This window comes from Piliocolobus tephrosceles, chromosome 16 (genome assembly GCF_002776525.5).
Source record: "Piliocolobus tephrosceles isolate RC106 chromosome 16, ASM277652v3, whole genome shotgun sequence".
In the NCBI taxonomy this organism is placed as follows: domain Eukaryota; kingdom Metazoa; phylum Chordata; class Mammalia; order Primates; family Cercopithecidae; genus Piliocolobus; species Piliocolobus tephrosceles.
In genome coordinates, this window is record NC_045449.1 from 61013446 (window position 1) to 61085150 (window position 71705).

At 43.6% G+C, this 71705-nt stretch overlaps 2 protein-coding genes, 1 non-coding gene and 1 pseudogene across 3 annotated transcripts in view; 1 reads left to right on the forward strand and 3 right to left on the reverse strand.

The window, feature by feature from the left end:
- Positions 1-3307: 3307 nt before the first annotated feature.
- PSMD12 (proteasome 26S subunit, non-ATPase 12) lies at positions 3308-29735 on the reverse strand. Its single transcript, XM_023212002.3, has 11 exons — positions 29526-29735; positions 20394-20453; positions 20178-20306; positions 16179-16286; positions 14178-14282; positions 12971-13120; positions 12756-12890; positions 11724-11836; positions 10588-10762; positions 7898-7975; positions 3308-6461 (listed from the first exon to the last, which is right to left on the reverse strand). Exons 1-11 carry the CDS (start codon positions 29631-29633, stop codon positions 6252-6254), a joined length of 1371 nt encoding a protein of 456 aa, XP_023067770.1. The 5' UTR covers positions 29634-29735; the 3' UTR covers positions 3308-6251.
- Positions 29736-32080: 2345 nt separating this feature from the next.
- LOC111542615 lies at positions 32081-32155 on the reverse strand (annotated as a pseudogene).
- An 8844-nt stretch (positions 32156-40999) lies between these two features.
- PITPNC1 (phosphatidylinositol transfer protein cytoplasmic 1) overlaps positions 41000-71705 on the forward strand; it is a 312387-nt gene continuing 281681 nt past the window's right edge. Inside the window, exon 1 of the mRNA XM_023211996.3 lies at positions 41000-41946. Coding sequence (XP_023067764.1) covers positions 41899-41946 — 48 coding nt within the window. The 5' untranslated portion in view covers positions 41000-41898. The remainder of the gene's footprint in view (positions 41947-71705) is intronic.
- On the reverse strand, positions 71404-71505 carry LOC111542611. The gene has a single exon (XR_002731613.1). It is a non-coding gene; the product is annotated as a small nucleolar RNA U13 (small nucleolar RNA).

The window sequence follows — 71705 nt, forward strand, 5'->3', positions numbered from 1 at the left end:
CTGGCGTGGTGGCAGGTGCCTGTAGTCCCAGCTACTCAGGAGGTTGAGGGAGGAGAATGGTGTGAACCCGGAAGGCGGAACTTGCAGTGAGCAGAGATTGTGCCACTGCACTCCTGCCTAGGGGACAGAGCGAGACTCCGTCTCAAACAAACAAACAAAAAACCACAGAAGTTAATCACTTACGTCTTTAGATGAATGCACACTTACACGTAGACATATCTTAGAAGGTACATATAAGCTCTGGAAAACTGTAATTTTGAGTTGGTCTGGCAATATTTTCCAGGCCTTTACCCTGTCCTGGTTACACAAATAAACTCCCTTCTTTCCCAATCATTTACATCTCGTTACTGGGCCGTGAGAATAAGCAGCCCCACCTGTGGTTTGGTCTGGGCACACAATCGCAGCTCACTGTAGCCTCCACCTCCTGGGTTCAAGTGATTCCGCCATCTCGGCTCGGCCTTTTGTGGAGCCAGGATCACAGGTACATACCATTATGCTAGACTAATCTGAGCTGCAGCAAATTGTTTTTTTCATCCTAGCCATTTAAAATTTTTTTGTTGAGATGGGGATCTCACTATCTTGGCAAGGCTCGTCTTGAACTCCTGGCCTCAAGGGTTCCTCCTGCTTTGACCTCCCAAAGTGTTGAAATTACAGGTGTGAGCTACCATGCCCAGTCTATTTTTTAAGGTGTATATACTCGGGAAAAAACTTCTCAGAGTAATGTTAAGGTTGGACATGAAGATAGAAACAAAATTCCTGCAGGGTGATAATGAAGGGTTAAAAAAGATTAAGAAGCAATTCAACAAGCACTTAAGTTTCTACTATGTAACAAATGATGGATTACAAAGATAAACATGGTCCCTAACTTAGTAAAAAGAAATAGCAAGATAATGAAACTTGGGATCGTCAAAGAAATGTCATTCAGTTCTTTCCATATACTAAATCTTAAGCTCCAGGCTGTGTGCAGTGGTTCATGCCTGTAATCCCAGCGCTTTGGGAGGCTGAGGTGGGAGGATCCCTTGAGGCCAAGAGTTCAAGACCAGGCTAGGTAATATAGTGAGACCCCCCCCCCCAACCCCGCCCCGTGTCTACACTCACTCTGTCTCCCAGGCTGGAGTGCAGCAGCACAATCATGGCTCACTGCAACCTCAACCTCCCAGGTTCAAGCAATCCTCCTACTTCAGCCTCCCAAGTAGGTGGGATTACAGGTATGAACCACCACACTCAACCTCTACAAAAAATTGTAAAAATTAGCCAGACATGGTGGTACATGCCTGTACTCCCAGCTACTGGGGAGGCTGAGCTGTGAGGATTACTTGAGCCCAGTTCAAGGCTGCAGTAAGCACTCCAGCCTGGGTGAGAATGAGACCCTGTCTTAATAAAACAAACAAACAAACAAACAAAAGCCAGGTGTGGTGGCTCACACCTGTAATCCCAGTACTTTGGGAGGTCGAGGTGGGTAGATCACTTGAGGTCAGGGGTTCGACACCAGCCTGACCGACCTGATGAAACCCCATCTCTACTAAAAAATACAAGATTAGCTGAGCATGGTGGCTCATGCCTGTAATGCCAGCTACTCGGGAGGCTGAGGCAGGCAAGTCATTTGAACCCGGGAGGTGAAGGTTGCAGTGAGCTGAGATCGTGCTCTTGCACCTCAGCCTGGGCAACAAGAAGGGAACTCTGTCTCAAAAAAAAGGACCAGGTGCGGTGGCTCACGCCTGTAATCCCAGCACTTTGGGAGGCTGAGGCGGGTGGATCACAAGGTCAGGAGATCGAGACCATCCTGGCTAACACACGATGAAACCCCATCTCTACTAAAAATACAAAAAAATTAGCCCGACACCGGGCGTGGTGTCGGGCGCCTGTGGTCCCAGCTACTCGGGAGGCTGAGACAGGAGAATGGCGTGAACCCGGGAGGCGGAGCTTGCAGTGAGTCGAGATTGCACCACTGCGCTCCAGCCTGGGCGACAGAGCGAGAATCTGTCTCAAAAATAAATAAAATAATAATAAAGCTATAAGTTAGCAAAGTTGTTTAACATCCTCTCAAAACGCCAAGATGATTTCTCTGCATCACAGAAGGCGTATGGAAGCAGACTTTCAAATCACTAAACTCCAAAACAACTGGCTCTCGACAAGCATCACACTGTAGCTATACCATCACATGTACCTTTACTGATAGCCGTGTTTATTTTCCCCTAAAAATCTAAAACACCAACACATTTCAGTTCTTTTCTAGTTTTTACTACCCATGTTGTCAAGAAGAGTGGTTCTCAAAGTGTGGTCCGTGGGCCAGTAGTTCTGGTACTGAGAACGTGTTAGAAATTAAAATTCTTGGGCCCCACTCCATCCCTACTGAGTGTGAATCTGGGGGTGGAGCCCAGCATGTGTGTAATAAGCCCCGCACATATTCTGATGGACCTTGAGATGAAGAACCACTTGTCAAGTGCCCAATAAAAGCATGGCCTAAGCCACCAACCCCAAATCAGGAGTTTAGGAGGGGCAAAGTCCGTCAGCTGGCTTTTGAAACAAATGTGCAAGGTGTTTTCTCACTGCTTAAAAAACAGGTTCAGATTCATCCAAAGGATTTGAAAACTTAGTCCACACAAAAACCTGCACATAGATGTTTACAGTTTTATTTGTAATTGCCAAAATGTAAAAGCAAGGTGTCCCTCAGGAGCTGAATGGATAAACTGTGGTACATCCAGACAATGGAATATTACTCAGCACTAAAAAGAAATAACCTATCAAGCCATGAAAAGATGTGGAGGAAATGGAAATGCACATTACCAAGTGAAAGAAGCCGATCTAAAAAGGCTACCTACTGTGATTCCAATTATATGATATTCTGGAGAAGGGAAAAACTATGGAGACTGTGAAAAGCCTCACAATTGTCTGGGGTTTTGCTGGGAGGAAGACATGAACTGGCAGAGAATTGTGGGGTGGTGAAGTGTTATGGTGTATAATGGTGGATACATGCCATTATACATTTGTCCAGACTCACAGAATGTACAAGAATGAACTGTAACTACGGACTTTGGGTGATAATGATGTCAATACAGGTTCATTAACTGTAAAAAATGTACCACTCTGGTGGGGGATATTGATAATGAGGGAGGTGTGAGAGCAAGGAGAAGATGGGAAATTTCTGTACCTTCCACTTAATTTTGCTGTGAACCTAAAATTGCTCTAAAAATATAATAAAATCTTAAAAGACAAAACAAAAAAGTAGGTTTAGAGAGAGATGATTTGGGGTAAAAATGAAAATTATGGTCTTTTGTTTCAGACAATGAGAACTGAAAAGAAGTGATCTTTTAAAGTATGAGTTTATTCTCCAGGTTTTCTTAAATACCCACAAATTAGTGTTTTTATTGCTGCTATATCCAAGAGCTGAAAACAATTTAAAATATGTACTTTTATCACATTTAACATTTACGAGAGATAGAATGGAACTGTTTGAATTTTAAAGATGAGTTTTTCAGATTCAGTAACATATGGAAATTGAGGATAATTATAGAAACAGCTATTGAACTCTAAAATAAAAAAATTATATGGAAATAAAAGGTATTTCATTTGAAAAATGGCTCATCACCTCTCCTGCTGGTTAATACACTAATGACAATGAAATGGAATCAAGTATTATCTTCTCCACATTGAAAACAAAGTGCTTCTTTTCCTGATTGCCAGCTTTAGGTCTGAAATGTAAAACAGGATTAACTGAGGTTCCAAACAACTCAAATATTTTACTATTCTACTTTATGCTAATGAATTATTTTGTAATACTAAGAAAATAAATTGGTAAATACCTCATAAATTTGCTGGATTAATGTTTGACAGGAAAAAACAAGAAATGGAAGAATAGCTGATCGAGTTGGGTGCAATGTGGTCACTGGGACAGTTACAAATAGCACTAAATCATAATACACAAACAGCCTAGTGTGTGTTAAAGAAAGACCAGAGGGTTTGGGCGCAGTGGCTTATGCCTGTAATCCCAGCACTTTGGGTGGCCAAAGCGGGTGGATCACCTGAGGTCAGGAGTTTGAGACCAGCCTGGTCAACATGATGAAACCCCGTTTCTACTAAAAACACAAAAATTAGCTACGTGTGGTGGCAGGCGCCTGTAATCCCAGCTATTCAGGTGGTTGAGGTAGGCGAACTGCTTGAATATGGGAGGCAGAGGTTGCAGTGAGCCAAGATCGTGCCACTGCACTCCAGCCTGGGCAACAAGAGTGAAACTCCGTCTCAAAAAAAAAAAAAAAAAAAAAAAAGAGGAGGAACATTTGCAATCTCTATGGCAACATATTTGGTCAAATAGTCCAGGTTTGACAAGCCCACAGGTAATGAGTCCCTAGAAGGATGAAGTTAATGAAAAGCTAGTTTCAAATTAGCTCCAATTTTATTTTTACAAGTTAACAATACACAATTTTATCTTCTATCCTTTTCATTCAAAGGAAAATTAAAACCATACTCTGTTAGTGTGAACTTCTGTTTCTGAACTTGCCAATTTTTTTTTTTTTTTTTTTTGAGATGGAGTCTCACTCTGTCACCTAGGCTGGAGTGCAATGGCGTGATCTTAGCTCACTGCAACCCCCGCCTCCTGGGTTCAAGTAATTCTCCCACGTCAGCCTCCCAAGTAGCTGGGACTACAGGTGTGCACCACCACGCCCAGCTAATTTTTGTGTTTTTTTTTAGTAGAGACAGGGTTTTGCCATGTTGGCCAGGCTAGTCTTGAAATCCTGACCTCAGGTGATCCACCCGCCTTGGCCTCCCAAAGTGCTGGGACTACAGGCGCCAACCACTGCGCCCGGCCTTTTTTGGTTAGTTTTTAAAGACAAGTGATAGCAGATGTTGATGTTATTAATGTGACCAATGCACTGAATTTCCAAAGAATAAAATTAGATTACTTTAGTACTATATGTCCTTATTCCCAATGACTCACAGGATAAATATGACAGATATCCCACAACTGTGTTCAGTCCTGGGATCATAAAAAAGGACAATTGATAATTTTCCATTAAGCGGAAAATTAATTAGGAGAAATGCCATTTCTAGAATGCTGTTTTTCTTTTTCTCTTCATTTGAATTTTTAAAGTAGACCTCATGCTTTCTTCATTTAAACATCATTTTAAATAACCTTCTAACATTGTTTTATTTTTCTATTTTCTCTGAAATAAATCAAATTAAAACTTGCAAAATTCGTTCACACCAATTCATCTCAGATGTTTCTTCGACAGCAAGCTACTTTTAATTCTGTGAAAATATTTCAGTACTACACCACTTACTCTATGAGGGTGGCCTCAAGTCTTTCTTTTGCCATTTTTTTTAAAGCATAAAAAAATTAGGTTATCCAGTGTTCGTATAATGGAACTAAAAGTTCCTACAGAGATAACGAATTTGGAACAATAATGATGTAATTAGACTTACAAGTATAAAGCTACAAATAAGCCTTATAAAAACAACTTTATGTTAAATTTAAACCCATATAAAGAAAGGGGAGAGGAAGAGCAAAAAAGAAAAAAAAAGTAGTCACTACCCCTATAGAGAGGACTTAACACCCAATAACCTGTGTCAATGATGTCAGTTGATTCTGTTGAACAACTGATCAAGTCAGAGGATGGGGGCTGAAAGCAATCAAGCTACTGTGACTAGAACCAGCCCCACTCAAAAAAAAAGTCTACAGCTTACCAGACTGTTGCATACACACTCAGTTTAGACTTTCTGCCACAATATCAAAGTACAAATTCTTCACAAATCACAACTCTATCCCAAATGTTCTTGTATGCTCTGTTGCTTTTCTATTCTACTAAATGACTGATAGCTTTACAATGAAATTTATTTTATTTAAAAAACACTTGCCAAATCACTACCCCACAAAATGTTTAGAATCAGAGGTAACTGTAGAAAGGAAATGTGTATATACTGCTTTTATTATTGTAATATGTTTGTTAGTTGAATGAAAACAAACAGTAGCTAAAAAGGTTTCAAATGATAGAAAAACATATCTGGGTAAGTTATGACACAACTTTTTGTGTATTCAGACGACAGAAATGTGTATTTTTGCACCAATTGCAAATGCAAAGTTAACAATGAACTTGGGGAACTGAAAGGTCAAAGGGAGTCTCAAAACATATTCACTATTTTAAAATTTAAGACAAAGAAGCTTAGAAAAAAAACCCCAACATATACACCATTATAACAGTCTCTTTTTTTTAATGACTTCCAATTTTAACTTTTTTCTAAAAGCATTAAGACCCTTATTGTAGATTATGTATCATCTCCTCTTTGGCTATGAGATGTGTAGTTTTGTTAACTAGAGACATTAATGAGTTCAGTTTCTGAGACCAGTCATTTAATAAATTATTTGGATCCTTAGGTCTCTGGAAGTTGATAATTCCTGCTAATCTGTCTACTTTAGCAAAGATGGTCTTGTTAACTACTAGATTTGAGAGAAAGGCTTCGGACTCCTGCAAGAGAGAAAGATGAATTGGATTAAGACAGGATAAATTACAGACAATAAACAAAACTTCAGAAAAGCATTTTCTAAACTCTTCATCCAAGAATATGCAGGGGAATTCATTTTTAAGAGTTAGTAACTGCTCAGCTGGGTGCGGTGGCTCATACCTGTAATCCCAGCACTTTGGGAGGCCGAGGTGGGTGAATCACTTGAGGTCAGGAGTTCAAGACTAGCCTGAGCAACATGGTGAAACCCCATCTCTATTAAAACTACCACAATTAGCTGGGTATGGTGGCATGTGCCTGTAGTCCCAACTACTCGGGAGGCTGAGGCAGAAGAACCGCCTGAACCCTGGAGGTGGAGGTTGTAGTGAGTTGAGATCGCAAAAAATGTATTCCTGCCTAGGCGACAAGGCGAGACTCTGCCTCAAAAAAAAAAAAAAGAGTTAGCAACTGCTGACTTCCTGTAATAAGTACTTATTTTACTGATAGTCTCGGGAATGAATAGAATCTGAGTAGACTCAGTCAGGGGTGAGTTTGAATCTGCCTCCTTGCAAGCTCAGTGCTGCTGGTATCCACGCCAACAGCACGTTGGTCTACTCCCTTTTCTACAAGGTCTCCCCTCAAAGGCAGTACGGTACAGTGAACGTTTCCAGAAATGCTGGGTTAGAATATGCGCTCTGCTACTTGGCAACTACGTACCACGGACAAGACACTTGACTTCTAAGGACTCTGGTACTCTCATTCATAAGTGACAAGAGCTCCCTGACAAGCTGATCAAGGAGCAAACCTTCCAACTCTAATGTTCTATGAGTCTTATCACCTAAACTGTCACAACTCCTTCTGGTGACAGAAATGGCTTCTCAGGCCATTACTACACACTTGGGTTAACTCCTCTTTATGTGCTATGCATTCTGTCAACATGAAACACAGACCTGAAGACAACATAGCTCCAACAAGACCTGGAATCACTTGATACTTAGGTTAGTTTTTGGTACTCAAGATCGCTTGGGAAACTATCTATTACTCTATTACCTAAACATAAAATTAAATCATAAAACTGATTCTCTTTTTTTTTTGAGACATAATCTTGCTCTGTTGCCCAGGCTGAAGTGCGGTGGCACAATCTCAGCTCATTGCAAGCTCCGCCTCCCAGGTTCATGCCATTTCTCCTGCCTCAGCCTCCTGAGTAGCTGGGACTACCGGTGCCTGCCACCACGCCCGGCTCATGTTTTTGTATTTTTAGTAGAGACGGGGTTTCACTGTGTTAGCCAGGATGGTCTCGAGCTCCTGACCTTGTGATCCGCCTGCCTCGGCCTCTCAAAGTGCTGGGATTACAGGCATGAGCCACCGTGCCCGGCCATAAAATTTGATTCTACTACTCAATTTTACAAGTCAATATTCAAAAAGAATGCCTACAAATAACTCAAAGTTGATCACTACTTACATCAACGGATAGGTCCAGAAGCTGTGCCATCCTTTTCATTGTTATCCGAGTATAATACTTGGCCATTATTCTAATATTCTGGGGAGAGGATAGAGAGCAGGGAGAATACGTAACATCTGTCAGCAAGTTTCAAAGTCCATTTATTTTCATATCCAAGGTAAGTTTACTTAAAATGTTAGATTCGGAGCTTTTATTTTTCTGTAGTCCATAACTGGAGCAAAGCTAGTTCTAATCTTCAGTAACAAAACTAAATACTTATTTTGGTTCCTGTAGTTAATTGTGAATTACTATGAATATTCTACACAGCTCTTTAAATATATATATGCCTGTCTTAACTAGTGGTTAAAAATTATAATTGTACTGAAATATTTTTGCTGAGTGCAAGAATCTAAAGTTAAGCTTTCTAATTATAACACAAATGTTTTAAAGGCTAAAATGTAAAAAATGATTGCAGATCGATTGGGTGCAGGGACTCACACCTGTAATCCCAGCACTTTGGGAGTCTGAGGCAGGAGGACTGCTTGAGGCCAGGAGACCAACACCAGCCTGGGAACATAGCAAGACCCCATCCCCACAAAAAATTTAAAAATTAGCTGAATCTGGTGGTGCATGCCTATAGTCCTAGCTATCTAGGAAGCTCAGGTGGGAGGATCCTTTGAACACAAGAGTTCAAAGTTACAGCGAGCTATGACTGTGCCACTGCACTCCAGTCTGGATGACAGAGATAGACTGACTCTTTTTTTTTTGAGACAGAGTCTCACTCTGTCGCCCCGGCTGGAATGCAGTGGCACAATCTCGGCTCACTGCAAGCTCTACCACCTGGGTTCATGCCATTCTCCTGCTTCAGCTTCCCAAGTAGCTGGGATTACAGGCGCTCGCCACAACCCCTGGCTAATTTTTTGTATTTTTAGTAGAGATAGGGTTTCACCAAGTTAGTCAGGATGGTCTTGATCTCCTCAACTTGTGATCCGCCCACCTCGGCCTCCCAAGGTGTTGGGATTATAGGCGTGAGACACCGCGCCCGGGCTGACTCTCCCTCTTTCAAAAAAATAAGATTGGACATTATTTCAAATACTCATCACTTTACCCTTATTCCAATGACTTACAAGTAGCTTCAAATTAAATTTCCTAATTTTCACTGGCGATGGTGCTGAAGTTAAGACACAGAGACTCCCCTTTACTATTCTTATTGGCAGTATTATTAACAATAGCACTCAAAAAAACGTGGGGGAACAGTGGGGAGAAAAATGAACTCAATCTTTGAAGAAGCTACATTGTCTCCTATCTCTACCAGGGCTGATGGCAACACGAACACATCAGAAAGCATGAAAAGCATTCTTCTCCTCGCTTTTCTTTTATCCTTCAAATCTAACCTTTTCCTTCATGCTTTAAATCTAATCAGTGGCTGCATTCTATTGATTTCCTTCCTTAAAACAATCACATTCCATGCACTCTTTAATCCCTTGGCTACTGCCTTATTTAAAGTCCATATATCTCTCACGTTACTAGTCTTCTCTAGTCTCCTCCCTCTCCAAACGCATTCTCCAAACTCACTCTCAGAGGGACCTGGTGCGCAGGCTGCCCCCCCCTTGTTCCTGCCTGCCCGATAACCTCACACTCCTCTTACAAACCTCACCTCAATCATCAATTCATCCAACCTGATCATTCCTCCATGTAGAAAAGTTTCCCATAAGCCTCACTCTGCTCTCTAGATACTTGTACTACAATATCTCTGACACTTTTTATTTCTAAGTACATCTTTCCCTATAATTCTTAATGTTCTTATTCAAGGTTTTTTTTTGAGATGGAGTCTTGCTCTGTCGCCTAGGCTGGAGTGCACTGGTGTGATCTCCACTCACCGACACCTCTGCCTCCTGAGTTCAAGCAATTCTCCTGCCTCAGCCTCCTGAGTTGCTGGGATCACAGATGTGCGCAACCACGTCCAGCCATTTTTTGTATTTTTAGTAGAGATGGGGTTTCCCTATGTTGGCCAGGCTTGTCTTGAACACCTGACCTCAGGTGATCCGCCCATCTCAGCCTCCCAAAGTGCTGGGATTACAGGCATAAGCCACCACGCCCGGCCTAGGTAGGGTAATGTCTTATTCTTCTGTGTGCCCTGCTACTTTGTGTACAGTGTCTGGCACATAGAAGGCTCACAATAAATGTTTGTTATGTGAAGGAGTGAATGGTAACATAATACAGCATGACAACAGTGATACTAAGAAGATCAAAGTTCAGGTTTAAGACATGTTACTTGTTTCCAAGACTAGTAAGTGAACATTAGAGAGAAACACCCTCCGGCCCCAATTCTTAGGAAATTCTGTCTGGTTTATACGCTATAAATTTTGGATTCCTGAGAGGTTCTCTCAAAATGAAGCAAGCTAAAATACAGCTATCTTTTCTGAAAAGCCAAAAACAGGGAAAAAACCCAAGATGAGTGACATACATTCCAATATGCTTTGGGAAATGCAGAGTAAACATCTGAACACCAAATTTGTGTCACTACTACAGTGGGCATACAAAAAAACATCCTAAGTGAAGAATTAAAGACATAACATCCTAAATGAATATCTGATTATCAAATGTGAAAAATAAAATAGTTTATGCTCAAATTTGCCAAAATTTAATTCTAAAAAATAAATTCACTAAAGGTTAAAATAAAACTTGTCATTTCTATGACAGATTCTTACATGTTCAACAACTCTGTTCTTCAAGTCTTTCCACCTTTTTTCGCCTTCCTCCGTGGAACCAAAAACATCCGTTGCAGGACTCTCAAGGGAACCTTTTCTTAATTCCATTCCATAGTCCTCAACAAGTGTGGACCAACGCATCAACTCCATTGTGGTAAAAAGCTTTAAAAGATCCCTGTAAATTGTATACATCTTAATATTCCAAATCTGTAAAAATTAAGTATTAACTAATATAATAGCAAAATTCAAAAAAAATCAACAAAAACTGTTTTCATTAAATTTTATTTAGTAGAATGAGATACTGTTTGGTTGTGTATTTTACCAACTTTATTACCATTTTTCCCACAGTAGTTCAGAATCCAGCATTCTCCCACTTAACACTCTGCTCTTTTCTGCACTGTCAATTTCTGAAATAACTGTAAACGCACTCATGAAACAAACAGAAATAAGAATCTGTTGTGCCTATGATGAAGCAAGTCTATTTTATATAATAGATTTTCAGAAGTATGCATTTCTGAAAATCACAAAGCTCTAAACTACTAATGATGAAACTCTGTCAAATAATTAATCAAAAGCTGCCAGTGTAGACCTGATATGAAACTTCCACTTGATAAGCAATTTAGAATAAAGTATGTTATAATCTCATTTATTGTTAATGCAATGCTAAAAAAAAATTCCACCACTTTATTATCTCTAGTTTTATCCTCTAGTATAATCTATCAGTAACCAATTAAGAAGTACACACTTAGGCCAGTCACGGTGGCTCAAGCCTGTAATCCTAGCAGCACTTTGGGTGGCCGAGGTGGGCGGATCACCTGAGGTCAGGAATTCAAGACCAGCCTGGCCAACATGGCGAAATCCCATCTGTACTAAAAATACAAAAATTAGCTGGGTATGGTAGCGAGTGCCTGTAATCCCAGCTACTCGGGAGGTTGAGGCAGGAGAGTTGCTTGAACCTAGGAGGCAGAAGTTGCAATGAGCTGAGATTGCGCCATTACACTCCAGCATGGGCAACAAGAGTAAAACTCTGTCTCAGAAAAAGAAGTATACACAGAAGTATGCACTTAGGTTAGAAAATTTTCTTTCAAAATGGTGTTTCTACTGAGATATATCATGATAATTTCAAAAGTACTTACTTGTATTTGGGAATTTCTTCTAACTTCTTGTCACCACTTATTCGGTGAACCAAATCTGACTGTTCGTTGTCAAAAGGAGCCAGGATAACATAGAGTACAACACTCTTCAGAGCCTAAAAGAGTTGTACAACAAAAGTTATACGCAAGACTAGACATAATGGTAATTTTGACAAAAACTGAACAATCATATCCATTTTAAATTTTAAAGTCATAGCTGGGTGCAGTGGCTCACGTCTGTAATCCTAGCACTTTGGGAGGCCAAGATGGGCGGATCACCTGAGGTCAGGAGATTGAGACGATCCTGGCTAATACAGTGAAACCCCATCTCTACTAAAAATACAAAAATAAAAAAAATTAGCCGGGCGTGGTGGCACGTGCCTGTAGTCCCAGCTACTCAGGAGACTGAGGCAGGAGAGTCACTTGAATCCATGAGGCAGAGGGGTTGCAGTGAGCCGAGACTGCGCCACTGCACTCCAGCCTGGGAAACAGCGAGACTCTGTCTCAAAAACAAACAAAAGACAAACGAACAAAAAAAAGTCTTAAGGGGAAAAATATTTCCAGGCTGCCTTTTCATACTGTCTTTCCATAGCATGTAGTTTTCACAAACTATTATAAAAATTATTGCTAATCTGACTTACTACCTCAGCTGACATTTTTCTTGACATTCATTTTTGACAAATGTATAAAGAAAAAGTTCTTGTAACAAGTTAGCAGTATAAATGTGGAATATATATATAAGCCCTTTAAAATAGTTTTGTAAAATAATTTTCCAAAGTAATGGGTCTTTATCTGCAACCTCTATTAGGATATGACCCACTGTACATATTTTAAACAGGAAGCCTATATTTCTCCAAAAGTGAGACATAAACTATGGCCACAATTAGACTGAATCAGTAATATACTGAACAACACTGAATAGAAAGCAACACCATACAATTGCATGTAATGATTGCAGTTAAAAAGATTTGAAAATAAAAAAATGCAAATTACTCTTCTGAATAAGCCATGTCAATTACACGAATAAACTCTTACCTGCTGCCATTTTTCACTTTCTGCCTGTATACAGGGAGTATCATATATTGCTCTGTAGTGCTTACAAATAGACAAATAGGATCCCTCATGTTGATCCAGCTGAATCATTAAATTATAGTACTTCAACTTTAATTTCTGCAAAAAAGTTGGCAAAACAAATTGGGATTTATGGGTTTTATTTATACCTTTAAACATGTGGTCAGAGATATGCTCACCTCGGTATTTTCTTCCTGGAAAAATTTGGTGTTAATTTTCTTGCTGATGATTTGTGTTCGAATGTAATCCTTCACAGCTAGGCAGAGCCTCATTTGCTCCAAAATAAATTCCACTCTCTCTTTCTTTTCCATTGACCCGTAGGTTTCCACCTAGCACAGTAATTCACGAAATAAGTTTATAATACTTTGCAATTTTGTGAACTGCAACAAAATTAAAGATACTAAAATATTCATCCTTGTTAAATAATAAGAACCTTCATGTATATAGGCAGAGTGTTGACAATTATATTAAAAGCTATTTACCTCTAGAAAATTATAATTTATAATGGACTTTCCCCCTTTTGGTATAAAATTCTATGAATTTTAACACATGTAGTCATTTGCGCAACCACCATCACAATGAAGATACAGAACCCAAAAAACCTTCCTCATATTGCCCCTTTATAATCACACACTTCACCCACTCATAAGCCCTCCCAAGATATCCAATGATCTGTACTTCATCACTACAAATCTGTCTTTTCAAGAATGTCAAATATAATATGTAATGCTTTGAGGCTGTCTTTATTCACTCTATATAATGGCCTAAATTGTAAGATTCATTCAAGTTATACATCAATAGTTCATTTCTTTTTATTGCTTAGTAGTATTCCATTGTATGGACATACCACAGTTTGTTTATTCACCTGTTGAAGGATATCTGGGCTGATTTTATCTTTTTATTATCATCACAAATAAAGCTATTCTGAACAGGTTGTGTGGACTGGTTTTATGTAAACATAAGTTTTCATTTCCCATGAGTAAATACTCAAGAGTGGGATTGCTGGGTCATATGGTAAGCATATGTGTAACTTTATAAGAAACTGCCAAACTGTTTTCCAGAGTGGCTCCACCACCTTGCATTCTCACCAGTAAGGTACAGGAGCTCCAGCTGCTTTGCATCCCCACTAGCACTGAGGATTTTATTGTTTAAATCGTAGGCATTTTAATAGGTATGTAGTGGTACCTCATTGTGGTTTTCTTAATGGCTAATGAGGAAACGACAATTTTAAATATGAAAAAAGATGCCATTCACAGGCTTTCCATCAAAACTCAATACAATTATTGGTCCCAAACATTTTGGATAAGGGATACTCAACTTATATTTCCAATAGAAAATACTGCGGACTAAACAAAGTTTTACCAACTCTAAAATGCAGTACCTTACCTGTAACTCCTGCAGAATGGAGGCTGCCTCTTTCACATCACCATTTTGCTCTTTTATAGTTGCTAATGTTTTAGTCAGTCGAGCACGCTCAATTTCAACATAAATCTACAAATGAGAAACTTACACAATCAAAATTCCGTGGAAACGTGTTAAAATTGAAAAAGTAGGCTGGGTATGGTGGTTCACACCTGCAATCCCAACATTTTGGAAGGCTGAGGCAGGAGGATCACTTTAGGCCAGGAGTCTGAGACCAGCCTGGGAAACATGTTGAGCCTGTCTCTACAAAAAAATCAAAACATTAGCTGAGTGTGGTGGCATGCACCTTTAGTCCCAGCTACTTGGGAGGGTAACACAGGAGGATCACTTGAGCCCGGAGCTCAAGGCTGCAGTGAGCCATGATCAGGCCACTGCACTCTAGCCTCAGCAACAGAGTGAGACACTGTCTCAAAAAAATAAAATAAAAGGTAGAACTGAACTTTTTCTTTTTTTTTTTTTTTGAGATGGAGTTTCACTCTTGCTGCCCAGGCCACAGTGCAGTGGCATGATCTCGGCTCACCACAACCTCTACCTCCCGGGTTCAAGCAATTCTCCTGCCTCAGCCTCCCAAGTAGCTGGGATTACAGGCATGCGCCACCATGCTCAGCTAATTTTGTATTTTTAGTAGAGATGGGGTTTCTCCATGTTGGTAAGGCTGGTCTCGAACTCCCGACCTCAGGTGATCCACCCACCTAGGCCTCCCAAAGTGCTGGGATTACAGGCATGAGCCACCGTGCCTGGCCAGAACTGAATTATTCTTTAACCCAACTATAAGAATATTTATTTTATAGCTATTGTGCACTTTATCCACCATGTACAAACACAGTTGTGGAACATTTTATATTTCACAAATATATCCGTAATTCTTTTCTTTTCTTTTTTTTTTTTTGAGACGGAGTCTTGCTCTGTCGCCCAGGCTGGAGTGCAGTGGCCGGATCTCAGCTCACTGCAAGCTCCACCTCCCGGGTTTACGCCATTCTCCTGCCTCAGCCTCCCGAGTGGCTGGGACTACAGGCGCCCGCCATCTCGCCTGGCTAGTTTTTATTTTTTAGTAGAGACGGGGTTTCACCGTGTTAGCCAGGATGGTCTCGATCTCCTGACCTCGTGATCCGCCCGTCTCGGCCTCCCAAAGTGCTGGGATTACAGGCTTGAGCCACCGCGCCCGGCCCGTAATTCTTAAGAAAATAAACCTTTATCCATATTTTGCAACTCTGCTTTCAGAACCTAAATATGAAATTACTATGTTTAACAAATAATAGGACCACAAGCTACATAAATAGCACAGAAGATGCAAAATGCCTTGTGATTATTTGAAAAGTGTGTCATATGTAGTCCAATATCTACAATTAATACTCTAATTCTGATTTATGTTTAAATACAAGAGTATCTTATTTAAAAATACCTAATTTTGCTAGGTATTAAAGTTGTTAACATTTTTGTAGCTATAAGTAATGTTAGTAGATTTATAATTTCCAACAAATTAAACACTAAGAATATGACTACAGTATAAACTAAAGCACCTAAGGAATGAATTTTCATGCTTAGGCTTGCTTACCCTATTTCCAATAATAGCAAACTAATTACAGCTTCCTACATCAATCATACATTTCTTACCTTGGTATCTCTGAATATTATTTCCTCTATGTCTAAAATGCTCTTCTCCCACACCCTGACCCTGTAGAATTTTTATTCATTTTTTTTAAAGTCATATATAAATCTATGATAAGATACCCAATTCCCAGAAAAATCTAGATATACCATGGTTGTCACTATTTAAATAGATTCATTTGCAGAAAGAGATGTACAAAGACATTACTGGTTAAATTACAGTGATGACATTTTGTGTATTTCTTTAAAATATAAACACAAATAAATACTTATACAAAATATCTACATACATAAAGTATCTCTGAATACAGAAAAAACAGTACATATCATTGTGAGTTATGTCAACAGAAAATTTACCTTGCCTTCAGTAACCATTCGTAGAGTATCAATTAATCGAAGTTTGATAGGAAGGTCTGTGATTTCCTCAACATACGTACAGCACTGTTGAACCATTTTGGCAACAGCCTAAAATATTAAAAACCATTCATAAGTAAAATACATCCCTCACAGAGGAAAAAAATGTATTTTATTGACAGAAGAGCAACGATCGAACTTGGTCTTCCCAAGCAACTCTAGACAAGGAAACGTCATACAGAACATCACATCAAAACTCACTGATACCTAAAAAGTACCAAGTACCCCGTAACAAGTCAGTAAAGGTCAGGAAAACCTCAGATGCAGAGATGCAGACAAGCAGGAAAGCATGGAAGAAAAGGCACCTCACGAAGGGAAGAGAAAGCAGAGGTCCATGGCAGCTTGAAGCCATGACCTGCAGATACTGTGACTGAGGAGGAAAAAGGCAGCGGCAGAGGCAAAAGGTGAAACGGTTCTACCACCTGGGTGGGAGGAAGAGCCACAGTCACCCAAATTTACCTCATTATGACACTGTGAGGCAGAGACCCTCTCGCCTTCAGTGTCCTCATAGGTTATATCAAGGGGCTGGAATACATTCCCTTCAACACTAACAATTCTATGATCTAGGTCACAAATCAGCAAACATTTTCTGTAAATTTTTGCAAATGTTCATAAAGTAATTATTGTGGACTTTGCGGGCCACATAGTCTCTGTGGCAACTATTCAACTGTGCCTCCTTAAAAACAAATGGGTGTGGCTGTGTTCCAATGACTTTATTCATAAAAATAGGAGGCGGGTGGGATTTGGTTTCTGTCCCATCATTTGCCAATGCCTGATCTCTAGATTTTAAGCAATATATCATAATCATTAATAATTAAGATCATGGGCTGGGCGTGGTGGCTCACATAATCCCAGCACTCAGGGAGGCCGAGGCAGGCGGATCACGAGATCAAGAGATCAAGACCATCCTGGCTAACACGGTGAAACCCCATCTCTACTAAAAAACACACACACACAAAAATTAGCTGGGTGTGGTGGTGGGCACCTGTAGTCCCAGCTATTCGGGAGGCTGAGGCAGGAGAATGGCATGAACCCGGGAGGCAGAGCTTGCAGTGGAGCCCAGATCACGCCACTGCACTCCAGCCTGGGCAACAAAGCAAGACTCCATCTCAAACAAACAAACAACAAAAAAACAAAAAACAGTAATAATAATAATAATAATAATGAGGATCATGAGTCATCAAGAAAATGTTAAATTACATTAAGTATATTTTGGTTAAGACAGCAGAAAAGTGAATAGAATATCTTAGAAAGATTTCCATGAAAAACATTTAATGTTTAAGCAGTTCAGGCTAAATGTTTTTGTTGTGGAGGTGATTTTATTTTCTTTTAGGTTCGGGGGTACATGCGGAGGTTTGTTTCATGAATATATTATAGAGTGGTGAGGTATGGGCCTCTAGTGAACCTATCACCCCAACAGTGAACACTGTACCCAATAGGTAATTTTGGATACAACAGGTAACCCTCAACTCCTTTCATCCTCCATGCTTTTGGAGTCCTCAGTGTCTGTTATTTCCACCTTTTTTTTTTTGAGACAGAGTTTTGCTCTTGTTGCTCAGGCTGGAGTGCAATGGCGTGATCTCAGCTCACCGCAACCTCCACCTCCCAGGTTCAAGAGATTCTCCTGCCTCAGCCTTCCCAAGTAGCTGGGATTACAGGCATGCGCCACCACACCCAGCCAATTTTGTGTTTTTAGTAGAGATGGGGTTTCTCCATGTGGGTCAGGTTGGTCTCAAACTCCTGACTTCAGGTGATCCGCCCATCTCGGCCTCCCAAAGTGCTGGGATTACAGGCATGAGCCCACCACGCCCAGCTCCATCCTTTTTTTTAATTAAAACATTTTTTTTTGGCCAGGTAGAAGAAGTGCAGAAACCCAGGGGACGGAGGTTGCAGCAGGCCAAGATAGTGCCATTGCACTCCAGCCTGGGCGACAGAGCAAGACTCTGTCTCAAATAAATAAATACATACATAAATATATGTCACATTCACATATTTTAGGTTGCCTCAATTAAATCTATGCTAATTCTTAACACCGGCTTATATATTTTCGGTGTTTTTTTTTTTTTTGAGACAAGAGTCTTGTTCTTTTGCCCAGGCTGCAATGCAATGGTGTAATCTCGGCTCACTGCAACCTCTGCCTCCCCGGTCAAGCAATTCTCCTGCCACAGCCTCCCAAGTAGCTGGGGTTACAGGCGCCGGCCACCACATCCAGCTAATTTTTGTATTTTTTGTAAAGACAGGATTTCACAGTATTGCCCAGACTGGTCTCGAACTCCTGGGCTCGAGCAATCTGCCCACCCTGGCCTCCCAAAGTGCTGGTATTACAGGTGTGATCCACCGCACTGAGCCAACACTGTCTTTTATATGCATGTAAACTTACCTAAAGAAAAATAAACCAAAACCAATTATAGTAATTCTGACTTTTGCAAAAAAAAATTTAACCCACTTTAACACTATCCTTACCCTAGAAGCAGTCTAATTAATAAAATAAGGAATTTGGACAATAACACTACATATCTATTTTTGGTTCCATTACATCCTCTTTAACAATGTCATTGTCTTTATTATTTAAAGTAAGAAATTAAAACCCAGAAACTACTAAGGAAACAGTATTTAAAAGTTGAGATAAAAATGTAAAAAATGAGATCTACTTGTACAGGGGAACATTTAAATATATCTCAAGAAGAATAAGGAAACAGTAAAGAAAATCCAACTTCACCAAAACACTAAAAGAGAACTTACATAATCTCTAAACAAAATGAGCAAAACAGTCTCTCTAAAATTGGCCTCAAAAATAAGTTGGAGGGCTGGGTGCAGTGGCTCATGCCTGTAATCCCAGCACTTTGGGAGGCCGATGTGGGAGGATCACTTAGGCCCAAGAGTTCAAGATTAGCCTGGGCAATGTAGCGAGATCCAAGTCCCCATTTCTACACACACACACACACACACACACACACACAAGATGAAATGTTTAACAGTACATTCTTTTGGCAGACTTCAGTTTTCTCAGGCAAGCACTCTAAGTCGGGGTTGGGTCATCCTGGAAATGCAGCCTTGAATTATTAGAAACAATCTTAGTATTTGTTTAAGTCTACACAGGACAGGGTTAAGGCCTTGTCAAGAAGAGGGCTCAGAGAGTTTAGTCAAGGAGAGAACTATTTGTCAGTATGCATAGTTTTTGAATGTCAGTAACACCTCAAAAAGCTGTTTTGCAAAAAATCATATATTGGGATAATATAAGAAAATGAAATAGTTACTACTAAACATTTTAAAACAGCATGAAAAGATGTGTTTAATAAAAGAGATATGACTAAATAAATCAGAATATCAACTTAATAAATAATAATACAACCATTTAGAATAATAAAAGTGAGCACAGTGGCTCATGTCTGTTAATTCCAGCACTTTGAGAGGCCAAGACAGAGGGATCACTTGAGCCCAGGAGTTTGAGACCAGCCGGGGTAATATAGTGAGGTCTACAAAATATTAAAAAATTGGCCAGATGTGGTGGCATGCACTTATAGTCCCATCCGCTTGGGGTTTGAGGTGGGAAGACTGCTTGAGCCCGGGAGATTGAGGCTGCAGTCAGCTGTAATTACACCACTGCACTCCAGCCTGGATGACAGAGTGAGACCCTGTTTCAAAATAAGTAAATACATAAGGAAAACAAAATAAAATAAAAGTAGCAACACCAAAATAGAACAAAGATGTATGAACACTCTAACACAATTTTTTAAAAATATGCAAACATATAAAGACTAGAAGAACAAACAGAAAACAGTTATATCATTATGAGAATGTGGACCGAATTTTAAAACACCCTCTAGGATGTTACAATGTTGACTTAACACATTTTAAACAGACTTACAGAAGAAAGAGTTTGTGAAAAGGTCTGAAATACAAATGCTTTTGTGTTTGGAGCAGACGTGATCATGAACTCACTTGTTTTAACTGACTCCGCCTTTTGGACAAAAGCATAATATTTTCATTAAGTAAATCCCATTCTTTAGCCTCATAGCACATCTTCACTACTGCAACTAAGATACGGGATGTAGATACCATGTCGGAAGCCTGTAAGGTTAAAAATACATTGAAAGTTAATGGAACAATGTTCAATGAAATTAATGGTAACTGAGCTTTTCCCTGTAAACTACTCACAGTACGTGTCTGCTTTTCCAGAGAGAGAAGGGTTTCAATGACTTCTTGAAGTCTTCCTTCCTAAAACAAAAGATGAAAATGAACAATAAAAAAACACAAATAATCCAAATAACTAGTCTAAAATGAAATGGTTTTGACACAGAAAAGGAAAAATCAATGGCCTCTTCTAGAGGAAAATGATCACCCCATAACTACTTTTGCTTCTCTCCTTTTCATGATAGTACTTTCTTCTCTAGTGTGTGATGGCAGGCAGTGGTCCCCTACTTGAAGCCCACAAGCTATTTTTAATATTTTTAAATGCCTAAGAGAAAGTGAACATATAACAATCATGTAACATCTGAGAGAACACCAAGTCTTTGTTCTGGATTCTAATTTATCAACTCAGTGTGGTAACACCTGTTTATCTTGTTCTTTTTTTAAGACAGAGTCTCACTCTTTCACCCAGGCTGGAATGCAGTGGCACCATCTCGACTCACTACAACCTCTACCTCCCGGGTTCTAGAGATTCTTGTGCCTCAGCCTCCGCAGCAGGTGGGACTACAGGAGTGCGCCACCACACCCGGATAATTTTTGTATTTTCTGTAGAGACGGGGTTTCACCATGTTGGCCAGGCTGGTCTTGAACTCCTAACCTAAAGTGATCATCCCACCTTGGCCTCCCAAAGTTCTGGGATTACAGGCCTAAGTCACTGCATCTGGTGGATACTGTTCTGATCAGAGACTCTAAGTGGTAGTCACATGTCTTTAAAGAATAAAAACAGACGCCAGATGCAGTGGGTCATGCCTGTAATGCCAGCATTTTAGGAGGCTGAAGGGGGCAGATATCTTGAACTCAGGAGTTTGGGGTTGGGCAACATGGCAAAACCTGTCTCTACAAAAAAATACAAAAATTAGCTGGGAATTGTGGTGCACACCTGTAGTCCCAGCTACTCTGGAGGCTGAAGTGGGAGGCTGGCTTGAGCTGGGGAGACAAAGGTTGCAGTAAGCCAAGATCGCACCACTGCACTCTAGCATGGGCGACAGAGTGAGAACCTGTCTCAAAAAAAAAAAAGTAGGAAAAAATGATTCCTTTATGAAGTCACTGTCACCCTAACAGGTATTTTAAAATATGGAATTCCAAGAAGAAATAAAGAGAGTGCTTGGTGCTAAAAGACAGGAAACTCTGGTTTAATTTTTCAGTGACTTTAAAAATAAATTAGTAGGCCGGGTGCGGTGGCTCAAGCCTGTAATCCCAGCACTTTGGGAGGCCGAGGCGGGTGGATCACGAGGTCAGGAGATCAAGACCATCCTGGCTAACATGGTGAAACCCCATCTCTACTAAAAATACAAAAAACTAGCCGGGCGTGGTGGCGGGCACCTGTAGTCCCAGCTACTCGGAGGCTGAGGCGGGAGAATGGCGTGAACCCGGGAGGCAGAGCTTGCAGTGAGCCGTGATCGTGCCACTGCACGCCAGCCTGGGCAACAGAGCGAGACTCCGTCTCAAAAAAAAAAAAAAAAATAAAAATAAAAATAAAAATAAATTAGTAATCATGCTTAAAGGAAATGAAAGCATCTGAGAACACCCACACATGCTATCCTTAAAGTCATGCTCTTGAGCAGATACTGGTCCAACTGAAATACAGTTTCTGACAACTTACACTAACCTCTCCACACCTCTATCTCAGATGTAAAAATAAAACATTCTCCCTGGGATATATATTTAGAGATTGGAACAATAAAACAAAAAATAAAAACATAAGTGATAATACACCAGGACTAAAAGAAGTTATCCTATTAGGAACCACACATTTTGATAAAACCAAAACCAACATACAGCACAAAAACTGCACTCATTGGCCAGGCATGGTGCCTCACACCCTGTAACCCCAGCACTTTGGGAGGCTGAGGTGGGAGGACACTTGAGCCCAGGAATTCGAGACCAGCCTGAAAATAGGGGGAGATCCCGTCTCTACAAAAAATTTAAAAATTAGCTGGGCACGGTAGCCTATGCCTGTGGTCTCAGCTACTCAGGAGGCTGAGGCAGGAGAATCACTTGCGCACAAGAGTTTGAGGCTGCAGTGAGCTAGGAATGTGCCACTGCACTCCAGCCTGGGTGACAGAGTGAGACCTGGTCTTTAAATAAAAAAAATTTTAAAACGCATTATTTAACACGCCAATATTAATAACTATCAAGTAAATACCTCTGACAATAAATTGAAATGAGAAGAGTATTATTTAAAAATTGTTTTCCTAACCAAAAATGAAACCTTTTTTTATCTTAATGACATTCATGGATGGTACATGAGTACTATCCTTTTCTACTAATGAAAGAAACTTATTACATAGCTTCTGAATTATGGGCATAAGTAATTTTTTGACTTTTTAAAATATTGCTGCCATATTTTTCCAAGATAACTTTTAAACATGCATGAATTTTCCATGCAGCACTGCAAATATACTGTGTAGTCCCTGTCTGAACTTATTTTAATTAAATCTGAAATATGTGATTATTAACACATTTTAACAACATTTCCCATTTGGACAGCCCTAGTTCTCCTTTCTCTGAAAGTTCTATAGATTTATGTATATAATAAATACTGGCTAAATGTTCATCAGAGGAAAAAAATGAACAAATCTATAATTTCTCCAAAGTTGAAGGCTAATAAATCCTAAAGGATGAAAGAATCTTAGAACTAGAAAGACTGCTAGGGATTATTTAATCCAATCACTTCATTTTACAGATTAAAAAGACTGAGGACTAAACAGCTTAAAATGACTTGCTTAGCCACAAAAGGTATCAGAACTAGATCGGGGCTCCTGCCTCAAGCTCCAAAGCTCTCTCCACGGCAGTGCAGCACCGTCCCCTACCATACTAGTTTAAATCTCACTTTTTGCTTTGATCAAAGTCATCTCTATGGTTACTATCTGGCAACAAAAAGAAGGGTAAAAATAGTTAAAACGCAAAATACTGTTTAATGACAGTCACCCATCACATTTGCAATTACTATTAGTCACGTGACTGTGATCAATAGAGTGTGGTTTAATATATGGTATTCTAATTCAGAGGCATGGGTATTAAAGAATTGCATGATACATGTGAGAGAATTACACACTGGCCTAAAGCCATAGTCTGGAGTATCAACAAAACATTAAATGTCATTTTCTCACAAAGGCATTTTTGGATAACACTCTCTAAAAATCAGTAGTCAGTCAGCACCTTTTCCTTTCATACTCAACCATACTGTCTCCACTCTGCAATTACCCCAAACTACATTCTATTTTCGTGTTTACTGTTTTTCCAATCTCAGTAGAATGCGACCTCTGTAAGAGCAGGGGCCATGTCTACACTGTTCATCACTGCAGTTCAGTGAGCTGCATCACACCAAGCACATGCCAGTGCTTCTGCAGATACTATGATCCATCCTTCCATCCTTGTATCAGCTACTGATGCACATAACTTACCTCCTAAGTGGTCTACAAGTTCCTTTAGGGATGGATGCTTGTTTACTTGTCACTTCTCTTGGCACCAACCTCCACATAATACGTGTTGAATGGACTGGCACTCACCTGATCTGTATTCAGTTGATTCTAATGGCTTACAATTCCTGATTCTTACTGTCACAATAAGCAGGATGTGACAAACTACATGGCTGACAATTAGTGCTATTTGAAGGACACTACCATCATTTCATTTAATACAATTCATTTAATACAATTTCCAATTTTCAAATCATCCCCGTTTTTTCTCCCAATCTTCCACGTTCTACCCTATTGCTAAACATCCTCCTCCTTTTCCTGTCTATTCACTCAGGTCCTGAAATTCCAACTCCTTGATGCTGCCTTTCAACTCAGAGGAACAAATGGTTAGAGAGCTATCCAAAACCAACCTGTTAGAACATGTGACTTCCGTGACTCATTTTTCTCATGAAAATAATCCTTGTAAATGATGTAAGCGACTAATGAGTTTGTTCAACATCAATACATGTTGAGTATTTGTAAGTTCTGTTTGCGCCTCCTTTAATTCCTGAATGAATCCAATCTTTTAATGATTTGTTACACAACCTAAACAAGAAAGAAAAAGGCTGATAAAAAGTCACCACAGCCGGGCGCGGTGGCTCATGCCTGTAATCCCAACACTTTGGGATGCTGAGACGGGCGGATCACTTGAGGTCAGGAGTTCGAGACCAGCTTGGTCAACATGGTGAAACCCCATCTCTACTAAAAATACAAAATTTACCCGGGCGTGGTGGTGGGTGCCTGTAATCCCAGCCACTCCGGTGGCTGAGGCATGAGAATCTCCTGAACTCAGGAGTGGGAGGTTGCAGTGAGCTGAAATCATGCCACTGCACTCCAGTCTGCGTGACAGAGTGAAATTCAGTCTCAAAAAAAAGTCACCACAAATAGTTGAAATTTAAAGCCAGTCCAATACTCCCCCTATATAGACTAATTTTTAAAGTGACCCATTCCTTAAAGGCGTCTTTTTTTTTTAAGCTGCTAACAATGTAAACTGTTTTACATTTCACTTGCTCTTTATCTTTGATGTTACACGTAAGAGACTGCAGGTGACCAAAAGAAATGAAAAGACATTAAGCCAGGTACAGTAGTGTGTGCCTGTAATACTAGCTACTGAGGAAGCTGAAGCAGGAGGATCTCTTAAGTCCAAGAGTTTGAGATCCCCGTATCTTAAAAAAAAAAAAAAAAAAAAAGGAAGGAAGGAAGGAAAAGACATTAACATTATCTCTAATGTTCCATTATTGGAACGCTAAGTTTGTGGGAGTTATTTATAGCCTACTGCCCAAGGTCATTGCCAAGATCTGATTTTTCACAAAAAAGATTTTGCAACCTCCAGCATAAATGGGTTAAGAGGAAGGAGAATCAAAGGATATATTCAATTTAAGAATGTAAGTAGTCCCCAAATAACCATGTGCCAAATACAACATAATCAAAAAGAGAGGACGAGAAACCCTCAGTATATTAAGAACTGCTAAATACCGATCTTTACAGTTCAGAAAAGGCCCTCTTTAGATTAATTTTTAACTCCTGAATACAAGGCAAAGAGATAACCATCATCAAGAACTAGTATCACTTTTACTAACACCCCATCAACCTGACACAGGGTGCTTACACACAAATCACAGAGACAGTAGGATGGTTAAAAATACAGGCTCTGGTTGGGCGCGGTGGCTCACGCCTGTAATCCCAGCACTTTGGGAGGGTGAGGTGGGTGGATCATAAGGTCAGGAGTTCGAGACCAGCCTAGCTAGTACAGTGAAACCCAGTCTGTACTAAAAATACAAAAAATTAGTCAGTCATGGTGGTGCGCGCCTATAGTCCCAGCTACTCAGGAGGCTGAGGCAGGAGAATTCCTTGAACCCAGAAGACGAACATTGCAGGGAGCCAAGACTGCGCCACTGTACTCCAGCCTGGGCAACAGAGTGAGACTCTGTCTCAAAAAAAAAAGACGGGCTCTGCAGCCAGACTGCTCTGGTCTAAATTCCCAGCTGTACTGCCATATTGCCTTGGGTAAAACACAAGCTCTCTGACTCTCAATTTTCTCTTCAGTGAAGTGGACACAATACTTGTAGCAATCCACAGGGTTGGTGTAAGAATTAAGTAAATACCTATGAAGGTACGCCTGGAACATAGTATGTACACACCATAATCATAGCAGCTGACATCTTAATAAAATGTATACAGCAATAAATATTAGTTATTAGTTATCGGGTGTTAGGACAGACATAGAACTAGGTTACAACTACAAGACATTTAAATGATCTACATTTGGCAATTTTACAACCCAACTCTAGAATCTGTCTGCCTTTCTAAGGCTTCTGCTATATATGGTTTCCCAACTAATACATTATTAAGTCTCTATACACAACTTTTTTTTTTTTTTAAGAGATAAGGTCTCACTCTGTTGCCCAGGGTTCAGTGCAGTGATGCGATCATAGCTCATAGCAACCTCGAACTACTGGGCTCAAGCGATCCTCCTGCTTCAGCCTCCAGAGTAGCTGGGACAACAGGTACGTACCACCACACCTGGCTAATTTTTAAATTTTTGTGGAGACAGCGTCTTGTTAGGCTGGCCTCAAACTCCTGGCCTCAAGTGATCTTTCTACCTTGGCCTCCCAAAGTACTATATACGCAATTTTTATCTCCAAATGTTTTTCACATTTAAAATAAAAAATGTCTTAAGGAAATTAAGGACAGAATTGATAATCTCTTAAAGAGGCAGTAGCAAAAAGAACACTATTATTTTTACCAGGAGATGTGAGTTTGATCTGCCTTGAATAAACCACTTAAGCTGCCTGAAGCTTAAATTTTCTCACAAGTGAAAATAACAAGAAGTTCTTCATAGTTTTATTGATGGGCTCAAAATAAAATCAAAAGAATGTATACTAACTGTTCCATACCTTCCAATGTAGAAATGCAATGTTATTTTTTTTTTTTTAATGTTTGGCAGAATGGTTAGAAAAGAATATGAAATGGAAAATAAAAAGCAACTGGGCACGGTGGCTCACGCCTGTAATCCCAGCACTTTGGGAGGCAGAAGCGGGTGGATTACTTGAGGCCAGGAGTTTGAGACCATCCTGACCAACATGGTGAAGCCCCGCCTCTACTAAAAACATAAACTGGACGTGGTGGCGCATGCCGGTAATCCCAGATACTCGGGAGGCTGAAGCATGAGAATCAATTGAAACCGGGAGGCGGAGGTTGCAGTGAGCCAAGATCGTGCCACTGCACTCCAGCCTGGGCAACAAGAGTGAAATTCTGTCTCAAAACCAAAAAAAATTAAAAAATTAAAAAAAAAGCGAAACGGAAAAATATGTTTTAAAAAATTAACCAGGAGTGTAGGGTAATGATCTAATTTAAAGTTGAAACTGGCTCCGTATCAAAAAACAAACAAAAAAAAGTATACCCTCCCACAACATATACCTTGTTTTATTCAGCTGGCACAGTGGCTTAAAAAAAAAAAAAAAATCAAAATTCAAATGTACCTATCTTAACAGGTCCCAACATTCTTTTTTAAAAACACTTCTGTTACCCACTGGACACCTAAAAAAAGCATCTGGTATTGGAGTTTGCAAGTTTTTCAACAGTCTGGAACATGACAACAATTATTTAGGAATAAATACTACATAAGATCACCAGAACCACTGTAGCAGTGAAGCCTTTCTTCTTACTGATCTCTAAGCTATTTGAGGGCAAGAGCCTTGTCTGATAATCTCTATACTTCTCATAGTGTCTAACACTGACTAGGTCTTGCACACAGTAGACTGGTATTAACAGAAATTCAGAAAAGGAAGATCTGGTTGTGCTTTTCTAAAGCAAATGACTTGTTTCTTCCTTATGGACACTATCATTCTATTAATTCCAAAGTGGAGGTTCAGGGACTGAATTTGGCCTATGTATTTTGTTCTAGTTACATTGTATCGGCTCAAACAGTATTTTAAGATGACAGATTATTATTCAATTTCTAAATATTAAGGTATTTCACAGAGAAATCCATCTTCCTGGTTTCTCCCTCAAATTAGCGGCATTGACAAGGCTCGGCCTTCATTCCCAGTTGGCAAATATTATCTGAAGGTGAAGATCTGCTGCCTCCTTTTCCTGGGCAGGTGCTCAGAAGTTCAGATTTTTGGCCAGCCGCAGTAGCTCACACCTGTAATCCCAGCACTTTGGGAGGCCGAGGTGTGTGGATCACTTTAGGTCAGGAGTTCGCGACCAGCCTGGTCAACATAGTGAAACCCCGTGTCTACTAAAAATACAAAAATTAGCCGGGCGTGGTGGCACCTGTAGTCCCAGCTCCTCGGGAGGTTGAGGCAGGAGAATCGCTTGAACCCGGGAGGCGGGGGTGGGGGTTGCAGTCAGCCGAGATCGCGCTGCTGCACTCCAGCCTGGGTGACAAGAGTGAAACTCTCTCTCAAAAAAAAAAAAAAGAAAAAAAGTTCAGGTTTTCATTACAATAGGCTTCTAGACAGGGCAGCATGGTGTGTGACGGCACCAGCTCCGGAACCTAGAATCGGTCTGCCTGGGTTTGCTTCTTGGCTTCACCACTTTATTAGCCGTATGATCTTGGCGCCTGTGATTCAACTTTTTCTAGCAGAAGTTTTCTTACCTGTAAAATAAGGATTATAGCAATAGCCATTGCATAGGGCTGAGGTGAGGATCAAATGGCTTAGTGTATGTAAGCACGGAGCCTGACACTGCAGAAACTACTCAACAAATATCAGCTATTGTTATCTGTGTGGCACTGGAGGTGGTTCAGTTTCCCACCCTTATGTAACTGATGCTTGTTGATGCTAGCTGCTAGAAAGCTCTTAATGAATTTATGGCTCCCCCTCAGCAAGCATACTGAACCTAAGATATACATACGTACCAACTTTATCACCTTTCTCCATCCTTGTTTTTTTGGAAAGCCCGTTGAACTCTTACAGTGCCTACTTGTCTTTACTTTTGTAGTTGTCTCCAGTAATGACTCCACCCCACCCCAATCTTACTAATTCTTCAAGACCCAATACAAACGTCAGCCTTCCTGTAAAATCTTCCCTTATGGCACCATTAAGAATGTATAGCTTCCTTCTCGGTGTTCCAGTAACACTCTCCCCTTGTATGGCCCTAACCACCATGCATGACTTGACTAATTCATTACTTACACCAACTCCTAAAGAACAGGGTACTGTGTTAGTCATCTGCGTACTATCACTTTCCTACCCTTTCTCCTGGCCAAAGACCAGGCACACAGCCATGATCCATTAACGATTTAACGACATAAATGGATTGGGAAACAGCAACAGAACGAAACTCTCTGATCCAGCCTGAATACTGAAGCAGCCTCACTCCTGGGAAACCACTAAGATAAACGTTACTTAAACAGCATCCAAGAAAGGGCAAAAAGTAAAAGGGAGCCCTAAGTCCCACGGAGGGAAGTGACCATCTGTTCTGGGGAGGGTCTGGGAAGCTATAGGCACTGGCGTACTCCGCAGCCCTGGCCGGGCCGACCCGGGGTCTCCCACTCGTGCAGGTCCAACCAGGGCTGGGCAGGCAATGGGGGGATGCACGCTCCAGCCCGCAGGCCCCCTGAGGCCTAAGCAGGCTCCGCGCCGTGACTCAGCCCCTGGCGCCCGCCAACAGCCAGCCGGCCTCTCCTCACCTTGGCTAGCTTCGCACACTCGGGTAGGCGCTGATCCACCGTGGCGCTGTAGTCCACCTCCATCTTGACGATGCGCCCGTCAGCCCGCTCCGAGCCGCCGTCTGCCATGGTCCCCGCCTGAGCGTACCTTGCTGTACCCCCTCTTCGGCCACCACTCGTCACCCACACCGGAAGCCGCCCGCGCACCCGCTCAGGCAGTGCGTCGGGAGCCCACGCGAAGGACCCCTCGAGGTCCCCGGCGCTGGTCTCCACTCAGGCACTGCCGCGGACAGCCCTGGGGGTGGGGCTTGAGGCACGCGGGGCGGTACTCGCCGCTGCATCCCGCAGCGTTAGGTTTTGTCTCTCGGAACATCAGACTTTTTACCTAAAATTTGCAATGAGAAAAGCGAGTGTAATAGAACAGACCATCTCATATATCCCTACACCCCTGCTTCGCAATATGATTTCTCAGGACCATGGCCAGTCGCTTAACTTTTCTTGGATCTCGGTTTTCTCATCCCTACATTAGGAGGCTAAAGTAAACCTTAAAGTAGGAAGTTCTAAGGTTGAACTTTTTTCTCTTATCTAGTTGAGAATCTTGGTGGCTTAATCTGTGGGATCTCTGAAAGCTCCTAAGAGAAGATATGGAAGCAGCTCAGTCATTTAATAAGCAAAGTGGTTTCTTTGTTTGTTTGTTTTCGTTTTTACTATAATCTACTAAGTTGGTAAAAAGAAAAGTTAGAAAGATTTAATTGTGGGTTTCTTTTTTTTTTTGAGACAGAGCCTCGCTCTCGCCCAGGTTGGAGTGTAGTGGCTTGATCTCGGCTCACTGCAAGCTCCGCCTCCTGGGTTCCCGCCATTCTCCTGCCTCAGCCTCCTGAGTAGCTGGGACTACAGGCGCCCCCCACCACGCCAGGATGGTCTCGGTCTCCTGATCTCGTGCTCCGCCTGCCTCGGCCTCTCCCAAAGTGCTGGGATTACAGGCGTGAGCCACCGCGTCCGACCAGAAAGACTATAGGACTTTCGTGAGCATCAAACGAGATGACATGTGAGACAATTTCAATTCTTAAGGGCCTTACATGTTTTATGTGTTATCATTCATACCATGCTGGTCCCTATAAAATAGCTTAAGATCTTAAAAAAGCTTAGGGTCCTTGAAAATGGGAATGAGGTTGTGTTTGGTGTGGGCATGGTCAACAGCAGCCTGGAAAGCAAACAGGAAAACGGGAAATCTTGGAATGGTTTATCTATTATGTTAGTGGTTCTCGATTTCATTAGTGCCGACTTCACTTTATAGATGCTGAATAAATCTTTGTTTTAACTGCAATGAAAATCAGGGAAAATATAAACCATTTACAAGCAAAATAAGACAATATCTCAGCTACAATCTGTAATGTAGAGGAGAAACAAATTTTACCTTTTTCTGTTTTTGTAGAGACAGCAGCTATACTACGTAGCCCAGGCTGGTCTCAAACACCTGGGCTCAAGCAGTCCTCTCACCTTGGCCTCCTAAAGTGCTGAGATTACAGGTGTGAGCCACTGTGCCCAACTAAGAAACAAATTTTATAATAGCAAAATACTATATATTTCAAAAGATGAAGGCTAAAACATGTCTACAGTGGAAAATACAAGGAAGTAGTTATTTGCTTGCACCCATAAACCATAACTGTAAATGTAAAAGCTGCAACTGCAACAGGTGTATTCTCTTGGTTCCTGAAGCATGGTAAGGGCTTATTGTTGATGACATTTTCCAAAATGGTGAGCAACAAGCCACTTGGTAAAACTTTTTTTTAAAATTTTAATTTTATAGTCCATCAGCTGGGTCTTACAGCTCATGCCTATAATCCCAGCACTTCGGGATGCTGAGGTGGGTGGATCACTTGAGGCCAGTAGTTCAAGACCAGCCTGACCAACATGGCGAAACCCTGTCTCTGCTAAAAATGCAAAAATTAGGCAGTCGTCATGGCATGCACCTGTAATCCCAGCTACTCAGCAGGCTGAGGCAGGAGAATTGCTTGAACCCAGGAGGTGGAGGTTGCAATAAGCCAAGATTGTGCCACTGCACTCCAGCCTGGGCGACAGACAAGACCCTGTCTCAAAATAAATAAACAAACAAGCAACCAAACAAACAAACTTTGTAATCCATCACCCGCTGAAATAAAGTTCTGACTACATCAACATATAATCTTCCATTGTTTTCCTCATAGAAGAATTCTTAGAAATTTTAGTTGATATTACAAGTGAAAGAGAAAGTAGCTTGTCATATGTAAAACTGACTTAGAGTCTAGGCCTCAGACACAGAAGAAAGTGTCTGGTAGGTCATTCAAAAGTCTGATGGAATGTGAGACAATATTTTATTGTGTGGGCTTGTTGCATGGTAGGATGTTTAGCATTGCAATCAGATGCTGGTGTCTCCCTCTTCCCTCCGTGATTGCGACAACGCAAATTCCCCTACAGGTTTCTAAAACACACTCTAGAGGCTGGCATTGTTGAGACACACTAGGCTAAGATGGCTTTTCACTATATATTCCTTGTGACATTGGTTTGATGAGAGTAGACAATAGAGTCTGGAAGTGTAAATTTATTTTTACACGTTCAGAGAAACTTCTCTAGTAACAAACTATAGAAATGATCCCTGAAAGTATAGTCTTAAATTTATTTTTAATTTAAAAAAAAAATCTTTTTTGAGACATAGTCTTGTTCTGTTGCCCAAGCTGGAGTGCAGTGGCGAGACCAGGGCTCACTGCAGCCCTGACCGCCTAAGCTCAAGTGATTCTTCTGCCTCAGCCTCCCAAGTAGCTGAGACTACTCAGCTATCGGTTTTTGTTTGTTTGTTTTTTGAGACGGAGTCACGCTCTGTCACCCAGGCCGGAGTACAGTGGTGCAATCTTGGCTCACTGCAACCTCTGCCTTCTGGATTCAAGTGATGCCCCTGCCTCAACCTCCTAAGTAGCTGGAATTACAGGCGTGCACCACCACACCTGATCAATTTTTGTATTTTTAGTAGAGTCTGGGTTTCACCATGTTGGCCAGGCTGGTCTCAAACTCCTGATCTCAAGTGATCCACCTGCCTTGGTCTTCCAAAGTGCTGGGATTACAGGCTTGAGCCACTGCGCCCGGCCCTCAGCTATTGTTTTATTTTTTATTTAGTTAGTTATCTATTTTTGGCAGAGATGGGGGAGGTCTCACTGTGTTGCCCAGGCCAGTCTTGAACTCTTGGCCTCAAGCAAGCCTCCCTGCCTCTTCCAAAGTGCTAGGATTACAGGCATGAACCACAGCACCGAGCTGTCTAAATTTAGAGTGAAGAGTTTGAGAAGACAAAAAGTAACAAAGGTGTGATGGAGTAGACAGATTTATGATTTCCTGAACTCAAAAATTAAGGAAAGGGTCTAAGAAGGGGCAAATAAGAGGGGGAGAAAAGTAGTTGGCTCCCAAACCGAAATGAAGCCCTTCCTTGCTGAGCTTAGAGGCAAAAGAAAATGAAAGCAAGCTGAGATCCTAAGAAAACAAGAGATTAAAGTTAAATAAAGAAGGAACTCGGAAGTCTGAGCAATAGTCAGAAAAAAATAGGTGAGAGTATTGTATTACAGACAGATACCTTATATGAATTCTTTATTTGGGTGAGTCTGAGATTAAATCTGTGGCTTTACAAGAAGGAAGTTTGTTTCAGAAGAGAAAAATTGGCAGTGTAGGAAAATCTAAAAGGCAAGGGAGAAATGCTGATTGGGAAGAGGAGTTTATTTAGAATGAACAGGAATATTATGATACTCATTATTAGAAATAATGTGCCCCTATGCTATGTTAATTACTATGTCTGGTACTATTTTTTTTTTTTTTTTTTGAGACGGAATCTCCCTCTGTCGCCCAGGCTGGAGTGCAGTGGCGCATTTGATCTCAACTCACTGCAAGCTCTGCCTCCTGGGTTCACGCCATTCTCCTGCCTCAGCTTCCCGAGTAGCTCGGACTACAGACGCCCGCCACCACACCTAGCTAATTTTTGTTTTTGTATTTTTAGTAGAGACAGGGTTTCACCGTGTTAACCAGGATGGTCTCGATCTCCTGACCTCGTGATCTGCCCTCCTCGGCCTCCCAAAGTGCTGGGATTACAGGTGTGGGCCACCGAGCCCAGCCTGGTATTTTTTGTATAGTTGGCATTCCTGGCACATCCATCTTATTGGCTGTGCACATAACTGTCCCAAAGATCCTGCCTTTGGGAAGTGAACATTCTTTTTCTTTTTTGAAACAGAGTCTTGCTCTCTCGCCCAGACTGGAGTGCAGTGGCATGACCTTGGCTCACTGCAGCCACTGCCTCCCGGGCTCAAGTGATTTTCCAGCCTCAGCCTCCCAAGTAGCTGGGACTATAGGTGTGCACCACCATGCCAGCTAATTTTTGTATTTTTTCAGTAGAGATGGGTTTTGCCATGTTGGCCAGGCTGGTCTCAAACTCCTGACCTTAGGTGATCTGCCCACCTCGGCCTCCCAAAGTGCTGGGATTACAGGCCTGAGCCACCATGCCCAGCCATGGAAAGTGAACGTTCTGTAATGGAGAGAAGACAGAAAATAAATATGTAAATATGTGTGTGGGTGGGGCTGGGGGTGTGAGAAGCATTTGGGAAATAGGGAAGGCATCACTAGTGAGCCAAGAACAGAAGTAAGGGAGCCAGGCTTGCAGGTATCTGGGGTTTGAAGATTCAGGCAGAGGGTGCTGCAGGTGAGAGAACTCTGAGATGACAGCAATCAGATCACATCTGGCCTGTTTGAAGAACAAGGAGGTCAGAGTGACAAGAGCAGAATGAGTGAGGGCGAACGTCGTAGGAGATGAGGCTTACGGCAACTTGGCCATTATAGGGGTTGGTTATTTTTGGTTTCTATTCTTTTAGAGAAGGAGGTCTCGCTATGTTGCCCAGGCTGGTGTTGAACTCCTGGGCTCAAGCGATCCTTCTGTCTTCATCTTCTAAGTAGCTGGCCTCTTAAGTAGCTGAGATTACAGGCACGAGCTATAGGACTTGGGTTTTCGTTTTTTTGTTTTTGTTTTGAGATGGGGTCTCGCTCTGTCGCCTAGGCTGGAGTGCAGTGGCATAATCACAGCTCATTGCAGCCTCGACCTCCCAGGCTCAAGTGATCCTCCCACCTCAGCCTCCAGAGTAGCTGGGACTAAAGGCACATCCACGACACCCGGCTAATTTTTTTTGCTTTTTGTAGGGACAGGGTCTCGCTGTGTTGCCCAGGCTGGTCTTGAACTTCTGGACTCAAGTAATCCTCCCACCTAAGGCTCCCAAAGTGTTGGGATTACAAGCGTGAGCCACATCACCTGGCCAGGACTTGGTTTTTAATCCTAGTGAGATGAGAAGCTAATGGGGGTTTTGGGGAAGGGAGTGGCATGAGCTGACTTACATATTAAAACAATCATTCTTGCTGCTGTGTGGTGACTAGATTGGGCAGAAGTTAGGAGACTAGTTGAGAGGTTATTGCAATAATCCAGAAGAAAAATGATGGTGATTTGAACTAAGGTTAAGGTGGTAGGCTGGGCGTGGTGGCTCATGCCTGTAATCCCAACACTTTGGGAGGCTAAGGCCGGTGGATCACCTGAGGCCAGGAGTTTGAGACCAGCCTGACCAACATGGTGAAACCTCGTCTCTACTAAAAATACAAAATTAGCCAGGCGTGTTAGCACATGTCTGTAATCCCAGCTACTCAGGAGGCTAAGGCAGGAGAATAGCTTGAACCTGGGAGGTAGAGGTGGAGGTGGTGGATTCTGGATATCTACCGAAGATAGAGCCAAGATAGGATTTGCTGATGCATGTGAGAGAAGAGGGGTCAGACATGTCTGCAAGTTTTGTGGCCTGAGCATCTGGAAGGATGGAGTTGCCATTTATCAAAATGGAACAGATTAGGGAGAAGCAAGTCAAGAGGAAAAGAGGAAGAGCTCAGCCGGGCATGGTGACTCACATCTGTAATCCCAGCACTGTGGGAGACTGAGATGGGTGGATCACTTGAGGTCAGGAGTTCGAGATCAGCCTGGCAACCATGGCGAAACCCCATCTCTATTAAAAATACAAAAATAGGCCGGGCGCGGTGGCTCAAGCCTGTAATCCCAGCACTTTAGGAGGCTGAGACGGGCGGATCATTAGGTCAGGAGATCGAGACCATCCTGGCTAACACAGTGAAACCCCGTCTCTACTAAAAAGTACAAAAAGCTAGCTGGGCGAGGTGGTGGGCGCCTGTAGTCCCAGCTACTCGGGAGGCTGAGGCAGGAGAATGGCATAAACCCGGGAGGTGCAGTGAGCTGAGATCGAGCCACTGCACTCCAGCCTGGGCAACAGAGCGAGACTCCGTCTAAAAAAAAAAAAATTAGCTGGGGGCAGTGGCACCCGCCTGTTGTCCCAGCTACTCATAAGGCAGGAGAATCGCTTAAACCTGGGAGGTGGAGGTTGCAGTGAGCCGAGATTGCGCCACTGCATTCCATCCTGGGCAACAAAGTGAGACTCTGTCTCAAAAATAAATAAATAAATAAATAAATAAATACATTAATTAATTAAAAACAAAAGAGAGAGAGAAGGACCTGTTTTGAATAAATTTGAGGTGACTGTTGGATATCCAAGTGACAAGGCAAGTTGGTGTTCAAGTTTCAAGTTAAGGGGTGTCATTTGGGCCCAAGATTTGAATTTGGGCCAGATGCAGTGGTTCATGCCTGTAATCCCAGCTAAGGCAGGAGGATCTCTTGAGGCCAGGAGTTCAAGACCAGCCTGGTTAACATGTCAAGACCCTGTTTCTACAAAATATGTTAAAACTTAGCTGGATGTGGTATGTCTGTTATCCCAGCTATTCAGGAGGCTGAGGTGGGAGGATCCTTGGAGCCCAGGAGTTTAAGGCTGCAGTGAGCTATGATCACGCCACTGTCCAGTGTGGCTAATTTTTGTATTTTTATTAGTAGAGATGGTGTTTCACCGTGTTGACCAGGCTGGTCTTGAACTGCTGAACTCAAGTGATCTGCCTGCCTTGGCCTCCCAAAGTGCTGGGATTACAGGCGTGAGCCACCGCACAGGCCAATTTATTGCTATCTTACTTATTTAAAAAAGAAGCTATACCTTTGGCCATAGAACCCCCAGTTTTGTTTTGTTTTTTTCTATGTGAAGCAATTTGTAACACATCATTGTCAATTCACTTTTATTTTATGGGCATTTACTGCACAGCTATAAGCAATTCCACATCAAAGACATTCTCTCTGTATTTAACAGAGGCCTGATAGATGGGTGGGTCTACACATAAGAATTGCCTTGGGACTTCCTATGTGTCATTAAGAAAGAATTTAACATTAGCTTAGTAACCAAACAAGATCAAATATACAGGTATTTAAACACAAACACACACACAAACACTTAGACTTTGTTGGAATTATGCAAGTAATATTTAATAAAACAAAAATTAATTGTAGGCTGGGTGCAGTGGTTCACACCTATAAACCCAGCACTTTGGGAAGCCGAGGTGGGTGGATCGCTTGAGCTCAAAAGTTTCAGACCAGCGTGGATAACATGGCAGAACGCCATCTCTACAAAAGAAATACAAAAATTATGGTGGCATGTGCCTGTAGTCCCGGCTGCTTGGGAGGCTGAAGCCAGATCACTTGAACCTGGGAGGTGGAGGTTGCAGTCAGTTGATATCGTGCTGCTGGGTGACAGAGCGAGACCCTGTCTCAAAAAAAAAAAAAAAGCAGGAATAACATTTGATTTTTAAAATGTTATAAAAAAGAGACCATGTTGGCCAGGCATGGTGGCTCACGCCTGTAATCCCAGCACTTTGGGAGGCCAAGGCGGGTGGATCACCTGAGGTCAGGAGTTCCCGACCAGCCTGACCAACATGGTGAAACCCCGTCTCTACTAAAAATACAAAAAGCCGGGCATGGTGGCAGGTGCCTGTAATCCCAGCTACTCAGGAGGCTGAGGCAGGAGAATTGCATAAACCTGGGAGGCGTAGGTTTCAGTGAACTGAGATTGAACCATTTGCACTCCAGCCTGGGTGACAGAGCAAGACTCCAGCTCAAAAAAAACAAAAACCAAACAGGCATGTCAAAAGCACATAGGAGTCAACCAGAAAGAGCTCCCAACAGCCAATGCTGGAACTGTCTGAGCAAAATAAATAACATAATATTGATTATATTATTGATTATAACTTGAAGTATAAAATAAATAAGCATGAATCCACGCAGATATATATATATATATATATTTTTTTTTTTGATAAATAAATATATATAGAGAAGGGACAAATCTTTTTTTTTTTTTTTGATACAGAATCTGGTTCTGTCACCCAGGCTGGAGTGCAGTGGCATGATCTCGGCTCACTGCAACTTCTGCCTCCCATATTCAAGCAGTTCTGCCTCAGCCTCCCAAGTAGTTGGGACTGCAGGCGCAAGCCACACGCCCAGCTACTTTTTGTATTTTTAGTAGAGACGGGGTTTCACCATATTGGCGAGGGTGGTCTTGAACTTCTGATCTCAAGTGATTCGCCCACCTTGGCCTCCCAAAGTGTTGGGATTACAGGCGTGAGCCACCATGCCCGGCCTTCATTTTTTAATCGTCAGAAATACCTGTTAGTACACTTTTCTTTCAGAGGCTGTTTACAGAGGTGGGTCAAGACCTTATTAGTTTTTTCACACAAACAGGGAGGATTAAAGAGATCATCAGAATACCTCGAAGAGAATAGGTTGAAATGATCTTCTTAAATGATCGTGGTGTGCCTGTCACAGACATGCACAGACTCATACTCGTTTCCTCTTTGTCTTATCATTCCTCTCTGGTAACTTTACTGTTTTGTTCCTTTTTGCCTTTTGTGCCCCACCCCCGTTAAAAAAATGTGATCATCAGCCACAGCAGATTGTACATTGTTAATGGAACATCATGACTGTCCATGATGATGATAGCAACAGCTTCAAGGTTTTTTGTAAGTAGATATTATTGCACCTCATTGTTTGAGAAGAAACAAAGATAAAATTCTTGCCAGAGACTTGCTGAGGACAGGACTTGAAACCACCGCGCTTGGCCAGCAGATGGCGCGCCCCGCTCTCACTGTGCATGACTTATGAATGAATATGCCCTCCCCATGCTCTGCACCCCGCCCCTCCCGCCTCTGCTAGCCTCTCCAGCTCACTGCTATCAGAACCACTGTCTGAAGCACAGATTGCCAAGGCCTGGCTTTAAAATGGTGTCATGGGAATTGAGCTGGGGAGAGGGATTCTCTGTGAAGGCAATGGGTTGAACAGCAGAAGGGTTGAGATAGAAAGGTGGCTGGGGAGGAGGCGCTTTTGCAGCCAATGGACTCATCTCATTTGGCTGGAGTTGGGCTGGGAAGGGTAATGGACTAATGTGGGAAAGGTAGATCCAGAGCCTCGAAACTCCTACCAAGGCATTTTGACTTGCTCAGTAGGCCATAGAGAAGCCCTAAAAGGTTTTTATATATTTTTAAATTTTAGAGACAGGGTTTCAGCATGTTTCCCAGGCTGGTCTTGAACTCCTGGGCTCATGCGATCGGCCCGCCTCGGCCTCCCAAAGTGCTGGGATTACAGGAGTGAGCCACCGAGCCCAGCCGGGAACCGCTAAAAGGTTTCGAAGGTGGCAGGATGAGAGCTGTACTTGCACAAAATTAATATGACCAGGTCTGCGGATGCACTGAATAAAACGAGAATCCAATGGAGAAGTCACCTTACAACAGGAGGGGTGGGCTGGGCATGATGGCTCACACCTGTAATCCCAGCACTTTGGGAGGCCGGGGCTGTCACCTGAGCTCAGGAGTTTGAGACCAGCCTGACCAACATGGTGAAACCCCATCTCTACTAAAAATACAAAATTAGCCAGGGGTGGTGGTGGGCGCCTGTAATCCCAGCTGCTCCAGAGACTGAGGCAGGAGACTTGCTTGAACCCAGGAGGTGGAGGTTGCAGTAAGCCGAGATCATGCCATTGCACTCCAGCCTGGGCAACAAGAGCGAAACTGTCACAAACCAACAACAACAAAAAGAGGGGTGATGGAGGAAGCATATACGTGACAATTTACAGTTCGGAAAATTCAGAGAAGTAGCTTCTCAACCTTGTCACCCGTCAGTAGAATACTTCCTTCCAGAATCAGTGTCAGGAAATGTCCAGGAAACCAGGAACCAAGCCTAAACATCCCGATGTCCTATGTGAATGCGTATGTGGGGCTAGCCAATCCCTTGCCTTCCTGCCTCTAGGAAGATTATTAGGTCTTCCATTTGTTTTCAAGTAAGAAGCAAAAAAAAAGAAAAAAGAAAAGAAAAACAGCTTGAGTTTCTTTCCATATCACAGCCTTCCAATGTGTTATTATTCAACACTGCAGTGTCAGATTTAGATTTTCCACCTCGAGGAATTTGGTTTAGCTTTAATTAGTTGCTGTGAATATTTCTGAGCCAACTCTGGAAAGCATTTATCTGGAAAATAGTTTCCACTAAAATATAAGCTGGATATAGGGTATCATTTTCCTAGGAGGGTTTGTATCAGTTAACACAGTTATACATTCTCTCCAGTCCTCTGGATGACTTTTGCCACAAGCCCATCATCGTCATATTGGTTAATTACTTATTAATCACAATTCAAAATACTATATTGAGGCATCTGCATCGCCATCCAAGTTCTAGCCTCAGGACTTCAGAGCGTGAAGATTTTTCGGAGAAAAGATAACGCTTACAGGTTATTCTCATACAGGCAACTGATGCATTTTTCATCCGGCAACTTTTCATAAAAACAAGCTGAAAAATACCAGACAAATGAAAAACAGACTTCAGCAGTTCCATGCTGCTTCCTGAGTAACTGAAGAATGTGCTTCTTGTGGTTAAAATGAGGGATCTGTTTAATATGGATGAAATAGCAACACTCCAGGCATTTTCATTGACATTTCACTGTGACTTTTTGAACTTAGGAGTGCGGATACGAAAACCTACTCTTTCTTTCTGCTGTGCGGAGCCTGCACAATCTGCAGAAAGATTGCAGAGCCGGGCCAGGCGAGGTAACAGGCTACGTGGGGTTCATGTTCTCTCTGGTTGTTCCCTCCCCCTGTTTGTACTTCATTTCCATTCACACGGCTGCACTTCCCAGTTTTCCAGGATCTCTCCTCTGAAACCAGGCAAGGGTTTGTTCCCAAATCCCACCCATTGCCTCTCCAGCCCTGGACTTGCTTACTGGACCACACATAGGTGGTGGGCATTGGTGACTTGTCCCTAGGGTCAGGGGATCAGAAACTGCCCAGAGGGGCTGGATGGAGCTCGGCGGCACTCAGGGCACAATGGAGAGCGGATTCAAACGGCAAAGGAGCCGAGGGAAGCCCCTCTGCCCGAGCCTCCCTAGCGCCGGCCGGGGCTCCGCTCCGGAGCAGCCCCGCCGTCTGGCAGAGACATGCTGTTTTGTTTAAATCCTCCACATTCTTTGCCATTTCCCCATTGGCCGGATGGGGCTACCCTCCCCGCCGCGGCCGCTGCTGATGTCAGCCTTGCTCGCGCTCGCTCCTCCCGCACCCACCTCCCGGGCCCAGGCACACTGCATCGGCGCGGACGCTCCGGCCCGGGCGAGGTGGCTGCAAACTCGCGGGCACGCACGGCGCCCGGGGAGCCAAGGGACTCGGGGGAGGGGACGCGCGCGGAAGGCGCCAGCTTCCTCCCGCCCGCCCCTAGCAGCCGCGAGCTGAGGTTGGAGGCGCCCGGGGCCACAGCCGGGCAGAGCCGAGCAGCGGCGGCGGCGGCGGCGGCGGCGGCTTCCCTTTTCTCCCCGAGCCGAGCTCCGGAGCGGCGCGGGGACCGGCCCTAAAAAGAGCTGGAAATCTTGTTTACCGCCCGCAGAGAGGAGCCGATCGAGCCTTTGTCTGGAAAGTCAGCATCTCCGGCTCCGGCTGCAATGTGTTCCTGGTGACATTAGCATCGGGCAGACCCGCCGGAGGAGGGGGGTCGCCAGGTTCCCGTCTGCTTTCGGAGGCGGATCGAGCGGGTGACTTTTGTGCATTCGTTTTAATTTTTGGAAATCTCTCTTTTTTCCTCCCTCGCTCGCTGCCGGGCATGTCCTGATCTGGCGGCCGCTCCTACCACCCTGGGCTGCCGAGCAGAGCCGTCGCCAGCGGGTCTCCCTCCCTACCTCCCTGACTTTGCAACACCGCGTTCCGGGAGGACCGGCCTCGGCGAGGGAGGAGGCGGAGGAGCTGCGAACACCCGGACCCAAACCCTGACATGCTCTGGGGCGGAGAGGAGGAAGCCAGGAGCTGAGCGCGCCGCGGGGGCTGCTTCGCCCGCCGGCTACGAGCGCTGGGCTCCGGGCGCCCTGCCCTGCGCCTGGGCGGCAGCCTTGCTGGTCTGGAGGGCGCCCCCAGCTTCCCGCCCCGGGGATCCGCGGCCGGCAGGACCATGCTGCTGAAAGAGTACCGGATCTGCATGCCGCTCACCGTAGACGAGGTAAGCGCCGCGCCCGGCCCGGCCTCGCTTGCTCCGGGACCGCCGCCGCCGCCGCCTCCTGACCGGCGAGCCCCGGGCGAGCGGCAGGAAACCCAGGTGGACGTTACCCCGCAAGCCCGAAGGCTGGAGGAGAGGAGGGAGGGGATTTGCGGCTTCCACTTGTCACCCCAGCGGGGGAGGGCGGCGTTGGGTGGGGCGGCGGACTCCGGGTGGGCTCTTTGGGGGCGCCCAGAATCCAGACTGTTGGGGATCACAATGAGCCAAAGGGAGTGGGTGCGCCCCCTCCTTCCAAATAAGAAAATGAATAAAGCAAACCCAAGAGCCCCCGGCGCGCGCTGTAGCTGGGGTTTGGGGGGCACCCCGTCCTGGCCGTGGGCCCAGCTTCCCCTCCCCGCCCTCTGCGGTCAGGTCGAGGTGCAAGGAGGAGCCTTGCGCCCTCGGGATCTGCACGCCCAGAGCCCCGCGGGGGGCACCTCGGAGCCCTTGCGGGAGGTCCCTGAGGGGCCCGACTTCTCGCCGTCGCCGCGGTCTTGGGCGCCGCTCCCGGCATGTCCGCCCTTCGAGGCTCGGGACCCGGCTCTGTCCTTTCGCAAACCGCCTGGCTTGGAAACTTTCTGCGTCTCTTATTTCTTCCGCCGCGGGGAGCGTGGTCGGCGCGCGAGCCGGGAGCGGCTGGGGCTGCGACGCGGCCACAGGAGGGCGCTCCAGCACGTGGTGCCCGGGCCGCGGCTGCCGGCGGGGGGCGCCGGGCTCGGGGCGGGGGCTCATCCTCCAAGCGCGGCTCTGCTGCCCTTCTCCCGAACCTGCGAAGCTCCAGCATTCAGGAAGTGGTGACTCAGACAGGATTATTCCAGCCCCGGCTTCCCTTTCTTCCCCTTCTTTCTCCCCACCTTTGTGGTGATTTCACGACTACTGAGCGTCTCTGTCCAGGGACAGTGAGGGAGCCCAAAGCCAAGCACGGCAACGTGAAACTCACTAGTGTGGTTTGGTGTGGCAACACACATGAAATCAGCCACCTACACCATCTTTATATTTAAATCTGGTGCCATGAAACTATCAGATATATTATTGAGCCACCACTTGATGAGAGGGGCGATGCGCTTTGGGAGAGAAAAAGATCCTTAACTGAGAACGTGGCTGTGCTCACAGGGGCTGTCCGTATTTGCCATCTGGACCAAGGGTTAAGGCAAGACCCAAGTACAATCCAAGACAAAATCAAAGTAGCTGCAAGTTTACAAAACGCATCATGGGTACACAGGCTGCCAGAGAGGGAGAGATCAGCTTCCACCAGAATGATCCGCCGAGTTTTGGAGTTCGTTGGCATTTGAGGAGGTAGCATTTAAGTAGGGTCTGGAAGGGTGGATGCCAGATGGGTAGACAGAGATTCGAGTTGCATATGACCTTGTAAGTGGAGAAGCAGGACATAGCCTTGTGGGGAAAGAGAAAGGGAAATGAATGGGACTGGTTAATAGGAGTCTTTCCAGAAGAGGTGGAGATGGTCCCACCTTCTGGGCAGTTGAGCTAGAGTAATTCACCTGGGAGGCGTGGATCCCTCTACTCTATCTCCTGATGACCTTGTTTTTTGATATGAGTTTGGATTCTAGGAGCAATGTTGGGACTGCATGGAATACACAGGAAATTACAGGTGATAATCAAGAAAAGAACCAGTTCTAGAAGCTTCTCTACTACCTACAAAATCTCTTTATCCTAGTTGGTTCCCTTTTCAGGCTTTCTGAAACACTCAGGCAGATGCTTTTCCCACTTTTGTTTTTGTACCGAAATATTCGCAGGTATACCATGGGGTAATTACATTTGAATGATATAGGTGGAGGCCCTTCCTTCCTTCCTTCCTTCCTTCCTTCCTTCCTTCCTTCTGTCCGTCCTTCCTTCCTTCCTTTTTCTTTTCTTTTTTGTTTTTTTTGAGATGAAATCTTGCTATGTTGCCCAGGGTGGGGTGCAATGTCCAGATCTCAGCTCACTGCAACCTCCACCACCTGGATTCAAGCAATTCTTCTGCCTCAGCCTCCTGAGTAGCTGGGATTATAGGTGCCTGCCACCACACCTGGCTAATTTTTGTAGTTTTAGTAGAGATGGGGTTTCGCCATGTTTGCCAGGCTGGTCTTGAATGCCTGACCTCAGGCGATCCGCCTGCCTCAGCCTCCCAAGGTGCTGGGATTATAGGCATGAGCCACTGTGCCCAGCCAGCCCTTCCTTTCTTAATTGGCCAACAAAATCAGACTCATCAGACTCCACCTGTAATATAATTATAAATTCTTTAATGTATAATTCATTTTGGCTAAAGTATGATTCAGTTTCTGTAAGGTTCATATTCTGAAGTCATGTTCTGCTTTGTCAGAGAAGCAGGAGGGCAATTTAGATTAATAGATGTTTCCAATTAAAAGGATTCAGATTAGCTAAATCTGATGATGGATGAAGAAATGAGGCCTAGTTTGCCAGATGTTAAACCCCTAAAGTCAGAACTGATAATAAATTCCACAGTCTCCACCATCCCCTTTTACACTGACCTTAACATTGAAAACGAGGAAGCAACTTGAGTTTCTTCAAAGAAGATGTTTAGGTAAACTTTGGAAGCCTAACTTTTTTTTTTTCTTTTTGAGACAGGGTCTTGCTCTGTCACCCAGGCTGGAGTGCAGTGGCGTGATCCTGGTTCACTTCTGCCTCCATCTCCTGGGCTCAAGTGATCCTCCCACCTCAGCCTCCTGAGTAGCTGGGAAAACAGGTGTGTGCTGCCAACCTGGCTGATTTTTTTACTTTTGTAGAGACAGGGACTTGCTATGTTGCCCAGGCTGGTCTTGAACTCCTGGGCTTGAGTGATCCTCCTGCCTCGGCCTCTTAAAGTGCTGGGATTGCTGGGCGCAGTGGCTCATGCCTATAATCCCAGCACTTTGGGAGGCCGAGGCGGGCAGATCACGAGGTCAGGAGATCGAGACCATCCTGGCTAACACGGTGAAACCCCGTCTCTACTAAAAATACAAAAAAATTAAGCAGGTGTGGTGGCAGGTTCCTGTAGTCCCAGCTACTTGGGAGGCTGAGGCGGGAGAATGGCATGAACCCGGGAGGCGGAGCTTGCAGTAAGCGGAGATCACGGCACTGCACTTCAGCCTGGGTGACAGAGCAAGACTCCGTCTCAAAAAAAAAAAAAAAAAAAAAAAAAGTGCTGGGATTACAGGCATGAGCGACTGTGCCCGGCCTGGGAGCCTAACTTTTGCTTCCACTCTTGGTTGGCTCTGGACTGATTCAACCTACATGGAACTTCTAGAACTTGTTTCTGTTTAACCACCAGAGTTCATTGGTAGCCGTGTCCATACTTTTGAAAATGAAGCAAATGCTTATGCTTTGAAGAGTCAGTGAGAGAACCCATACTTTGCCTGCTTCTTGTGCCTGGCCTTATCCCTTCTCCCTCATTTAACCCTCTGGTGGTGGTGGGCAGTGGAGCATTAGTGGCACTGGTGTGTTATTATCCATATTTTGCAGATGAATACGTTGAGATTCAGAAAGGTTAGGTAATGTGCTCCAGGCCACACAGCTAGTTAATAGGCAAGCCAGAAGGAGAGCATGGTGAAACCCATTATTTGTTGTTGCTTACTCTGCTTTTTTGCCTGTCACTAGTATTTAATCCAGCAAAAGGAAAAACATTTTTTGAAAACAGATAAAGTCAGCACTATCAAGTAAATGAAAAATCAGAGGCCTTTTGTCTTGCTGTAGATGGTACTGGCCTCTACTTATTCCTCTACTACTTTATTTTAACACATAAAATGTTCCCTAGTTCCAGGAAAAAAGAACATCTCTGGGAGATCAAGAAAATAAAGCTGAGCTACTGTCTAGAATAGAGTGTTGGTGGGGTTTTTTGGTGTGTGTGTGTGTGTGTGTGTGTGTGTGTGTTTTAGACATTAATTTCAGAGTAAACAATTAGTAAATAACATTCCACAGATTAATTTTAATTAAAACATTTCATTGGAATAGTCCCTCGTTTGTGTTAAATGTAGGGGTCTCTGAACTCAATATAAGCCTGTTGGAAAGATATGAACAGGAAAAGTTCCTGAGAGCTGAGAGTTGCTATAGAGAGAGAGTTGTCATTATCTTCATTTGAAACGTTTGGTAGACGTAGACACAGATTCTAGAGTTTTTGTTTGTTTCTTTTTTTGAGCTGTAATCTCGCTCTGTGGCCCAGGCTGGAGTACAGTGGGATGATTTCGGCTCATTGCAACCTCCACCTCCTGGTTTCAAGCAATTCTCCTGCCTCAGCCTCTCAAGTAGCTGGGATTGCAGGTGCCCACCATCACTCCTGGCTAATTTTTTGTATTTTTAGTAGAGAAGGGGTTTCACCATGTTGGTCAGGCTTGTCTCGAACTCCTGACCCCAGGCGGTCCGCCCACGTTGGGCTCCCAAAGTGCTGGGATTACAGGCATAAGCCATTGCCCCCAGCTGATTCTAGAGTTTTAGACCTAGAAGGAATATTGCAGATGATTTGTAATTGAGCCATTTATTTATTTATTTATTTACTTTTGAGATGGAGTCTCGCTCTGTTACCCAGACTGGAGTGCAGTGGTGCAATCTTGGCTCACTGCAACCTCTGCCTCCTGAGTTCCAGAGATTCTCCTACCTCAGCCTCCAGAATAGCAGGGATTACAGGCGTGCACCACCCCAGCCGGCTAATTTTTGTGTTTTTAGTAGAGACAGGGTTTCACCATGTTGGTCAGGCTGGTCTCGAACTCCTGAGAGGTCACGCCCGGCGAGCCATTTCATTTTATGATGAAGTCTAGACCTGTAGGAAGTGCAGTTAAGCTGTCTACCTCATTGACAAACTTTAGGCTAGAACCAGGTCTGATTTAAGGCACAAGGTTGTTCTACTGTATGGAATTCTCCCTCCTCTGAGATACCTTGCTGGAAGAAAATATTCTCCTGAGGACCCACATGTAAAGCAGGTACACTGGCTCTCTAGTCTCTAGTAGAAGGTGGCTGGGGACTCCGACCCTATGTGCTTAGCGGAGCATATAGGGTAGCCCCATTGGAACCTATTGGAAGGGTGGCTCGCCTCCTCCGCCAGCCACTCCTTGGTCTCAGTGAGCGACCTCTCACCAAGGAGGCTCCTTGGAGCACAGTCTGAAGATCACCCTGCACCTGCCACCCTCGCCCCAGAGGTACTTGTTAGTAAAATGAGCATCTCTCAAGAGACGCTAAGCACATCCTAATATTATCTCAGGCAGGAATCCTTTCATTTTCATTGCTTTCTGTACTGTTTAACCGTTCTGGCTGGGTGCAGTGGCTCATGCCTCTAATCCCAGCACTTTGGGAGGCTGAGGCGGGTGGATCACCTGAGGTCGGGAGTTCGAGATCGGCCTGACCAACATGGAGAAACCCCGTGCCTACTGAAAATACAGAATTAGTCAGGCATGGTGGTGCATGCCTGTAATCCCAGCTACTTGGGAGGCTGAGGTAGGAGAATTGCTTGAACCTGGGAGGTGGAGATTGCAGTGAGCCGAGATTGTACCATTGCACTCCAGCCTGGGCAACAAGAACGAAAGTCTGTCTCAAAAAAACAAAAACAAACAAACAAACAAAAAATCAGTTCTTGTTCAACAGTTCCTGTTCTGACTGCATTAACATTAATGTGTATACTTTTAGGGATTGATTTGTGGTCTTCAGGGATTTGGTGCACAATGCAGAAAAATAGAAACACTTGCCTCTGCTCCAAGAAAAGAGAAAGAAAGGAAAGAAAAGAAAAACAACTTTTTCTTACAGAATATGATTTTGTTCTTTGCCCTGGCAGGGAGCCAGTGCACTTCATCCAGGCGCCCCCAGGCTCCCCGGAGACTTTTCTTGCGCACATTTCTGAGAACAGATTTGGGATCAGGGTGGTGCCGCCTGTGGAATGACATGAATGGAAATGCCAAAATGCCGAACAGTGCTCCTTGTTCTCTGCTTTAAACCATTTTCCTGAAATGCATCTGCAAACATATTCAGGCAGAAATTATTGAAAGGAAGAGATTTTAAGTTTGCTGTTGGCGTCAATACCTCTGAATATAAAGGATAAAGACTCCTTGGATTAATCTCACAGACTTTCCCCAAGGTTTCTCATAAACATAATTTGGAAAATGTTTCCCTTGTCTGGTATAAAAATTTTATTCTGAGTAAGATAATTCTATAAAAAGTTTTCTCAAGAATGAGCACGATATTGAGAAGTTGTTTTATTTTATTTTAAATTTTCTGTTGAGAAGGGACCGAGGTCAGCATCATGCGTGTGATTTCTGGGTGATCCAGGTAGTTTCATTGGCTTGTTCTGAGAGGCGAAGCCAGCTGGATTTCTGGGTGGGGTGGGGACTTGGAGAACTTTTCTGTCTTTTTTTTTTTTTTTTTTTTTTTGAGATGGAGTCTCGCTCTGTCGCCCAGGCTGGAGTGCAGTGGCCGGATCTCAGCTCACTGCGAGCTCCGCCTCCCGGGTTTATGCCATTCTCCCGGCTCAGCCTCCCGAGTAGCTGGGACTACAGGCGCCGCCACCTCGCCCGGCTAGTTTTTTTTTTTGTATTTTTTTAGTAGAGAGGGGGTTTCACCGTATTAGCCAAGATGGTCTCGATCTCCGGACCTCGTGATCCGCCCGTCTCGGCCTCCCAAAGTGCTGGGATTACAGGCTTGAGCCACCGCGCCCAGCCGAACTTTTCTGTCTTACAAGAGGATTGTAAAACGCACCAATCAGCACTCTGTAGCTAGGACTGTAAAGTGCACTAATCAGCACTCTGTAGCTAGCTAGAGGTTTGTAAAATGCCCTAATCAGCACCCTGCAAAAACGCACCAATCAGCTCTCTTTGGCTAGCTAGAGGTTTGTAAAATGGACCAATCAGTGCTCTCTAAAATGGACCAATCAGCAGGACATGGGTGGGGACAAATAAGGGAATAAAAGCTGCCCACCCCACCACCCAGTCACCTTCCAGGCTGTGGAACCTTTGTTCTTTCGCGGTTCACAATAAATCTTGCTGCTGTCCACTCTTTGGGTCGGCACCACCTTTAAGAGCTGTAACACTCACGGCAAAGGGCTGCAGCTTCATTCTTGAAGTCAGCAAGACCAAGAACCCACCAGAAGGAACCAACTCCAGACACAGTTCCACAGCCAGGGGACAGTGGAGGTTTGCCTAGCTGTCTGGCAAAGCTCCTTTTTTTTTTTTTCTTGGTCATAAAGGGCATAGGGAAAGGAGGGCGGGTAAATAGATTTGTGCAAACCTTTCAACACTAATGGAACAGACAAGGAGCAGATGCTGTCCTCCTGGCTGGTCAGTGAAATTGACTCTGTCCATGAAAGAAGCTGCATTTTCCCAGTGACTTGGGTGGAAGTACCTGGCACAGGAAACGGATACAGGGATCAGGGAAGCAAACTATTGTTAACAAAACCCTGGTTAAAAGTAGGTAGTAATTAACTTTTGCTTTTTCTTATTGTGATATGGAGGAAGTTGCTAAGGCTCTTAAGTCAATTTAGAAACCTTGTGTCTGATTGCATGAGTGTGACTGACATTCCAAAGCAAAGCGAATAATATTCATTTCAGTAAGGCTGTTGTTTCAGGTGACTGGAGAATATTATTTATTGTAGGCATTAAAAGAAATTAATATACTTTATTTATTTTGAGACGGAGTTTTGCTCTTGTCGCCCAGGCTGGAGTGCAGTGGCACTATCTCGGCTCACTGCAACCTCCGCCTCCCAGGTTTCAAGCGATTCTCCTGGCTACCTCAGCCTCCCCGAGTATCCTACCTCAGCCTCCCGAGTAGCTGGGATTACAGGTGCCTGCCAGTACGCCCAGCTAATTTTTGTATTTTTTTTTTTTTTGAGACGGAGTCTCGCTTTGTCGCCCAGGCTGGAGTGCAGTGGACGGATCTCAGCTCACTGCAAGCTCCACCTCCTGGGTTTATGCCATTCTCCTGCCTCAGCCTCCTGAGTAGCTGGGTCTACAGGGGCCCACCACCACGCCCGGCTAGTTTTTTTGTATTTTTTTTTTTTTTTGGGTTTCACCGGGTTAGCCAGGATGGTCTCGATCTCCTGACCTCGTGATCTGCCCGTCTCAGCCTCCCAAAGTGCTGGGATTACAGGCTTGAGCCACCGCGCCCAGCCTAATTTTTGTATTTTTAGTAGAGATGGGGTTTCACCATGTTGTCTAGGCTGGTCTCAAGCTCCTAACCTCAGGTGATCCAACCACCTCGGGCTCCCAGAGTGCTGGGATTACAGGTGTGAACCACTGCGCCCAGCCTAAAATAAATTAATATAGTTTAAACATTCAACCTCTTTAAGAGCTTCCCCTCTCCCAGGGATGTGTAGGTATGGGATAGGGAGTGAGAAATCACAACGTTTTGGATTTTTAAAAATGTGAAAGTGTATGCACAATGACAGGCAGTAAATGTGTTTTTCAGGAGCAGTAATTACTGGAAAAGTACATCTAGATTCATTGCTTTAGCAGCCTGAGTGAGATTGCAGCACCCTGGCTGGCTTGTGTGGGCTTTGGCCTGTTTTCTGTTGCCTGGAGGTCTGTAGTGTTAGGCAAGTCTGAAAACTTTTTTTGAAAACTAGGTAACACTTTTGCCCCGGTTCAGAGAAACAGACTGAGTTCTAGAAATCAGCTAACTTGTACTGAGAAGGTTTTATGTATCTTTAAGAAATTCAGCCCACTGGGAGAGGAAAAGGAGAATTTCAGACTAGAAATCAGGAATTTTGTATATTCCCAAGTGAAGATTTTTCTTATAGGTTACAAGGAGGATAAGGCACAAATATATTATAAATATTAAAATGGACAAACCAGTCGTATCTGGAAAATGTAGAGTTGTCTGGAAAAATCATCTTGGAAGCTTTACTTTTTGTACTATGCAACCTCTGATTTACAAATAACATCCAAATCATTCAAACGAACAGTGTCACAGGGCTGCACACCGCCAGGGGGCGCCATTTACATGGGACCCAGTGGGAGTAGAGCAGTGTGGTCGCCTGCAACTGACCAACCTGCCTTTTACCACCCTTTCATGCTCCCAGCCCCTGCTGCTGTCCTGGGTTAGAACTTGAAAGTTTATACCAAACTCACGGGTTTACAAGTGGAAACATCACACCCTTAGCATCGTCTTTCCTGAATACTCCATCTACAATAGCTTTTTCCCCATCTAAATCTCTGGCCAGGCACAGTGGCTCGCGCCTGTAATCCCAGCACTTTGGGGTGCCGAGGCGACAGGTCACTTGAGGTTTGCTTGTTTGTTATCTATCGCCATCGTTATCTTTTCAACATGTAATCCACATGAGAAGATACTGATACAATCTTTTCACTTGTTTTTTTTCATACTAAGTCTTTGAAATCGTGTGTGTATTTTCCGTGGACACACATCCCAGTTTGCACTGGCCACTCTGCAGTGCTCAAGGACTACGTGTGGCTTGTGGCTGCCCTACTGGACAGTGTGACTCTGGCGCTTAAACTTTGGGTCCACACATAGTAAATATTTGCTGAATGAATGGACAGGAAGAAGCTGAGAAAAACAGAAACCATTTAAGGAAGCCTGATCCTCTATGGCCTCCTGTAAAAGGTTTAAAATTTTTTCGCTTCTATACTGCCTGAAATTTTAGCAGTTAGAGATATCTTTTGTATTTAAAACATCCTCATTTTAAAATTTCTTTTTTTTTTTTTTTTGAGACGGAGTCTTGCTCTGTCACCCAGGCTAGAGTGCAGTGGCGCCATCTCGGCTCACTGCAAGCTCCGCCTCCCGGGTTCCCACCATTCTCCTGCCTCAGCCTCCTGAGTAGCTGGGACTACAGGCGCCCGCCACCTCGCCCGGCTAGTTTTTTGTATTTTTTAGTAGAGACGGGGTTTCACCATGTTAGCCCGGATGGTCTTGATCTCCTGACCTTGTGATCTGCCCGTCTCGGCCTCCCAAAGTGCTGGGATTACAGGCTTGAGCCACCGCGCCCGGCCTCATTTTAAAATTTCTTCGTGACACCCCTGAGAAGTTTGAAATCAGTCATGTATATTTAGGAGTTACTGCAATCAGACTGCTTTCCTCCCAACTCCCAGAGGAGTTTGTGTATTAGTTTTCTTTTCTTTTTCTCGTTTTTTTTTTTTCCCTTGGAGTCTTGCTCTTGTTGCCCAGGCTGGAGTGCAGTGGCATGATCTCGGCTCACTGCAACCTCTACCTCCTGGTTTCAAGCGATTCTCCTGCCTCAGCCTCCCGAGTAGCTGGGATTACAAGTGCCCACACCACGCCTGGCTAATTTTTGTATTTTTAGTAGAGACGGGGTTTCGCCATGTTGGCCGGGCTGGCCGCGAACTTCTGACTTCGTGATCCACCTGTCTTGGCCTCCCAGAGTGTTGGGATTACAGGCATAAGCTACTGCACCCAGCCTCTTTTCTTTTTTACTTTGAGACATAGTCTTGCTCTGTCACCCAGGCTGGAGTGCAGTGGCGTGATCTCAGCTCACTGCAACATCCGCCTCTCGGGTTCAAGCAATCCTCCCGCCTCAGGTTTCTTAGTAGCTGGGACTACAGACCAGCACCACCACACCCAGCTAGTTTTGTATTTTTGGTAGAGACAGGGTTTCACCATGTAGGACAGGCTGGTCTTGAACTCCTAACCTCCAGTGATCCACCCGCCTCAGCCTCCCAAAGTGAGCCACCGCACCTGGCCGTATATTAGTTTTCTATTGCTATGTTACAAATGGTCACAAACTCAGTGGCTTACAACAACACCCATTTATGAGTGCACAAATTCTGTGGGTCAGAAGTCTGGGTGTGGCATGGCTGGATTCTCTGCTCAGGGTATCATAAGGCAGACATCAGGGTGTCAGCCAGGCTGCCTTTCTTTCTGGATCTTGGAGTTGTCTTCAGGGCTCACATGGTTGTTGGCAGAATGCAATTCCTTACAGTCCATCAGTTAGAGGCTCGCTCCTAGAGGCCACCTGCCGTGTCCTGCCATGTGGCCCTCTCCACAACATGGCAATTTGCTCTTGCAAGGCCAGCAGGAGCTTCTGCTGCAACTTCACATCTCTGACTTGCTGTCTCTGACTTCTCGATGCTTTTCCAAAAGGGCTTACCAGTCAGTGGGAATCTTGAGGGCCATTCTGCCTCTCCTAGGAAGATTCGCTAAATTAGAGAAGTAGTTATTTCTTGAATCTGGAAAAGAGGACTATGGAAGTTCCAGGTTGGCATCATGAAAGCATCCATTCACAGAAACTTTATTGAACTCCTGCTCTGTGCCAGGTGCTAGGCCTGGAGCAGCTAACAAGGCAGGTAGATCCCTGCCCTCCTGGAGCATCTAGGCCAGAGGATACTGGAGAGGTTTTATTGTGGTTTAAAAATAGATGATGGGGCCGGGCGCGGTGGCTCAAGCCTGTAATCCCAGCACTTTGGGAGGCCGAGACGGGCGGATCACGAGGTCAGGAGATCGAGACCCTCCTGGCTAACACGGTGAAACCCCGTCTCTACTAAAAATACAAAAAAATTAGCCGGGCGAGGTGGTGGGCGCCTGTGGTCCCAGCCACTCGGGAGGCTGAGGCAGGAGAATGGCGTGAACCCAGGAGGCAGAGGTTGCGGTGAGCTGAGATCCGGCCACTGCACTCTAGCCTGGGCGACAGAGCAAGACTCCGTCTCAAAAAAAAAAATAAAAATAAAAAATAAATAAAATAAAAATAGATGATGGATGTGGTTGCACAGGTCTGTTAAGTGTATTAAGAACCATTGAATTGGTATGTAAAGTACATCTCAATAAAGCTTTTTGTTGTTGATGTTTTGTTTTGCTTTGTTTTTTGAGATGGGGTCTCACTCTGTTGCCCAGGCTGGAATGCAGTGGCGCAATCTTGGCTCACTGCAACCTCCGCTTCCTAGGTTCAAGCGATTCTCCTACCTCAGCCTCCCGAGTAGCTGGGACTACAGGTGCGTGCCATCACTCCCAGCTAATTGTTTGTATTTTTAGTAGAGACGAGGTTTCGCCTTGTTAGCCAGGATGGTCTCGAACTCCTGACCTTGTGATCCGCCCGCCTCGGCCACCCAAAGTGCTGGGATTACAGGCGTGAGCCACTGTGCACGGCCAAAGCTGTTTTTTTTTAGAAATAGAAGTGCTTACAGATTTGTTTGAGCAGAATAGATACCCATGTTCAGAGAGAGAGGGAGAGAGAGAGCCATTGAGAGGCAGAGAGTGCCGAATGTGAATTTGTGTAAATTGAAAATTTACAGTCCCTGTCCTTGAGATGGCTCTGGTTGTCTTGAATTTAGCTTTCCAGAGGAGGAGGTTCTCTTCTGCAGCAGTGTGGGAAAAAAATCTACCAGATTTGGACCAGAATGACTGCAATTTAGGTCAGAACATGATACTTAGAGGGAAAAAAGTAATCATGGCTTGAATAGCTGCCTTAAGGCCAGCTACAGGGTTGCAGGGGTCTGAGGAACCTTCCTTGTCAGAGCTCAGGATCCTTAGGGGTCCCCACAAGGGCATGGAGGCTGTGGCCATCATGAGTAGAAGAACCAGCTTCCGAAGGAACCCAGGATTATTCTGGCTCTGGCTCCAGGTGCATATCTCTGCTTTCTGTGAGCATTGAATGGGAAATCACGTGTTAGCAGAATAAATCCCAGAATACACATTCAGGAGAAGACGGTTCCACATGGCACATAAGTCCTTTGCCTTGTTGATGTTTGTCTGGCAGATGTCCTTAAGCCTTCCCATCAGGGGCTTTATTCTAAGGGTGGCTAACTGGCTATTTAAGCCTCATCTCAATAGTGTCTGCTTAGGATGGCAAAATCACACCAGGTTCTGCTGGGCAAATCTCCCAGGTGGCGTATTGCTAGAGGAGAGCCCTACTGCAGAGGACACACTGTCCTGGCCACCGGTTTTGCAAACCGTAGTGGAGGAAGGAGTTTGGGGTCACCAACCACTTCCTGGCTGACTGCCTGAGCCACATTATACAAGACTGTTTGTTGACTTAGTAATACTGAAGCCAGAGCTCACCAAGACTTTGACATCAAGCATTAAAGTGACTAATTCTTCTGTTTCCCAGCACTTTGACAAAGGGGCCTCTCTTAAAACTCCTCATCGGATGTTAGTGGAAGTCGACTCATGTATCTAAACATGTAGCCAGCGTAAGTTCTTGGTCAGATTGATCCAATGACTTTTTTAATGTGTGTGTGTGTGTTTTAATCTTTTTAAGTTTGGGTGAAGTTTGACCTTCTGGAATTCCTGTTTATTCCTGAGCAAAGAAAAAAAAAATTATCATTCTTTTTTTTTTTTTTTTTTTTTGAGGCGGAGTCTCGCTTTGTCACCCAGGCTGGAGTGCAGTGGCATGCATGATCTTGGCTCACTGCAACCTCCGCTTCCTGGGTTCAAGCAATTCTCCTACCTCAGTCTTCTGAGTAGCTGGGATTACAGGCACATGCCACCATGCCCAGTTAATTTTTGTATTTTTGATAAAGACAGGGTGTCACCACGTTGCCCAGGCTGGTCTCGAGCTCCTGACCTCAGGTGATCCGCCCACTTCGGCATCCCAAAGTGCTGGGATTACAGGCATGAGCCACCACTCCTGGCCAAAATCATCATTCTTTAATTCCTTTAGCATCATATCTGACCATCTTTAGGGTGTTGTTTCTTTCCCAGACTGAATCACCCAGATAAATAAGATTGGCCAAACAAATGTACTTTGATGATACCCTATAATAATGTTGTTTAAGTACTTAATCTAAGCCGCTTATCTCCAAAGACTGTTCCCCCGCCCCATGTCATCTTACACACACACACGTTCAGTTTCTGATTATATTTGCTGCATTAAGGCCAGATCCAGGTGTTTCTGAGCACTAGTTTGTGTGCTTTTATGTGAACATAACTAGTTTATGTATTTATTTATTTATTTTTGAGATGGCGTCTCACTTTGTCACCCAGGCTGGAGTGCAGCGGCATGATCTTTGCACTGCAACCCCCGCCTCCTGGGTTCAAGCAATTCTCCTGCCTCAGCCTCCTGAGTAGCTGGGACTACAGGTACCCACCACCACGCCCAGCTAATTTTTATATTTTTGGTAGAGATGGAGTTTCACCATGTTGGCCAGGCTGGTCTCGAACTCCTGACCTCAGGTAATCTACTCACCTCGGCCTCTCAAAGTGTTGGGATTACAGGAGTGAGCCACTATGCCGGGCCAAAAAGTTCAGTTTCTTACAGATTAAATAACCCTTCAGGATTATAAAAGGAAATAATTAGGGAAAGGTAGATGTTCTGTCCCAGTAACAGAAGAAAGTGGTCCAGAAATTTTATGTCCCATCAAATGATCGATTTTACTTAAGTATTAAACCAAGTGACATTCTTCAGTTTAACTCTGATAAATGAATCATATTCCTCTTTGCAAATAACTTTTGTAGTTCGTGCTCTAAAAAGAGAACCACCCCTACACTCTTGGCAATTATTCCTTTTAATGGCAGTAAAAACCTTTGGCTTTCAGAGGCGTCATCAGCAGAGATGTTAGTTCATGAGCACCTGTGAGTTTCTCAAAATTAGTATCTGAAAATGATGGGAACACACAAGCAGCACCATGTCTTTGGCACATTTAGTTGAAAACTTAAAATTCTTCAGGTGGAGGTAAGCAAATTGGAAGGTATTTAAAATGATCAGAATGTACTATTCAGAGTTACATATTTACCCTTCCCTCTGAGATGCCTGCGCCTTGGAAAACCCCAGCTCACTTTTACTAGCGGTGCTTCCAGATCCAGTTTCTAAACCACACAGCCAGATTAACATTATTGTTTTATAGTCACACTGCATGGGGACTAAAATAATTTTTTTTTCAGAGACCAGGGTCTCACCATGTTGTCCAGGCTGGTCTCAAACTCCCAAGCGCAAGTGATCTACCAGCCTTGGCCTCCCAAAGTGCTGGGATTATAGGTGTGAGCCACTGTGCCTGGCTAAAATAAATATTTTTAAGTTTAACACGGTTATTATTTTGAAACTGGAACTCTAAAAGACTTTTCAAAATTCAAAATGATGAAGAATATTAAAAATAATGAAAAAAGCACCCCTAAACCTGCCCTAGATTCCCCAGGGGAGATTCAAAGATGTTTTGCTTTGTATCGGCACTATTGAAATAAACATGTTATCACCTAAAAGGAACTATTTGAAGGGGACTGCACTTTATTGGATGTGTATATCCTGGTGAGTTTTTAATTAATATTTACTGTTTTTTAAAAAATGTGTTAAAATGGCTGGGCACGGTGGCTTACACCTATAATCCTAGCACTTTGGGAGCCCAAGGCAGGCGGATTACTTGAGGTCAGGAGTTGGAAACCATGATCAGGAGTTGGCCAACATGGTGAAACCCCAGCTCTACTAAAAATACAAAAAAGCTAGCTGGGCGTGGTGGTGCATGCCTGTGACCCCAGCTACCCGGGAGGCTGAGGCAGGAGAATTGCTTGAACCCAGGGGGCAGAGGTTGAGGTGTGCCAAGATCACACCACTGCACGCCAGCCTGGGCTACAGAGCAAGATTCCACCTCAAAAAAAAAGAAGAAGAAGAAAAATGTGTAAAAATACACGTAACAACATTTGCCATCTTAAACCTTTTTGAGTATACAGTTTTTTGTTTGTTTGTTTGTTTGTTTTTTGAGATGGAATCTTGCTCTGTCGCCCAGGCTGGAGTGCAGTGGTGCGATCTTGGCTCACTGCAAGCTCCGCCTCCCGGGTTCACGCCATTCTCCTGCCTCAGCCTCCCGAGTAGCTGGGACTACAGGCACCCCCCCACCACGCCCGGCTAATTTTTTGTATTTTTAGTAGAGATGGGGTTTCACTGTGTTAGCCAGGATGGTCTCAATCTCCTGACCTCGTGATCTGCCAGCCTTGGCCTCCCAAAGTGCTGGGATTTCAGGCGTGAGCCACTGCGCCCGGCCTTAACCGTGTAACGTTTTCATTCTTGTCAACTCTGTTAGTGATATCTACAAATAGAGCTTTCAACTCCCTATAGCCAATGACCTGGGCTTTATTAGATTTTATAGTACAATGGTCCTGTCACTTTCAAGGAGCAGTTTGTCATGAACACTATCCAAAAAAGTATCTAGAAAAACGTTGGTCTTCAGAGTTTCAATCCAGTCTGAGAAGCGTTTTCCTACTAGGGACAAAAGGTATTTATTTAACCCTTACTGTTACCAAAACATTACACATCTACAACACAGACGTTAAAGAAGGCCAGGCTTGGTGGCTCTATGCCTGTAATCCCAGCACTTTAGGAGGTCAAGGCGGGAGGATCACTTGAGTCTAGGAATTTGAGACCACCCTGGGCCACATAGTGAGACCCATCTCACTATGTGAGATGGTATCTCTTCTGTGATACCAGGGATTTGGCTACTTTTGATATAAGAGTCAGTACTAAACTCCCTCTTTAAAAAATAAGATGGGCAGGGCGCTGTGCCTCACGCCTGTAATCCCAGCACTTTGCAAAGCTAAGGTGGGCAGAACACGAGGTCAGGAGTTCGAGACCAGCCTGGTCAATATGGTGAATCCTGTCTCTATGAAAAATGCAAAAAGTAGCTGGGTGTAGTGTCGGGTGCCTGTAGTCTCAGCTACTCGGGAGGGTGAGGCAGAAGAATCACTTGAACCCAGGAGGCAGAGATTGCAGTGAGCTGAGATCGTGCCACTGCAATCTAATCTGGGCGATAGCAAGACCCCGTCTCAAGAAAAAAAAAAATGGTTGCCAGGAGCAGTGGTTCACACCTATAATCAACACTTTGGGAGGATGAGGTAGGAGGATCGCTTGAGCCTAGGAGTTCAAGAACAGCCTAGCCAACATAGTGAGACCCCGTATGTATTTATGTATATATTTTAAAAGTTATAGAAAACAGCGCTGTTATTAAATTGGTAATTAGCAATTAAAGTAGAAAAACATCATTGGATAGATGGCTGAGAAAAGGGATCTGTAATCACCTGTTTATCTGGACAGGTTTTTTCTTTTTTTTTTTTAAGAGATGCGGTCCCACGCTGTTGCCCAGGCACCATCATGACTCACTGTAGCCTCACACTCCTGGGCTTATGCTATCCTCCTGAGTAGCTAGGACCAACAGGCCTGCACCACCATGTCTGGCTAATTTTTTTCTTTTTGTAGACATGGGTTGGGAAGTGTCTTGTTACATTGCCCAGGCTGGTCTGGAATTCCTAGCCTCAAGCAATCCTCCTTCCTCAGCCTCCCAAAATGCTGGGATTACAGGTGAGAACCACCACACCTGGCCTGGACAGGTAGTTTTGAAAACAGGGGTTATTACTAGAGAAGTCTGTGCTTGAGCCGAGGAGCATGTTGTCTGAAATGTGTAAATTTCCTATAGTTAGTGCCCTGGTGGCATGGTCCTCCATCAAGAACATTTTGCTGAGTTTTCCCTAACTTGAAATAATAACAGTGATGCTGGTGCTGATGAAAAGACTGATGTGGCCTTTACATCCCACATGAATCATCATTCTGGATTATTGTAGCCTCCATAAAAGTGACATAGTGGATGAAAGTGGTTTTCTCAATACTTAAAAATGCTGTGAAAATGAGATAGGTTTAAAGATATAAATGTGATTTTTTAATCCTGCCCCTCACCCAAGTGCCAAGAGTTTGGTGACTAGAATTGCATTTAGTCTTCAGGGTACAGATTGTAGCTTGCAGGCTGGAGACTCAAACCTTAGGCTATTGAAGGCCATGACAAATGCTCATTTTTTGATACTATGTTTTTGCTGCTCATGAAGAGGCATCATGTTCAAAATGGAAAATCTTTAGATTCAGGACTTAATAGTTCACCTCTTTTGGATTGTGTTTGATGGCAACTTGGACACAGCTGAGTGTAATTATGCTTTTCAGCAGTGTGACTTATAGTACTGCAGATATGGGCATACTTTGAGATTTTTCTTTTTGCCAAAATGTGTCTGAAAAGGAGGTTGGTGGTGGTTGTGTGTGCATGTGTGTTTTTAAGGTAATTAGGCTATCAGGGGTCCAAATGGAATAATCCCCTTAAGCCTTTTCAAGAAAAACACTTTTGAAGGGGTAAGTATGCTTAAAATTAGCCATTATTTACGTAGGTGCTCAGCTTTTTGACCATGTTCTCTAGGAGTTGTTTCTTTTACATTTTGGTTATGTTTGTCAGAAACCATCTTATCTTTATTTTTTATTTTTCTTTCTTTTATTTTTGAGACAGAGTCTCCCTCTGTTGCCCAGGCTGGAGTGCAGTGGCGTGATCTCAGCTCACTGCAACCTCTGCCCTCAGGTTCAAGCAATTCTTCTGCCTCAGCCTCCTAAGTAGCTGGGATTACAGGCACCCGCCACCACACCTGGCTGATTTTTGTATTTTAGTAGAGATGGGGTTTCATCATGTTGACCAGGCTTATCTCAAACTCCTGACCTCAGGTGATCCACCAGCCTCGGCCTCCCAAAGTGCTGGGATTACAGGCATGAGCCACCACACCTGGCCTTATTTTTATTTTTTGAGATGGGGTCTCTCTCTGTTGCCCAAACCAGGGTGCAGTGGTGCAATCACTGCTCACTGCAGCCTTCACCTCCCTGAGCTGAAGCCTTAGCCTCCTGAGTAGCTGGGACCACAGGCGTGAGCCACCGTGCCTGGCCGCGAACACTTTATTTTTTAAAGAGGGAGTTTAGTACTGGTTCTTAGATCAAAAGCAGCCAGATCCCTGGTATCACAAAAGCTTCATCATGGATTCATCTATTTTTCATCTCCAGAATGCTACCTCAGTGCTGTCCTGGCCAACAATCTGTTCTCTAGACCTGGAGAAGGAACTGCCCCAAGGGTCTTCCAGGCCTCTCTCTTTTTGAGAAAAGTTAAGAACAAAGTAAAAAGATGCAGTGGCGAAATGACGTCGGGGTTAATGGATTGGGATTTTAGGGCTAGAGTCCAGGCTTTTGTGGCTCTCTGCTGAGTGCAGGATCTGCCCTGAACATCTCTCAAAATCATGGGCTGGGGTAAAACCTGCTCACCCTGGCTCAGACCAGAGGACTTTGCAGCCACCTCAAGACACACGTTTGGGTGTGTCTCATCTCCAGTCAGGATGTTCAGCTTGCTTTCTGCTTTTCTTAGATCTTTTTGAATTGCGAATTTGGTCACAGCTGACCACTTGCTTTTGCATCAATACTTAAAAGTGTTCAAGGCCGGGCGTGGTGGCTCACGCCTGTAATCCCAGCACTTTGGGAGGCCGAGGCGAGCGGATCACGAGGTCAGGAGATCAAGACCATCCTGGCTAACACGGTGAAACCCTGTCTCTACTAAAAATACAAAAAATTAGCCGGGCGTGGTGGCGGGTGCCTGTAGTCCCAGCACATGCCATACATGTCATACAGGCACATGCCAGCATACCCGGCTAACTTTTGTATTTTTAGTAGAGACGGGGTTTCACCGTGTTAGCCAGGCTGGTCTGCAACTCCTGACCTTATGAGATCTGCTCACCTCGGCCTCCCAAAGTGCTGGGATTATAGGTATGAGCCACTGCGCCCAGCAGAGGATAAGCTTTGGTGGTTGTTCTCAGTTGGTCGTTGTCAACTTTCAATGGCCGGCCACTATGCTCCTCATCTTCAAGGCTCTTGTCTCCTTTGAAAAACTTCTTGAACCACCACTGCACTGTACATTCTGTAGCCATTCCTGGGGGCAAATGGGTTGTTGATGTTGAGAGTTGTCTCCACTGCTTTACCACACATTTTGAACTCGAATAAGAAAATTGTTCGAATTTGCTTTTTGTCTAACATCATTTCCATAGTCTAAAATAAATATAAAATAAACAGCAAGTAATAAGTCATTAGCAAAAAAAGTGAAAAAATGTGCGTTAAAATGATGTATAACATAACCACATTTATTTAAGAATGTATTCCAATATCAAACGGCAAATTCCAACAATGCAAAAATTTACCCCTGAAAAGAGGCGTAGTCACTTTAAACTTGGTTTTTCTTTCATTTTACTCTACCCTCTTATTGATGAAACACCTTTGCATTTTATCTCCCTGAGCCAAAGTACCTTTAAGTTGCTCAGGGTTGGGGTTGGTGTAGTACTGTGGAAGAGTGTGGACACAGAAGATCTGGTCTGTCCTTGCTGTGTGATATCAATGATTTGATTGAGAAAGACTTATTTTCCTGGGCCTCACCTGTCAATTTTCTCAACTGTCAAATGCCCTCTTTTGGCCTGTATTAGGGGCTGATCTCATGCAATATGGAGCCTACTCTGCAAATACAAGGGGTCGTGGTCATTGTCCATTTGTGGGGAGTGTGAAAACACCTAGGGATCATGGTGGACTAGACACTGTCTCACACTTTAAAATGCCTTTATTTTAGGGGTACCCTCTAGTGCAATAGGTATTTTGGACTCTCTGCTTTCCAAATGGCCAATGGCAAATCCTGAGATGTCCATGGGATCTAAGTTTGCCCAGTGGGAATGTTGTGTCATAGTCATAAAGGCTTAAGGATTACTTTATTTCCAGCCCTGCAGGGGCTATAAATTGCTACTTTAAATTTCATTCTCCAGCACCCTGATGTTTATGTTGCTATGGTGGTGTGTCTCTTGCTCGGGTGACAAGATTGCCATTGGAAATAGGCCAAAGTAACAGCCTAACAGGTGGCTGTGCTTTGGGAAGTCATTTGCAAAACTATTTTGCGAAGAAGTCTGGTGCAAATAAGTCACACGACTGTGCCCTTAACTGTAGTTTATAGTTTAGCATTTTTTTAAAACGCATTCCTCCCCCTTTCCGTTTTATATATAGACTTTTTTCCTCTTTCAAGTAGTGCCATGCTGATTTCCTGTAGTAACACAAGGAAAGATTTCAGTTCATTTTATTTAGCAGTGGATGTCCTTTCCTTATTTTGTGTAACCGGAGCCCTCTTTCTAAAAATAACCCTTCTTTTCCTAATGTGATTCTTCTTATAGCTGATGTACTCTATTTAAATGAAAGGCCTCTTTTTAACATGCGCATTTTAATTGATATGTATTTATTACATATAACTATATATATATAAAAATATATATATATAATAAAAGATTTCCCTGTGAGTCTAATCCTTAGTGAATGTGGCAGCAGAAATTTTTCTTTACACTTTCACCTGCCAATTATGATTGTTTTCTTTCACTCTTTCTGTGTTTTTTTTTTTTTTTTTGAGATGGAGTCTCGCTCTGTCATGTCACCCAGTCTGGAGTGCAGTGGCGCCATCTCAGCTCACCACATCACTGCAACCTCCGCCTCCTGGGTTCAAGCAATTCTCCTGCCTCAGCCTCCCAAGTAGCTGGGATTACAAGCATGCGCCACCACACCCAGCTAATTTTTGTATTTTTAGTAGAGACGGGGTTTCACCATGTTGACCAGGCTGGTCTCAAACTCCTGACCTCAAGTGATCCACCCGCCTTTGTCTCCCAAAGTGTTGGGATTACAGGCGTGAGCCACCGTGCCTGGCCCATTTTCTTTATTTTGAGATAAAATCATAGAAAGAACCTGCGTATTAAACCAGTTCAACTTCCTACCCACTTGAGAGTCCTTTCTATGATAATCTTGGGTGGCAATCATCTTGCCTTTGGGCTTAGTACCAGCTATCACTTAGGTGTGGGCTCTTTTTGGTAATATAACCTCTGCAGTTTTCCACTTTGATTTGTTGGAAGATGCTTTCTCGTGTTTAATTGGTATCTGATTCCTTAGAGCTTTCAGGATTGTTTCTACCGCTATAGTGACACAAACACAAGCCCCTTCCTCGTGCTGACTCTTTAAACATTTAAAGAAATCTATAATGTTGGCTGGGTACGGTTGCTCTTGCCTGAAATCCCAGCACTTTGGGAGGCCGAGGCAGGTAGATCACGAGGTCAGGAGTTCAAGACTAGCCTGGCCAAGATGGTGAAACCCTGTCTCTACTAAAAATACAAAAATGGTGGTGGACGCCTGTAATCCCAGATACTCAGGAGGCTGAGGCAGAGAATTGCTTGAACCCAGGAGGCGGAGGTTGCAGTTAGCTGAGATCGTGCCACTGCACTCAAGCCTAGAGGACAGAGTGAGACTCCATCTCAAAAAAAAAAAAAAAAAAAAATCTAGAATGTTGTCCCTTTGGTCTTCTCTTCCACTGGCTTACTACTTTCAATTCCTTCAGATTGAATTTATGAAATGCTTTTGTCTCCCTCATCATTCCTGTGGTTCCTCTTTCTTATTGTCCTTTAGAAAATATTGAATGCAATGGGTTAGAGCAGAGGTCAACCAACTTTTTCTGCAAACTGCCAGATAGCAATATTTGAGACTTGCAAGCCGTAAGGTCTCTGTTGCAACTACTCAACTCTGACCTTGTAACATGAAAGTAGGCATAGGGCAACATGTAAATGAATAGGCGTGGCTGTGTTCCCGTAACATTTTATTTATGGACACTGAAATTTGAATTTCATAAGATTTTCACATGCCACAAAATATTATGTGCCTTATGCTTTTTTTTTTCCCCCAACCATTTAAAAATGCAAAACCCATTTGTAGTTAGAGAGGCGTACGAAAACAGGCTGTGGGCTGCATTTGGCCCATGGGCCATTATTTACTGATCTTAGATATTGGAAGACCAATGCTGAAATCACTGGAACTTCAGCTTTAACACTAGCACTGTCATTTTCAGAAGCTGCATCAAACTGCTGGCTGCTTCTGACAAGGTGGTCAGTTACACTTGGTCTTCTCCACCTCCCGACTCCTCCCCCGTTTCCTGACAAAGCTGTCTCTCTAACCTGTGGGTATGTGTTCTGCTAGAAACAAGCAGCCATACCACAGCAACCATAACCATAGGACTTTGAAACTAATGCAATGAATGGCATCCACTAGTTTCAAGTTTGACCACATGTTTTTATTGTTTGTTTTTTGAGATGGAGTCTCGCTCTGTTGCCCAGGCTGGAGTGCAGTGGCACAATCACTGTTCGCTGCAACCTCCCCCTCCCAGGCTCAAGTGATTCTCCTGCCTCAGCCTCCCAAGTAGCTGGGATTACAGGTGCCCACCACCATGACTGGCTGATTTTTGTATTTTTAGTGGAGATGGAGTTACACTAAATGTTGGCCAGACTAGTCCGGAACGCCTGACCTCAAGTGATCTGCCCGCCTTGGCCTCCCAGAGTGCTGGGATTACAGGCGTGAGCCACTGCGCCTGGACTGACCACACTTTTGATTCTTGCTTCTGTTATATCTATATTAACCATTCCTCTTAGCTGCGTGGCAGATGTGATAAGCATGCCTTTGTGTCTTTCTCTAAGTCACTGACTTTTCAGTAACATCTAAATCATAAAACATAGGTCTGGCTGGGTGCAGTGCTTGTGCCTGTAATCCCAAGAGGCCGAGGCGGGAGGATTGCTTGAGTCCAGGAGTTTGAGACTAGCCTGGGCAACATAGTGGGACCCCATCTCTAAAAAAAAAAAAAAGTCATGACTGCTTTCCTTTGTTGCAGAAACCAGTAGGTATTTGGGTATAGAAATGAAACCCTCAATTATATTCATCAAGGCTAAAAATGAACTATTCCCTACTTGCTCATTTGTTTTAATTTTAAAAATAAGCTTCTCATTAGATATTTTGAGAAACAGTTTAAGATTATAATTTCGTATACAGAGGAGAAAATTTAGAAAATGGTGAAGCCAACTTTTTTAGTGTATAAACATTTAATTATAATTATATGTGTGTCTGTGTGGACATTATTTAGCAAGGCTTTGTTTTAAGGGGAAGGGAAACCACAGAGGGCCAACATTTATGGAACATTCTAGTGGGCCAGGCCCAATGTCTTAATCATCTCATGTCAATTTTGCAGTTATCCTCCAAGGTGGATCCTAGTATCTCATTTAACACACATGGAAATTGAGGCTTAGAGGATTTGACAAAATTACCCCGATCATTAATGGCAGAGCTGGGTGTAAACCCTGGGCTTGGTCAGGCACGGTGGCTCACGGCTGTAATCCCACCTTTCTGGGAGGCTGAGGTGGGTGGATCACCTGAGGTCAGGAGTTTGAGAGCAGCCTGGCCAACATCCTGAAACCCTTTCTCCACTAAAAATAGGAAAATTAGCCACGTGTGGTGGGCGGGTGCCTGTAATCCCAGCTACTTGGGAGGCTGAGACAGGAGGATCCCTTGAACCTGGGAGGCAGAGGTTGCAGTGAGCCGAGATTGCACCACTGCACCCCAGCCTGGGCGACAGAGTCAGGCTCTATCTCAAAACAAACGAACAAAATTCTTGGGCTCTTTGGCTACAAATTCCATTCCAGCAACACCATTGTTTTGCATAACCAAAGAGAAGTTGATGTTAATTCATTGTCAAGTTATTTGTACCAATATCCTAAATATCCTAAAATGGGAATATGTTCCTCAGTTATTTACTGGAATGATAACATTTCTGGACATACATCTTCAAAACTGTAATGTAAATTAAGAATATGAACATTCTCAGTGGAAAGAGACCGTTCAAGTTAACATTATTTGCATTTGCCATTCTTTGGTAAAACCAGAAACATAGATACAATTTTAGATTACCTTCAAGCTATTATAAATCTTGAGGGAAACCTTGATTGATTTTTAGAAAACTATGTCTATCTAGACTGTATCTTGCAAACAGGCACTTTAAGATGTCATTATATGAATATTCAGAAACTAAGATGTAATAGAGCCTAGATGAGAATGTGTGATAATCTAAAGATATCATTTAAGGCAGGGCTTTAAAAATACATGACTTCAAGTGAAAAACTAAGCCTTGTAAACAAGTTCTTTACAATTCACCAAGCATGCTCTAAACCTGCATCCCTCCTGAGTCCTTTAAAAGGAGACTTATAAAAGGGAGATGAAAGAGATTGTCAAAATATATTTTTGAAGCACAAAGTAAAACATATTTAATATTTTAATTGTATGAAATGAGTTGCTTAAACTAATAGCCGCTGCTGGGAATGACAAAAGCTTGGCTAAGATTATTCTACGGGGAAGCTGGTTTATGGCTTTCTGGGGCCGGTGGCTGGGCATGGTTTAGATTATGGGTTCCTTGTAGGATTATGATTGTTATTGCCTCTTTTTTAACTCCCTGTAGGAGCTTTGATAGTGCTTTGCACATGGTGGTTGCTTAGTTGTGGTTGACTACCAGTTTATGGTCATTTAAATTCAGATTTAGGGCCAGCCACCGTGACTCACGCCTATAATCCCAGCACTTTGGGAGGCTGAGGCGGGCAGATCACCTGAGGTCAGGAGTTTGAGACTAGCCTGGCCAACATGGTGAAACCCTGTCTCTACTAAAAATACAAAAATTAGCCAAGCATGATGGCACACGCCTATAATCCCAGCTACTTGGGAGGCTGAGGCATGAGAATCGCTTGAACCCAGGAGGTGGAGGTTGCAGTGAGCCAAGATCATGCCACAGCACTCCAGCCTGGGCAACAGAGTGAGACTCTGTTTCAAAACAAAAAATTCGGATTTAGGGACGGGCGCAGTGACTCATGACTGTAATCCCAGCTACTGGGGAGGCTGAGGTGTGAGGATCACTTGAGTCTGGGAGTTCAGGGCTGCAGTGAGCCATGATTGCGCCACTGTACTCCAGCCTGAGTGACAGAGCAAGACTCTGTCTCAAAAAAAAAAAATTAGATTTAATTTTGTGTTGATCGTGGCTTAAAAAACAAGAAAAATATATTGCTGTTTTAAAATTTTTATTTTTTATTGGATATTGCACAGATATGAATCAATTTACCCATAAACCTATTATCCAGTTCAATAAGTAGAATGTTATGAGTGTATTCAACATTTTCTTTCTTTCTGTTTTTTTTTGAGACAGGGTCTTTGCTCTGTTGCCCAGGCAGGAGTGCAGCGTCATGATCTCAGCTTACTGCAACCTCTGCCTTCTGGGTTCAAGCGATTCTCCTGCCTCAGCCTCCCGAGTAGCTGGGATTACAGGCATGCTCCACCATGCTCAGCTAATTTTTTGTATTTTGTTTTTTTTTTATACTTTAAGTTCTAGGGTACATGTGCACAATGTGCAGGTTTGTTACATATGTATATGTGTGCCATGTTGGTGTGCTGCACCCATTAACTCATCATTTACATTAGGTGTATTTCCTAATGCTATCCCTCCCCTCTCCCCTCTCCCCACAATATGCCCCGATATGTGATGTTCCCCTTCCTGTGTCCTAGTGATCTTGTTGTTCAATTCCCACCTATGAGTGAGAACATGTGGTGTTTGGTTTTCTGTTCTTGCGATAGTTTGCTAAGAATGATGGTTTCCAGCTGCATCCATGTCCCTACAAAGGACGCAAACTCATCCTTTTTTTATGGCTGCATAGTATTTCATGGTGTATATGTGCCACATTTTCTTAATCCAGTCTGTCACTGATAGACATTTGGGTTGATTCCAAGTCTTTGCTATTGTGAATAGTGCCACAATAAACATATGTGTGCATGTGTCTTTATAGCAGCATGATTTATAATCCTTTGGGTATATATCCAGTAATGGGATGGCTGGGTCAAATGGTATTTCTAGTTCTAGATCCTTGAGGAATCGCCACACTGTCTTCCACAATGGTTGAACTAGTTTACAGTCCCACCAACAGTGTAAAAGTGTTCCTATTTCTCCACATCCTCTCCAGCACCTGTTGTTTCCTGACTTTTTAATGATTGCCATTCTAACTGGTATGAGATGGTATCTCATTGTGGTTTTGATTTGCATTTCTGTGATGATGGCCAGTGATGATGAGCATTTTTTCATGTGTCTGTTGGCTGTATAAATGTCTTCTTTTGAGAAGTGTCTGTTCATATCCTTTGCCCACTTTTTGATGGGGTTGTTTTTTTCTTGTAAATTTGTTTGAGTTCTTTGTAGGTTCTGGATATTAGCCCTTTGTCAGATGAGTAAATTGCAAAAATTTTCTCCCATTTTGTAGGTTGCCTGTTCACTCTGACGGTAGTTTCTTTTGCTGTGCAGAAGCTCTTTAGTTTAATTAGAGCCCATTTGTCAATTTTGACTTTTGTTATCGTTGCTTTTGGTGCTTTAGACATGAAGTCCTTGCCCATGCCTATGTCCTGAATGGTATTGCCTAGGTTTTCTTCTAGGGTTTTTATGGTTTTAGGTTTAACATTTAAGTCTCTAATCCATCTTGAATTAATTTTTGTATAAGGAGTAAGGAAAGTATCCAGTTTCAGCTTTCTACTTATGGCTAGCCAATTTTCCCAGCACCATTTATTAAGTAGGGAATCCTTTCCCCATTTCTTGTTTTTGTCAGGTTTGTCAAAGATCAGATGGCTGTAGATGTATGGTAATATTTCTGAAGGCTCTGTTCTGTTCTATTGGTCTATATCTCTGTTTTGGTACCAGTACCATGCTGTTTTGGTTACTGTAGCCTTGTAGTATAGTTTGTAGTATAGTACAGGCATCAGGTAGCGTGATGCCTCCAGCTTTGTTCTTTTGGCTTAGGCTTGTCTTGGCAATTTTTTGTATTTTTAGTAGAGATGGGGTTTCGTCATGTTGCCCAGGCTGGTCTTGAACTCCTGAGCTCAGGTGATCCTCCCGTCTTGGCCTCCAAAGTGCTGGGATTATAAGTGTGAGCCACCATGCCTGGTCCCTATTCAACATTTTGTATATGCCTCTTCTTGATCCCAGACCTTCTATACATATGGCATTATAGAGGATTTAGTTTTCAATAACTTGCTATTTTTTCCTAGTAAATTTTCAAAGAGATATCATTCACATGCCACAAAATTAATTCTTTTAAACAAATGTACAGATCCCTGGTTTTTAGTATTCTGAAGGTTGTGCACCCATCACCACTATTCAATTCTAGAATATTTTCTTTTCCTTTTTTGGAGATTGGGTCTTGCTGTGTTGCTTGGGCTGGAGTACAGTGGCTTTTCACAGGCACGATCATCACGCACTTCAGCTTTAAACTCCTGGGCTCAAGCAATTCTCCTGCTTCAGCCTCCTGAGTAGCTGGATTTCAGGTGTGTGTCACCCTGCTTGGCTAATTCTAGAATATTTTCACTACTCCCAAAAGAAACCTCGTATCCGTTGGCAGGCACTCCCCATTTCCCGGTTTCCCCAACCACTGGCAGCTACTAATTTATACTTTCTATCCTTACGGATTTGCCTGTTCCAGACATTTCATGTAAATGGAGTCATACAATGTGTGACCTTCATGTTTGGGTTCTTTTGCTTAGCATAATGTTTAATAAAATTGTGTGGTGCAGCATGAAGCAGTAAGTACTTCATTCCTTTTCATGGCTTAATTATATATATAAGATTTTTATTTGTTTGTTTGTTTTTTGAGATAAAGTCTCGCTCTATCTAGCAGGCTGGAGTGCTTTGGTGCGATCTCAGCCCCCTGCAACATCCGCCTCCCAGGTTCAAGAGATCCTCCCACCTCAGCCTCCCGAATAACTGGGATTACAGATGTGTGGCACCACGCCTGGCTAATTTTTGTATTTTTAGTAGAGGCAGGGTTTCACCATGTTGGCCAGGTTGGTCTCGAACTCCTGGCCTCAAGTCATCCCTCCACCTCTTCCTCCTAAATCGGTGGGATTACAGGTGTGAGCCACCATGCCTGGCCTCATGGCCTAATAATGTTTGATTGCATGGATATACAACATTTATATTATTGGACATTTGGGTTGTTTCCAGTTTTTGGCTATTATGAACAACGCTGCTATGAACATTCACGTACAAGCTTTTATTTAATCACTTGTTTTCAATTCTTTGGGACATATACCTAGGGGTGGATTTGCTGGGTCATATGTAATTCTATGTTTAGGTTTTTGAGGAACTGCCAAGCTGTTTTCCACAGTGCCTGCACCGTTTTACATTCCCACCTACAGTATACGATGGTTCCAGTTTCTCTGCATCCTGGTCAGCACTGTACTTTCTGTCTTTTTGGTCCTAGCCATTCTAGTAGGTGTGAAGTGATAGCTCATTGTGGTTTTGATTTGCATTTCCCTAATGACGAATCATGTTGGAAATCTTTTCATCTACCGGCAATTTGTATATCTTCTTTGAATAAATTTCTGTTCAAATCCTTTGTCTAGTTTTCAGTTGGGTTACATGTCTTCTATTGTTGAGTTGTAAAACTTCCTCGTATGTTCTTGATGCTAGACCCCCATCAAATATTTGATTTACAAACATTTTCTTCCATTCTGTGGGTTGTCTTTTCACTTTTTCATAGTGACCTTTAAAACACAAAAGTTTTAAATTTAAAAAAACTAAAATAAGGCCAGCGTGGTGGCTCACACCTGTAATCCCAGCACTTTGGGAGGCCGAGCTGGGCAGATCACCTGAGGTCAGGAGTTTGAGACCAGCCTGACCAACATGGAGAAACCCTGTCTCTACTAAAAATACAAAATTAGCCAGGTGTGTGTAATCCCAGCTACTCAGGAGGCTGAGGCATTAGCCTGAATTGCTTGAACCCAGGAGGCGGAGGTTGTATGAACCGAGATCACGTCCAGCCTGGGCAACAAGAACGAAACTCCATCTCAAAAAAATAAAATCTAAAATAAATTATTTTTTACATCAGATAGGCAATGTGCTGATGTCATAATAAGGTTTGAGAGAGGCACATCTCACACGAGTGTGAAAACCCAATCTCTGTGCTTGTGAACCACAAAAGGTTTAAAAGTTTTATTTTATTTTTTGAGACCGAGTCTCGCTCTGTTGCCCAGGCTGGAGTGCAGTGGGGCAATCGTGATTCAACGCAATCTCTGCCTCCCCAGTTCAAGTTATTCTCTTGCCTCAGCCTCCCAGTAGCTGGGATTATAGACATTCACCACCACGCCCAACTAATTTTTTTGTAGTTTTAGTAGAGACAGAGTT

Excerpts from the sequence above, each read along its gene's own strand:
- PSMD12 (XM_023212002.3), bottom strand. The coding sequence starts at position 29,633 with ATGGCAGACGGCGGCTCGGAGCGGGCTGACGGGCGCATCGTCAAGATG. Across the intron at positions 12,891-12,970 it reads TCCAGGAAGAAAATACCGAG|AAATTAAAGTTGAAGTACTA; the intron begins GTGAGCATATCT and ends ACTTTTTTGCAG. Across the intron at positions 10,763-11,723 it reads GAAGAAATTCCCAAATACAA|GGATCTTTTAAAGCTTTTTA; the intron begins GTAAGTACTTTT and ends TACAATTTACAG.